A 60,948-nucleotide genomic window follows, 5' to 3' on the forward strand; every position below is an offset into this window, starting at 1 on the left:
GTTTGTCTGTTTGGACCTATCTGGGGATTCTCTGACACAGGACACCGGCCTTTATCTCACCTAACTCAACTCTCTCAGGGCAGAAAAGCAGCTAAGAGCCTGTTCCTTGAAAACAATGAACAAGCGGCAGCCTCTTGGGGCAAAAACAAAATTACAGCCGGGGCAAACAATAGACACACCAAAGGCCTTGGAGGAAAAACTGGGGAAGGTCACCTTTGGAAATATTGGCTTTGAAAAGCTCCTGCTTGTGATGGGGAATCCAGAAAGTCATATGCATGCCCAGGGCTGGATACACTCTCACAAAAGACCTGACGATAGATACCGTAACACTATCATTTCACCTCCGGGGGTTATTTAGGCTCCGAAAAGCATAAGGAATGAAGGCTAAGGCAGAGTTGCGGCTAAGCATTGAAGGAGTGCCCCAACACAGAGCCAATCGACAGAGCCCAGGAGAGTAGCTTATGCTTCATTTTCTTTCTTTATTTCTTTTTTTTTTGTCTCTGAGTGTTTAAGGAAATCTCTCTCAAACCAACTAACTGACCAAAAGCTGAAAGAACAGAAAATTCAGAGAGCACACATGATAAAACGTAATTTTTGGAAAACAGTTTCGAAAACTCACCAAACCAATCAGCAACCACAACTCAGAGAAAGCAACAAAACAAACCCTGAAGAGCGGGAAGAATCCAATTTCCACATTAACCACATTATAATACTCAAGATGGCCAGCTTTCAATGAAAAATTAAGAGGCATGCACAGAAACAAGTGAATACAGCCCATTCACAGGATGAAAAGAAGTTAGCAGAAAATGTTCATGAGGAAGCAGAGGTATTGGACTTCCTAGAGAAAGACTAAATTAACTTTCTTAAATCTGTTCAAAAAGCTACAGCAAAGCAGGAGAAAAATGTCTCAACAGACAGACAGCCCACCTGCCTGGTGTGTGACTGCAGAGCAGGTGGGCAGGGAAGACAGACGCGCGGGCTTCAGGACCGGATTCCTGGCTGGAGTCGGGAATGGAAGGGGTGGACCGCAGGGCCCTGCGAGCCCTGAGCCTGGAGGGCTCACCAGGGGGCCCGCGGGCAGCTGCGGAGGGAGACGCGGCCCAAGCCCTGAGCCCTGGGGCCCTGGGATGCTCAGAGGTGGTAGAGGAGGGGGGCCGGGCCCCTCCCCACGTGCCCAGGGCCCTGGAGGGGAGGGAGGCGCTGAGGCCCGAGGGAGGGGGGCGCTCTCGCCGGGGAGGGGGTGCGGAGCGGGGAGCGGGGGGTGGGGGGGGCGTGGCCGGGAGGAGCCGCGGCCTCGAGGGCCCAGCTCGGGGCCTGCTCCCCCAGGTTCTCACCGCTCTGGACCTGGACGCCTCTTGCCGGAAGCAGAAGCTGCGCCAGAAGCTGGAACAGATCATCGGCCTCTTGTCCAGCAACAGCTAAGGGTGGCGGACCCGGTGAGGAGGGGGCTTCTCAGTCCCGAGCCGTCCCCCCGGTCCCAGGGCGGTGGGGGGTGGTCTCCCGCCTGGGTCGCGGGGCTGAGCCCTGGATCGGGTGGCACGGGAGAGGTCACCCGGCCGAGATGCCCCCGGCACACCTGGGCCCCCGTCATGAGTGCCTTGCTTTGGGCCCTGCGTGGGGAGGGGGTGCCCAGACCAAGCCCCCACACCACCCCCACCCCCACCCCCGGCATCAGCAATACCCCCGCCCTCCCGGCCTCGCGCCCGGGGCTCGTGATCGCCCCGACCTCCTTCCTGTTTATACCCCAAGCACCTATTTATTTAATTTATCTCCCCTCACCGCCTCCATCTGTACATACGCGGCCCCCCCGCCCCCCGGAGGTTGCCGGCCTCCCTCGGCTCTCCTCGAGCCCTCCTCCCGGCTCCCCTGGAACGTGGTCAGCCGTGGCCTAGCCCCTGGCCCCTCGCCCTGGCCCTGGCTGGCCCCAGCCATCCCGAGGAGGGGGCCTCGCACCTGCGGCACTGGGGGCGGGTGAGGCACGGAAGCCGCCCTCAGACTGTGGCTCTGCCAAGGGGTCCCCCTGCGGCCGCCACAGCAGTCCCCCGCCCCGGGCTTCCCGGGCGGGGACTGCACCCCCTCCCAGGGCCCTGTTGCCTCCGAGCGCCCGGAGAGCTGGAAGCAGGCTCCCGCCAGGGCCTGAGCTGGGCCTGGGGGCCCCCAGCTCTCCTTCTCCGGGCCCTACCGCCAAACCTCCTCCGCGTGGTCTGCGCGCCCGGGCCCCGCCTCCTCCGCTGCCCTGTCCTGCACCCGCCCCGAGGGGCAGAGGCGGCAGTGCCTTCCTCCTTTGTTCTTCCCACTCCCTGGAGGAACCTGGCCCCGGCCCGCGCTCCTGGAAACCCACTTCACCCGCCCCCCCGGCCCCCCTGTGGCTTTTCTTTTTTCTTTCTGCATGCGGTTTTCTTTGCCCATGTAATCTTTTTCCTAATTAAATGTTGGGAAGTGGAGTCGGTGTGTGGCTTTGTCCTCGGGGCAGGTGGCCGTTCCCTGAACGTGGAGGCAGGTGGGGGGGCTGCCGGACCCTGCGTGGGCTGGACGCCCTTGACGGGAGGAAGGGTGACTCGCTGCAGGGCTGCTGAGGATTTGAGGAGGTCCGGGGCCATGTCCAATCCATCAGCGAGTCCCGGTGGCTCCACGTTCGAGACACCTGCAGAATCTGCGCCCTTCTCCCCACCTCCACGGCCCCCAAGGGGTCCAAGCCGCCCTTGTCTCTTGCCTGGATGCCCGTCTCCCCGTTGCTGCCCTGGCCGCCCTCGGCCTCTTCTCAACGTGGGAGGCACTGGGACCCTGTTAAGATGCACGGTGGACCTTGTCCCCACTCTGTTCAAAACCGGCCAGGGCTTCGTGGCCCCCACACGCCTTCGTACCTGCCGACTCTTTACTGCCCCGCGTGCGCTGCCATCATTGCGCTCCCACCTCCCTCTTAGCCCACACACACCTGTTAAAGGAGTCCGGGTGGGGAGAAAGCGGGACGCAATTTTAAACAGAGTGGCCGGGAATGCTTTTCGGGTGAGCCAGGTGGATCCCCAGAGGAAGAGGGCTCCAGTCTGGAGAGCACCAGCGCAAAGGCCCTGATGCAGGAGTCAGCCTGGCGTTTTCTGGTTTGGTTTGGTTTGGTTTTTAAATATTCATTCATTTAGCTGCGCCAGGTCTTAGTTGCGGCACGTGGGACCTTTTTAGTTGCGTCATCTTTTAGTTGCACACGCGGGATCTAGCTCCCTGACCAGGGATCAAACCCGGGTCCCCTGCTAGGAGCACAGAGTCTTAGCCACTGGGCCACCAGCAAAGTCCCCGGCCTGGCATTTTTGAAAGGGTCAGGAAGCCAGTGCGGCTGAGTCAAGTTGAGCAAGTGAAAGGGTGAGAGTGGAGACGGTCAGAGAGGAATCGGGCTGGATCCCGTCTGGCTTTGTAGGCCACTGTAAGTTCTTTGGCTTTGTCCCTAAGAGTCCCTTTTGCAGATTTTTTTTTTAACAGAAGAGTGATGCAATCTGACGTCCATCTTAAAACAACCCGGCAGCTTCACCAGTCATCTGTCAGGCCACGGCGGTAGGCTGATTCTGGGCTTCGCTGGGTGAGGGAGGGAGGATGAGTCTGACGTCGGGCCCTAGAGCCCGGGATGCTGTAGCTCAAGAGCTGCAAGCAGAGAGGATCCTGGGGATCTGCTGAGGGTCCCCCTGGAGTATCAGGGGGTGCTGATCAGCACCAGTGTGTGAGGAAACCACCCGGGCCTGGGACAGGGCTTCCAGCAAGGATTCAGGGTAACGATGCTCAGGGCTCAAGCAGGACCCGGAGGAACACCTGTCCCACTGGCCGGAATGGAAACCTCGGAATTGAAGAGGCCTGAGGGAGGCCACTCAGAAGGGGCCAGCCTCAGTAGTGGCAAAATAATTCTACACTAAAAACTGCTCTAGTACCATGCAGCAAATCTTAGAAGCAAGAGTCTAAAGAATCAGACTGTTTCCAAGTAACCACAGCACTTGGAAACAAAGTTCAAGAGTAGGTTTAAGGGGAGTCCCTGGTGGCCTAGTGGTTAGGATTCTGGGCTTTCACTGCTGGGGCCCGGGTGCAACCACTGGTCAGAGAACTGAGATACCACAAGCCATGCAGCACGGCCAAAAAAGAAAACAACAGTTTGGGGATACAAAAATACTCAGCACCCAAGGGAAAGCATACAAGGTCTGTTATCCAATCAAAAACACTTGGCATGAACACAGGAAGTGAAATCCAGCCCATTATAAGGAGATAGAGCCGTCAATAAAAGGCATCCGGATTGAAAAGGAAGAAGTAAAACTTCCAAGATCACAGGATACTTTAGAGGGAGCGAAGTCCGCCTGCCCAGATGCTGAACCAAGTGTCCGAGCACTTTTCTTCACGGGTCCGAAACAAAGCCAGTAAACTACGAAACTCCTATCGCCGTGCTTCTGGGTTGTTTGCTCTTCACGTGCAAACTCAGTGTTTTATTTTTGCAGGAAACTAACCCAATGGTGACATAGATGTGGGGAGACATCTATGTCAGAATTCTGGTGGGAGGGCACATTTCCTGGAGAGCAGTTGTGTACTGTGAGAGCAATTGTGTAAAAACTGAGTTTTTAAAAAATAACTAGGAAAGTAAACTTTTGTCTCAGTATTTGCACCTTTTGGAATCTATCTTCAGCAAATAAGCATTGATGCGGAAACTTACGTACAAGAATTCCACTGAATCATTATCGATAATAAGGGAAAACAAGAGAAAAATTTGTCACTGATTACATTATAATGCATCTTTTATGCCTCCATTTAAAAGCATGTTTTTGAAGGATTTTTGCAAAGAATAAAAGCTCACGTGTTAAATGAAAAGAATTTAAAACCAAAAAAAATGTTCCAAAACGTTGACAGAACATAATGCTGAATGGTAGGACTTAACTGATTTTCATTTTCTCCCATTTCCTAAACTGTCTTCAATCACCTTGTACTGCTTGAGTATCTGAATCTCAGAACTTCCCTGCAACCCAAGGAGAAAAGCAATACACTGGTGCTGTAGCCAAAAAGAAACTCAGATGCAGAACAGTAGTTCAGTTTTATTTCATGCAATAAGAACCATTTAATCATCTCCCTCCTCCAGCAACCAGGAAACGAAACAAGTGGGCCCCGAGCACCCAAAAAACAACAGTAGGCTCCAAGAATGAAGTGGCATCTACTACAGGAAGCCATGCCTCAGTAAAGGAAGCATCGCCTGGCATGGGGCAGAAGGCTGGGCCTCAGCCCCCTTTTCCTGGTAGAGACATAGGGGGAAACAGGGGCCCAAAGTGCTGCATGACCTGCTGCACCAGGGCAAGGTCGTCAAGAAAGGACCTGACGGAAACTTGAAGGCAGCGACTATCTTCAGCAGTCCATCTCCTGAAAGTGAGGACAAAGGAAAATCAAGCTGACTGTGAGAACGCGTGCCGGGGCCCAGCCCACCACACCGTCTCTTTGGACTCAACACTTAGCCACGGAAGTATCCCTCCGTCTGAGCTTGGCCCTTAGCACGTTCTGCCCCCCCACCCCCAGCCCGGGGCCCTTCTAGAACTGACACAATCAGGAAGCTGCCGTCCACCGACAGCTCCTTCTGAACGCCCTGCAGGTGAGGCTCCTCATAAGCAGCCAGGGCCCGCCGCGCCGCCTCCGCCTCTATGGGACACAGGAACGGCACTCTTAGGACGCTGCAGGAGGACTGGTCAAGGCGCCATTTGTCACCAGCGTCACCTGTGCTTCGAGTCTCCTCGTCGCCCAGGCCCGCTTCCCCCAGAGGGTGGCCCTCCGACCGTCCACAGACCCCACCCCACCCGTCCCCCCGGCCCGGCTCCTCTCCTCGGTGCCGCCGCGCCCCGCACCCACTCTGCCCGCCTTCTCCTCCGGCCCCGCAGGCCGTCCCCCCCCACACCCATCCTGTCCCCTCGGCCGCCCTGGCCTTCCTACTGCCCTGGAGCTTTTGCCTTCCAGCAGCCGCTGGTCCGTCCTCGCTCCCCTTCCTGCACTGCCCCCCGCCGCCCTCAGCCACCCCGGCCTCCCCGGGGACTCCGGCCTCCCGGCCACCGCGGCTTCTGCCCAAAGGATACAACTCATTCGGATGGGCTGGGGGCCATCCGGCCGCAGGCGCCGCTTCTCCGCCTGGCCCTCGCCTCGGAATCGCACCACCACCACCACCACCACCGCCTGCGCCCGCACCGGCCTGACCCTCAGGGCCACCAGGACCACCCTGGCCACCCTGGTCCCCTGCACCGCCCGCCGCGCCACCCGCGTCGTCGTCGTCGGACGCCTCCATGGTTGCCGCCTCCGGCTCCGAGGCCAACGACAACTCAGGAGAGGCCGAGCCCCTCACGAAGCCCCGCCCCTTCTGCCCAGGGAGGCCCACCGCGCCTGCGCAGACACCCTTCAGGGCCCCTCCCGGCACCCCATTGGCTGCCGCCAGCCCGCCCTGCCACCCACGGGCTGCCCCCGGAGACCCCGTAGGGCGGGACAGCCTCGCCTCCCGCGCGAAGCCCAGCTCCTCTCGGGCGCCCCCCGTGCGCCTGCGCAGATGGGCCCCTCCCGCCCTGGCCCAGACAGAGCCACCGCCGAGACGGGCACGACAGCGTCCCACTCGCAAGGCCTTGACGGCGTCTCCCAAACCATGTGCTCCAGGCAGTGAGGCGCCCGCCCCACGCCCCTGCAACCCTCCCCCGGGTAAAACCCCAGGTAAAACACAAGCAGCAGGGGACGCGCGGGACCTCCGAGAAGAGGGGTCTCCCGCAAGGGGGGCGGTGGGGACTGCTGGGGTCTTCCCTGAGGCCCCGCCCCCACCCTCAGGACCCCGTCCAGACCCTATCGCCTCCCAAGGGCCGTCTCCACACTGCATCCCGCGGGGGCGGGCGCTTCCACGGGTGAGCTGGGGGGGGAGGGACTCAGAAGCTCCGTCCAGAGGCGAGCGCTGCTCAGCTCGCCCCATCCGTGGTCACGTGAGCATTCTCAGCGGCGGGGGGGTGGGGTGGGGGGGTGGCCAGCGACCGACCTGGGCAGACGGAACACCAGCATCTTTCCCGGGCACCGAGAAGCCACCTTAGCCGTCCCGAGAGATCCGACAGCCGAGGCCTCCCACTCCCCCAGCTGAGGGGCGGCATGGAGACAGGAGTCCACGATGCTGAGACACGGCAGTGCGAAAGCAGGTCACAGCCCGGCGCCCTAAGGAAGCTCCGGGAATCCACGGAGCTGGGGGGGGACAGCAGCTGCGGTCACGGACGCTGATTCCACCCTCTCCCCTGCTCCCGGCCGTCCCCTCCCCTCCTCGGGCTCCCTCCGGGCCACAGGCTTCGCCTGCGGCCCTTGCCGGGGGTGTGGGCCCTCCCGCTCCCGCTCCCGCTCCCGGGCGGCCCCGCCCCGCCCCTCACACCTGCGGGCCGGGAGGGGCCCCGGGCAGGCCTGGGCTCCGCGCTCCTCTCGGCTGCCTGCAGGCCGCTGCGCCCCGTGCTGGGCTGGCTACCGTCCTTCCCCAGCCCTGCCCCGGCCCCAGAGGCGGCCCCGAGGTGGAGGCGTCCCTCAGGAGCGTCCCTCGGACCGGGGGGCTCTCCGCACGCAGCCGGGGCCCTGCGCCTGCGGATCTGCAGGCTGTACCCACTCCCGCCACAGCCGCCTGCGGGCCGCCACCACCATGTCACCGCGCGCCCGGCTGCAGAGACATGCTCGCGGGCGGTCGGCTGTCGCCCAAAGAGGTGCTCCAGTGCAGTCAGCTGTCACCCGGCTGCAGAGAGATGTTCCGGGCCGTCGGCTGTCACCAGGCTGCAGGGAGATGCCCTCGGGTGGTCTGCTGTTGCCCAAGGAGATGCTCCCGGGTGGTTGGCCGTCACCCAAAGATATGCTCCCATGCGGTCCGTTGTTGTCTGGCTGCAGAGAGATGCTCCCAGGCCGTCAGCTGTCGCCCAGCTGCACAGAGATGCTCATGAATGGTCAGTAGTTGCCCAAAGAGATGCTCCCAGGTGGTCTGTTGTCAACTGGGCACAGGGAGATACTCCCAGGTGTTCGGCTGTCACCCAAAGAGATTCACCTGGGTGGTGGGCTGATGTCCAAAGAGATGCTCCCGGGCGGTCAGCTGTCACCCAAAGTGATGCGACCACGTGATCAGCTGTCGCCGAACTTCACAGCAATGCTCCCTTGGGGTCGATTGTCACCAAAAGATATGCTCTCGAGTGGTCGGTTGTTGCCCAGAGAGATGCTCCTGCACGGTTGTCTGTCACCGCACTTCACAGCGATGCTCCTGGGCGGTTGGCTGTTGCCGAAAGAGATGCTCACTGGTGGTCAGTTGTCACCTCCTGCAGAGAGATGCTCCCAGGTGGTTGGCTGTTGCCCAGTTGCACAGAGATGCTCCTGGGTGGTCGGCTCTCGCCTGGCTGCAGGGAGATTCTCCCGGGCGGTTGGCTGTTTCCCAAAAAGAGGCTCCCAGGCGGTTGGCTGTCCCCCAAGGAGATGCTCCCAGGAAGTCGGCCGTCACCCAGCTTCACAGAGATGCTCCCGTGCACTCAGATGTCGCCCAAAGTGATGCTCCCTGGTGGTCGGTTGTCGCCCGGTTGCAGAGAGATGCTCTTGGGCAGTTGGTTGTTTCCCAAAGCTATGCTCCTGGGCAGTCGACTGTGGCCTAGCTGCACAGAGATGTTCCCGGGCCGTCGAATGTCGCCCAAAGAGTTACTCCCCGGCAGTTGGCTGTTGCCCGGCTGCAGGGAGATGCTCCCTGGCGGTTGACTGTTGCCCAAAGAGATGTTCCTGGGCAGTTGGCTGTCACCTGGCTGCAGGGAGATGCTCCCTGGTTGTGGGCTGTCGCCCAAAGAGATGCTCCCTGGCGGTCAGCTGTCACCCAAAGAGATGCTCCCGGGTGGTCGGTTGTCTCCCAGCTGCACAGAGATGCTCCCGGCGGTCTGTTGTCAGCAGCAGGTCTAAGGTGGCCCAACACACCCCCCAGGGCACCCTGCCTCCCACTGCACACACACACTCTGCTAGGACTCCCACAGAAACCGCGGTTCTTGGACTCACAGGAAGGGCACCCAGAAGCGGACTTCCGTCTCACTGTGCCCCCCACATCACACGGGAGGGCAGCGAGCTGTCCGCATCTGGACCACACCCGGAACGCTGGTTCCAAAAGGGCTCAGGGAAATGCAGCTTTGATTTCTCACATACAAAGAGTGTGCGGTAGAAGAGGGCTTACCAGACAAAGGCCGGAGGAGATGGCGAGGGGCCAAGCCACAGAGTCCTCCGTCTGGCTACTCCACGTCTATGGCTCGCTTTTTTAAAAAATAAATTTGTATTTACTTATGTATTTATTGGCTGTGTTGGGTCTTCGTTGCTTCACGAGGGCTTTCTCTAGTTGCGATGAGTAGGGGCTACTCTTGGTCATGGTGGCAGGCTTCTCATTGTGGTGGCTTCTCTTGTTGTGGAGCACGGGCTGCAGTAGTTGTGGCATGTGGGCTCACTCGTTGTGGCTCTCGAGCTTTAGAGCGCAGGCTCACTAGTTGCTGCGCATGGGCTTAGTTGCTCTGTGGCATGTGGGATCTTCCCGGACCAGGGCTTGAACCCGAGTCCCCTGCATTCACAGGCGGAATCTTAACCACTGTGCCACCAGGGAAGTCCCTATGCCTGTGCTTTTAATCCGTAGTAATAACTGTCACAGCCTACACTCCATATGCTGTTTCAAGTTTCTCCGTGTTCCCACACTGCTTTGTGGGAATGCCAAAGCGAATACTTAAATCATAGAAGAGACAGGACTAGATGTTCTCTAAGTCTCTACTCATGCGGGGCTTCCATGATTTTACACTTACCTTGCATCTGATGGACTTTAGGCTGGATGCTAAAATGACCTTTCAGGCTCAAATCACTAGAAGACACTAGTGATTTTGAAGAAAAGAAAAGGATAGAACAATTTCTGTCAAGTTGGAGTATATAATTGTGTCCACTGGGAGAAGGATCGATGAGCTCTCAAGCTTCCGCACCAATGTGTGAAGGTTGGCATTTTAATCTGTGAGAGGCGAACCTTTCAGAAACAGCCTCAGGACAAAACAACAGATTTTATTTTTAATACCCAAGTGGGAAAGTGTTCATTTTCAATTCTATGAGGAAGGGAATAAATTGCTTATGAGTATTACACATTTTATAAACCTATAGTGATCCTTTGAATAAAAGACAGAGAGTGTACATTTTAGAAATTGTTGTTTTCAAACATTTGAATCAACTTAAGCCAGGTGTTTCTCCTAATATGGAACCGTTGGATTTGAGGTGGGGAGTGGTAGTGAATGGCACACATTATCTCATATAGTGGATTTTCACTAAACTTACTGGGTCAGGTTAGAGGAGTATTTTGGAAATTCAGATTCTTAGACTTGTTTTGAAGGTGACTTCAGGATGGGGTGTTCTCCACCACCAACCATCAATTCTCTGATTCTCCAGATACCGAGTATTCAACGATTTAATTCAAATCTGACACTAAGTGCCTGGAGTAGCAGAGACCTCACAAGTTAAAGGCTCGGTCCAACCAGACTGTCCCCCACTTTACATGTCACTTTCAAGTCCCAGGGGCCCCCTATGCTTCAGACAAATTGGCTATAAATCGGAGGTTCCCATGACCCCCTCCTCAGGCTCAACATTTTGCTAGAATGGCTCACAGAACTCAGGAACACACTTATGTGTATTTGTATATTATAAAGGATTGCAATGAAAAGCCAGGTGAAGAGTTACATAGAGCAAGGTCTGGAAGAGTCCTGAGCACAAGAGCGTCTATCCCTGGAGTTGGGGCGTTCCATCCTCCCAGCACATAGATGTGCTCACCAACCCGGAAGCACGTGGAAAATCACCGTTTAGAGGGTTTTGTGGCGGTTTCATCAAGTGGGCAAGAGTAATAAATCAGTCTCCAGTCTCTCTCCTCTCTCAAGATGTTGAGAGGAAGGGATGGGAATGACAGTTCCAAGCTCCTGATAAAGAGCTGGTTTTCTGGTGAGCAGCCCCGTCCTGGAGCTATCTAGCGGTTGACAAGAGTTGCCATATTAGAACAAAAGATGCTTCTGTCATGCAGGAAGTTCTGAGAGTTTTATGTCAGGAACCAGGGACAAAGACCAAATATATGTTTGTATTATATATGTTTGTATCATACTACAAAGGATATTAGTGTTTGTTATATAAATGTCAGCTCTTTTCCCACTTGATTTGTCTTTTCATTTTTTAAAGAACTTTTATTGAGATCCAGTTAACATACAATAAACTGCATACATTTAGGAATACAATTTGATATTTTTTTCTTATTACTAATGTATATATGGCAATCCCAACCTCCCAATTCATTCCCCCCCAACCCCTGCCCCCCGCTTTCCCCACTTGGTGTCCACGTGTTTGTTCTCTATATCTGTGTCTCTGTTTCTGCCTTGCAAACCAGTTGATTTGTAACATTTTTCTATATTCCACATATATGTGTTAATATACAATATTTGTTTTTCTCTTTCTGACTCAATTCACTCTGTATGACAGTCTCTAGGTCCATCTATGTCTCTACACATATCCCAGTTTCATTGCTTTTTACAGCTGAGTAAAAATATTCCATTGTATATATGTACCACAATTTTGTATCCATTCATCTGTTGATGGACATTTAGGTTGCTTCCATGTCCTGGCTATTGTAAATAGTGCTGCAATGAACATTGGAGTGCATGTGTCTTTTTGAATGATGGCGTTCTCTGGGTATATGCCCAGCAGTGAGATTGCTGGGTCATATGGTAACTCTGTTTTCAGTTTTTCAAGGAACCTCCATACTGTTCTCCATAGTGGCTGTTATCAATTTACATTGCCACCAACAGTGCAAGAGGGTTCCCTTTTCTCCACACCTTCTCCAGCATTTACTGTTTGTAGATTTTCTGATGACCCTGACCTCATTGTAGTTTTGATTGGCATTTCTCTAATTATTCGTGATGTTGAGCACATTTTCACGTGCCTCTTGGCCATCTGCATGTCTTCTTTGGAGAAATGCCTATTTAGGTCTTCTGCCCATTTTTTGATTGGGTTGTTTGTTTTTTTGATATTGAGCTGGATGAATTGTTTATATATTTTGGAGATTAGTCCTTTGTCTGTTGATTCGTTTGCAAATATTTTCTCCCATTCTGAGGGTTGTCTTTTCATCTTGCTTATAGTTCCCTTTGCTGTGCAGAAGATTTTAAATTTCATTAGGTCCCACTTATTTATTTTTGTTTTTATTTCCATTATTCTAGGGAGTGGATTGTCTTTTCATTTTTATGTTGCCAAATCTATCAGTTTTCCTTTGTGATCTCTTCCATCACCCTCATGCTCTATTGTGAGGATGGATGCATATTCACATGATCTGTATGTTGATTCGTCTGCCAATAGCACTCTCTTTAAAGTATCTTACCCTTTAACGTCTGGTACAAAAAGTCCTCAGTGATCACATTTTTTTTTCTCTGACATTTATTCTTCTAAACGAGCAGTAAAAGTCTTTCATCAAAAAAAAAAAAAAAAAAAAAGATTATATTCGGGTTCTACATGCCTGAAACCAAAAGGTGTTATGTCCCTTCCTTTGACCAGGTTCTCTCAAGAGAACCTCTTCAGTCTCTTTACATAAGCTCCTCTTATTCTTGCTAAGGTAATATTTTATCCTGGTTACTATTGTGTTAGGATATTTTTCCAATGCCACTTTAAAAACATATTTATTTATTTATTTATTTATTTGGCTGCAGTATCTTTAGTTGCAGCATGTGGGATCTAGTTCCCTGACAAGGGCTGGAACCTGGGCACCCTGAATTGGGAGCATGAAGTCTTAACCACTGGACCACCAGGTAGGTCCCCTCCAATGCCACTTTTAAGTAGTTTTTTCCCCATGGACTGGAGTCGTAGTATGGATTTTTGCATTACTTATTTCTCACTTGTTACATTTGATTGATCCTCTAGCTCTAGCAGTTTTTCAGCTGATTATCTTGAGTTTTCTAGAAAGATAATCATATTTACATATGATCATAACTTTTACCCCTTCCTTTCCGATGTTAATAGTTAATACATCTATTTCCACTTTATTGCTAGGCTAGAATTTTGACAAAAATGTTCAATGACAGTTGTCCCGATCGTAATGGGAATGCCCAGCGTTTCGGCATTAGTACTAAGTTGGCCAAATTGTTTTAAGATACATGTTCTTCATCACTTTTAAACCCTTTTCACTTTGTGTGCTGGCTTCAGCTCAAGTTTAGGTATTTCAGGAGTAATGCCAGCCTTATGGAATAACTTGAGAAGTTTTCTTCTTTATGCTCTGCAACAGGTTAAATAACATTGTATCATCTGTGCTAAAAAGTTTACTAGACTAAGACCTAGTGCCTTCTGGAAAAGCAAATCTTTTATTCTATTTCTTCTAAGCTGTTTGATCAGCTTTGTTTTCCTACCTCCTCTTGAGCTGCATATATTTTCCATACTTTCCTAGAAAGTTGCCCATCCCATCTAGAGTTTAAAACTGATTGTCATAAAACAATATGGAGTATTTTTGTGAATTTTTAAAATGTCCTCCATATGTCTATATCTGTTGTTAGATTGTCTTCTCATTTCTAATGGTGTCTGTCTGGATTTTTCTTCTTTGTCTATGTTGTTGCTCTTTTCAAGGGACCAGATCTTGGTTTCCTTGCCCTATACTACATGAGTTTTTCAAGCTACTTGCTTTTATCTTTATTACTTTTCACCTTCCGTGTTTTGTTTTGGTGTTTCTGTTGTCATTTTAATACCTTCTGGATTTGAATGCTTAATCAATTTATATTGAATCCTCTTAAGGTTGTTATTTGCCCTATGAATATTACTTTGACCATCGCAAAGGTTTCTTCTCTACTTAACTGAAGGTGATTCAGTATCAGGGTCATAGTAGCTTCTTAAAAATTTGCTGGTTTTCCATCTTTGGAGTACATTATGGTATGTGTATATTCCATGAACATTAAAAAGTAAAACTTTCCCATAAAACACTGCAAGTCTGAAGTCTTTTTGTGGGAAATTATATTTCTATCTTTTTGGATTTTGGTATCTGAGAGTTGAGAAAGGGAATTTCATTGTGAGTTCAATTTGCATTTCTGAAATTATGAATGCAATTGTCTCTCCTTATGTTTAAAAACCACTTGCATTTTGGGACTTCCCTGGTGGCGCAGTGGTTAAGGATCCGCCTGCCAGTGCAGGAGACACAGGTTCGAGCCGTGCTCCGGGAAGATCCCACATGCCTTGAAGCAACAAAGCCCGTGAGCCACAACTACTGAGGTTGTGCTCTAGAGCCCGTGAGTCACAACTATTGAGCCCACGTGCCACAACTACTGAAGCCTGCACGCCTATAGCCCATGCTCCACAACAAGAGAAGCCACTGCAATGAGAAGCCCACCACCACAACAAAGAGTCACCCCTGCTCACTGGAAATAGAGAAAGCCTGCGTGCAGCAACAAACACTTAATGCAGCCAATAAACAAATAAAAATTAATAAAAAATTTTTAAAAAACCACTTGTATTTCTCTTTCCATGAATTTCTGTTCACTTCCTTGTCCATTCTATTGCATTGTTGTTGATAATTTACAAGGAGCATCAATTACATTAACAATAAGAAACCAGTTAAGATAGACACCCTTGCATACACACCCTTGGATACTTATCAATCAACCTATCAATGCAGTGAATTATATGTAATTACATTCTCTCAGTCCTTCACTCAACCCGTATTTACTGAGCACCTATTAATGTCACATAAATAGGACAGACAAAATCTCTGGCCTCATGGAGGTAGAGAAAAAAGAGCTAAAAGAATTGCTAAGGGCTAAGAAAAAAAGGCAGAGTGAGTAGTAAGTTGTGCTATGATACTCTTTTAACAGGTGGTTTCTGTCCTTGATTTTTTTTTCTTTCTGTATGTGTAGGTGTGTGCATGCCCATGAGTTTCCATTTCCAGGCTAAAGTTAATCTTATTGATTTTAAAGAATAATTTGGTATAGGTGAATATTCTCTTTCGTGAATTTCTTTTATGTGGGGGCTGAAGTAGAAAAGAATACTTTATTGCTTTACCAGGCAAAGGGGACCACAGCAGGCTAATACCTTCAAACTGTGTCCCTTTCTTGAAGTTGGATGAAATAATGCGGACCTGATTTCTCTTTCTCTTTGGGCTAAATCTTTGGCCACCTTTCAAAATCTCCCTTTAGTTTTAGTGTAAAAAAATTGTTCATCTCTTCTTAAGTCAATTTTGGAAATTAATAGTCACAAGCCAGCCCAGATTCAAGTGTCGGGGACACGGAGCCCACCTCCCAAGAGGAGGCTGAAAAGCCCATCTTGTAGCAGAGAACATGGGACGGACCATCATCGTATCCATCCCTGGAAAAGGCTCCCAGCCACACAGCTGTGACTGTTGTCACGTGCACGTGCCGAGAAAGGGGCGGGTGGTGGGGGTGGTGCATGCATTCTCTTCACGTGCTCGAGGAATGTCCTTTGTGAAGGCAGCAGGTAAGTCTGTGGTCTGGGAAGTGTGTCACACGGCAGGGTGGGTCCGCGCAGCCCTTTGAGGGGCCCCCGGCTCCTTCCTCAACCCGTGCGTCCACTGCCACCTGGTGACGGGAGCCGCCCATGGCAGCTTTTGTTCTCTTGAGAAGGGACTCCCCCACAAGCAGGTGAGGATGCCATCACTTCTCTGATGACGTTCCTCAGCTAGAAAATGGGGATATGATGGCGTCTCCATCACAGGATGTTTTGGACGTTGAGTCATTACACATACGCACTCAAAAGAGTGCCTGCTCAGCACACAACGGAACGCTCCATTACTTGTGACGTGGTAAGAATTCACGGGGCCGTCAGGGTTTGAGGCGCATCTCGAAAGACATATAGAATGAATGGAAAATTAAGTGCTCGCGCAGGCAGGCTGTCCCCCCGCGGCCTGACACACGAGAGTCGCTCAGGGAGGAGTGGCGGAATGAGCAGATGAACGCGAGGACAGCAGAGATTCGGGGCCGAGCTGGACCCCTGACTTGGGCAGAACACATCCGTGTCCTGGACGGTCCGCTCCCACCTGAAGGCAAGGAGAAGAAAAGGCATCTTTGTCTTGCTGTCACCAGGACCAGACCCTTCTCCAGCCCAGGAGGCGCCTCAGGGCCCCCTCCACGTCCTCGTTGCTCAGACTGTAAATGAAAGCGCGGAGCATGGGAGCCACCGCCGCATACAGCGCCGTGGCCACTGAGTCCTCGGCTGCGCAGGAGGACGAGGGTCACAGGTTCGCCCCAAATAGGGTCCCGTGGAACAATGACGCCACGGCCAGGTGGGGACTGCAAGTGGAGAAGGCTTTCAGCTTGCCCTGCGAAGACCGAAGTCTCAGGATGGCTGAGAAAATGCGCACGTAGGAGACAGAAATAAAGAGGAAGGGAGTGACAGACAGACAGCGCCCCCCGCGCTGTAAACCACCAACTCGCCGATGCGGATATCTGAGCAGGAGCGCTTCAGCAAGGCGCACCGCTCGCAGAAGATGTGGTGGATTCTGACACTTGCGCGGAATGACAGGCTACTCGCGAGGAGGGTGAGGGTCAGGGATAGATGTTTGTGACCGCCAGAGCCACAGACAGAGATGTGATGCAGAATTTGGGGCTCCTGGGTGTGGTGGAGTGGAGAGGGTGACCGACGGCTACAACTCTGTCATAGGCCATCACTGCCGAGAGGACACTGTCCAGCTCTGCAAACACAATTAGGAAGTACATCTGCGTGAGGCATGCTGCGTAGGGGATGGCTTGGCTCTGGGTTTGGATGTTTAGCAGCATCTTTGGTACCATGGCGGAGGTGAAGCAGATGTCCACGCGGGACAGGGTGGCTATGAAGCAGTACACGGGGGTGTGGAGGCTGGAGATGGAGCTGATGGCCAGAACGATGAGCAGGTTCCCCACCACAGCGACCAGGTACGTGCACAGGAACAGACAGAAGAGGAGGGGCTGATGTTCAGGCACCTCGGACAGTCCCAGGAGGAGGAATTCCGAGATGACGGTTGGGTCGCCTCTCACCATGGCTTCTGGTTTCTGTCGATATGCGCTGGAAACACATCCGTCCACAAGGCCAGAGGCAGTCTGGGGTAACATGCACCACAACCTTCCTCGGTGGCTAAAACCGTACTTGTGACATTTGGGGAAGGAACTCCAAACTGAGGCAGTAACGACAAGACTCACTCGTCGTGGGGCTGTCTGGTCGCCACAGAATGCAGGAGGGGCGAGCTGAGGCTTTCCTTGTGACTCAGCTTGGGCGGGCGCTCCGCCTGCTTCCCTGGGAGGAAAGAAGAACCGGCCAGAGAAGAAGACAGAGAGACCTGAACGCGAGGCCTGGTTTGGGGAGAGTGGCTGGAGACAGCAAGGGCAGTTGAGTTGTCAAGGTGAGACCGCTGGTTGGACCCCTGAGGGCCTTTGTGTTTTATCCAGGTAAGAGTCTGGGTGATGGCCACTAGGAACAATTCTGTCTCTGTGTGCACACGTGAGAGAGAGAGAGAGAGAGAGAGAGAGAGAGTGTCCTTAGACAGATCTACTTCACAGGCGTATACACAGACATATCTATTCATGTGTATATATTCGCACAAAGATTCACGAAATGGTGTTCACCAGAACGCTCACCAACAGTGGTGATCTCTGGGAGGGGGGGTGAAATCTTTACTTCCACCTTTCTTTCAATGATAAACATGTATCGGTTTCCCAGACTGTTCTCTTGGATGTTATCGAGGCTTTCAGGCGGTGTCTGTGATGGACTCGCTTTGGGGCACAAGCACAGTTAGGGGTTCAAGGCTCACGAGGCCTTGTCACACATAAGGGCATGTCTAAGAAGTTATGTCCCTGTGACTTTGTCTCTCCTTCTCAAGTCCATGTCATGGAACCCACAAAGGCTAAATGCTCGTGTGGCGTGACGCCACTAGATAGACAGATCTACACTCACCAACCTGAAATCCAGATGAACTGGGAAACTAAGGGGGCTTCCTAGGTGGCGCAGTGGTTAAGAATCCACCTGCCAATGCAGGGGACACGGGTTCAATCCCTGCTCCAGGAAGATCCCACATGTCGCGGAGCAAGTAAGCCCGTGTGCCACAACTATTGAGCCCGTTTGCCGCAACTATTGAGCCCATGAGCCACAACGATGAGCCCGTGTGCCACAACTATTGAGACCGTGTGCCACAACTATTGAGCCCATGAGCCACAACGATGAGCCCGTGTGCCACAACTACTGAAGCCCATGCGGCCAGAGCCCGTGCTCCGCAACAGGAGCAGCCACGGCAATGAGGAGCCCGTGCACCACAACGAAGAGTAGCCCCCGCTCGCCACAACTAGAGAAAGTCTGCGTGCATCAATGAAGACCCAACACAGCCAATAAATACTAAATAAAAACTTTTTAATTAAAAAAATAAAATAAAAACTGACTAAAGTATTTTAAAAAACTAAGAATCTGATTTTAAAATATTGACTCAAGAACAGGCAGGTGATGAGCAAGCAAACACTCCCGGAAGACACTGGAAACGATCTCACAGACCTGCACCTAAAAATAAGCACGTGCTTTTAATCCCGTTGATTTTAAGAGAAAATTCTTTTAGTTCATCAGGTTTTCAACTCACGAGTCCCCTACCTAATTGCCAAGACTTTACAAGGGAAGGAATGACATCTGTCTGATTCACCACTGAATCAAGCTGGCCTCAAGCCAGCATGACACTGAAACCAAAATCCGGTGACAACAGCATACACACAGAAGAATAATGAGGCAAAAATCTTCAATAGATTCAAAACCGGTGCAGCAGTATTGAAGGGATAAGGCACCAAGTAGGAACATAAGGACGACTGATATCATGACATCTATTCAGGTAAATAATCACACAAATTGGTGGGAAAGGAAAACTATATTATAAATCTCTATTGGAGGCTACAATGGCACTTGTAAAATCTGACATTCCTGCTGGATTTTTAAAATCCATAGTGAGACTGGAATCAAAGCCTCATCTCAAAGCACCACAGCATGGACGTCCTTTCCCTCAACCCAAATGCCTCGTCCAAACCCCTCCCCTCAGACCCCAACCTTCACTGGGTGCTCTGGAACTCATCGTTTGTAATCAGTCTCTTCTCAAAGCATCCCTCTACCTCCCACCATAAAGAAGGCCCAGCTCTGCACCCTGCAGACGCTACCTTCTGCAGCCCTCTCCAAGGTACACATCTTTTCTTATCACACCCCTGTACCTATACCTCAGGGTCAGGAGGCACGATCAGTGGCCTCTCCTCACTCCCAGTGCTACTTTTCAGCACGGGGTTTCCTCTCCTCTTTAAAAAGAAAGCCCAAGAGTGACATCCGCAAAAACAGCAGAAGCTGGACTTCCAAGGGCCTGTCCCTCCACAGAAACAATGAGATGTTTAGCAAAAATGGTCACCATCAATGTTGTCAGAGCTCACGAATATAATCAAATGTTCCCAGTGACCAAAGAAGAAAAAGATGACTTCAACACAGGAGAACTTTCTGGTGTTTGAATTTTAGCCTTGCCCGCACACCCCTCCCCAGTACAGCAGCAGGCTGCGTTCCCCGTGTGATACTTGGCTCCAGAGAAGAGAAGAGCAGACTTCTTTCCCAAGGAACTGGGTTTGTCTGTTTGGACCTATCTGGGGATTCTCTGACACAGGACACCGGCCTTTATCTCACCTAACTCAACTCTCTCAGGGCAGAAAAGCAGCTAAGAGCCTGTTCCTTGAAAACAATGAACAAGCGGCAGCCTCTTGGGGCAAAAACAAAATTACAGCCGGGGCAAACAATAGACACACCAAAGGCCTTGGAGGAAAAACTGGGGAAGGTCACCTTTGGAAATATTGGCTTTGAAAAGCTCCTGCTTGTGATGGGGAATCCAGAAAGTCATATGCATGCCCAGGGCTGGATACACTCTCACAAAAGACCTGACGATAGATACCGTAACACTATCATTTCACCTCCGGGGGTTATTTAGGCTCCGAAAAGCATAAGGAATGAAGGCTAAGGCAGAGTTGCGGCTAAGCATTGAAGGAGTGCCCCAACACAGAGCCAATCGACAGAGCCCAGGAGAGTAGCTTATGCTTCATTTTCTTTCTTTATTTCTTTTTTTTTTGTCTCTGAGTGTTTAAGGAAATCTCTCTCAAACCAACTAACTGACCAAAAGCTGAAAGAACAGAAAATTCAGAGAGCACACATGATAAAACGTAATTTTTGGAAAACAGTTTCGAAAACTCACCAAACCAATCAGCAACCACAACTCAGAGAAAGCAACAAAACAAACCCTGAAGAGCGGGAAGAATCCAATTTCCACATTAACCACATTATAATACTCAAGATGGCCAGCTTTCAATGAAAAATTAAGAGGCATGCACAGAAACAAGTGAATACAGCCCATTCACAGGATGAAAAGAAGTTAGCAGAAAATGTTCATGAGGAAGCAGAGGTATTGGACTTCCTAGAGAAAGACTAAATTAACTTTCTTAAATCTGTTCAAAAAGCTACAGCAAAGCAGGAGAAACATGTCTCAACAGACAGACAGCCCACCTGCCTGGTGTGTGACTGCAGAGCAGGTGGGCAGGGAAGACAGACGCGCGGGCTTCAGGACCGGATTCCTGGCTGGAGTCGGGAATGGAAGGGGTGGACCGCAGGGCCCTGCGAGCCCTGAGCCTGGAGGGCTCACCAGGGGGCCCGCGGGCAGCTGCGGAGGGAGACGCGGCCCAAGCCCTGAGCCCTGGGGCCCTGGGATGCTCAGAGGCGGCAGAGGAGGGGGGCCGGGCCCCTCCCCACGTGCCCAGGGCCCTGGAGGGGAGGGAGGCGCTGAGGCCCGAGGGAGGGGGGCGCTCTCGCCGGGGAGGGGGTGCGGAGCAGGGAGCGGGGAGCGGGGGGTGGGGGGGGGGCGTTGGCCGGGAGGAGCCGCCGCCTCGAGGGCCCAGCTCGGGGCCTGCTCCCCCAGGTTCTCACCGCTCTGGACCTGGACGCCTCTTGCCGGAAGCAGAAGCTGCGCCAGAAGCTGGAACAGATCATCGGCCTCGTGTCCAGCAACAGCTAAGGGTGGCGGACCCGGTGAGGAGGGGGCTTCTCAGTCCCGAGCCGTCCCCCCGGTCCCAGGGCGGTGGGGGGTGGTCTCCCGCCTGGGTCGCGGGGCTGAGCCCTGGATCGGGTGGCACGGGAGAGGTCACCCGGCCGAGATGCCCCCGGCACACCTGGGCCCCCGTCATGAGTGCCTTGCTTTGGGCCCTGCGTGGGGAGGGGGTGCCCAGACCAAGCCCCCACACCACCCCCACCCCCACCCCCGGCATCAGCAATACCCCCGCCCTCCCGGCCTCGCGCCCGGGGCTCGTGATCGCCCCGACCTCCTTCCTGTTTATACCCCAAGCACCTATTTATTTAATTTATCTCCCCTCACCGCCTCCATCTGTACATATGCGGCCCCCCCGCCCCCCGGAGGTTGCCGGCCTCCCTCGGCTCTCCTCGAGCCCTCCTCCCGGCTCCCCTGGAACGTGGTCAGCCGTGGCCTAGCCCCTGGCCCCTCGCCCTGGCCCTGGCTGGCCCCAGCCATCCCGAGGAGGGGGCCTCGCACCTGCGGCACTGGGGGCGGGTGAGGCACGGAAGCCGCCCTCAGACTGTGGCTCTGCCAAGGGGTCCCCCTGCGGCCGCCACAGCAGCCCCCCGCCCCGGGCTTCCCGGGCGGGGACTGCACCCCCTCCCAGGGCCCTGTTGCCTCCGAGCGCCCGGAGAGCTGGAAGCAGGCTCCCGCCAGGGCCTGAGCTGGGCCTGGGGGCCCCCAGCTCTCCTTCTCCGGGCCCTACCGCCAAACCTCCTCCGCGTGGTCTGCGCGCCCGGGCCCCGCCTCCTCCGCTGCCCTGTCCTGCACCCGCCCCGAGGGGCAGAGGCGGCAGTGCCTTCCTCCTTTGTTCTTCCCACTCCCTGGAGGAACCTGGCCCCGGCCCGCGCTCCTGGAAACCCACTTCACCCGCCCCCCCGGCCCCCCTGTGGCTTTTCTTTTTTCTTTCTGCATGCGGTTTTCTTTGCCCATGTAATCTTTTTCCTAATTAAATGTTGGGAAGTGGAGTCGGTGTGTGGCTTTGTCCTCGGGGCAGGTGGCCGTTCCCTGAACGTGGAGGCAGGTGGGGGGGCTGCCGGACCCTGCGTGGGCTGGACGCCCTTGACGGGAGGAAGGGTGACTCGCTGCAGGGCTGCTGAGGATTTGAGGAGGTCCGGGGCCATGTCCAATCCATCAGCGAGTCCCGGTGGCTCCACGTTCGAGACACCTGCAGAATCTGCGCCCTTCTCCCCACCTCCACGGCCCCCAAGGGGTCCAAGCCGCCCTTGTCTCTTGCCTGGATGCCCGTCTCCCCGTTGCTGCCCTGGCCGCCCTCGGCCTCTCCTCAACGTGGGAGGCCCTGGGACCCTGTTAAGATACACAGTGGACCTTGTCCCCACTCTGTTCAAAACCGGCCAGGGCTTCGTGGCCCCCACACGCCTTCGTACCTGCCGACTCTTTACTGCCCCGCGTGCGCTGCCATCATTGCGCTCCTACCTCCCTCTTAGCCCACACACACCTGTTAAAGGAGTCCGGGTGGGGAGAAAGCGGGACGCAATTTTAAACAGAGTGGCCGGGAATGCTTTTCCGGTGAGCCAGGTGGATCCCCAGAGGAAGAGGGCTCCAGTCTGGAGAGCACCAGCGCAAAGGCCCTGATGCAGGAGTCGGCCTGGCGTGTTTTGGTTTGGTTTGGTTTGGTTTTTAAATATTCATTCATTTAGCTGCGCCAGGTCTTAGTTGCGGCACGTGGGACCTTTTTAGTTGCGTCATCTTTTAGTTGCACACGCGGGATCTAGCTCCCTGACCAGGGATCAAACCCGGGTCCCCTGCTAGGAGCACAGAGTCTTAGCCACTGGGCCACCAGCAAAGTCCCCGGCCTGGCATTTTTGAAAGGGTCAGGAAGCCAGTGCGGCTGAGTCAAGTTGAGCAAGTGAAAGGGTGAGAGTGGAGACGGTCAGAGAGGAATCGGGCTGGATCCCGTCTGGCTTTGTAGGCCACTGTAAGTTCTTTGGCTTTGTCCCTAAGAGTCCCTTTTGCAGATTTTTTTTTTTAACAGAAGAGTGATGCAATCTGACGTCCATCTTAAAACAACCCGGCAGCTTCACCAGTCATCTGTCAGGCCACGGCGGTAGGCTGATTCTGGGCTTCGCTGGGTGAGGGAGGGAGGATGAGTCTGACGTCGGGCCCTAGAGCCCGGGATGCTGTAGCTCAAGAGCTGCAAGCAGAGAGGATCCTGGGGATCTGCTGAGGGTCCCCCTGGAGTATCAGGGGGTGCTGATCAGCACCAGTGTGTGAGGAAACCACCCGGGCCTGGGAAAGGGCTTCCAGCAAGGATTCAGGGTAACGATGCTCAGGGCTCAAGCAGGACCCGGAGGAACACCTGTCCCACTGGCCGGAATGGAAACCTCGGAATTGAAGAGGCCTGAGGGAGGCCACTCAGAAGGGGCCAGCCTCAGTAGTGGCAAAATAATTCTACACTAAAAACTGCTCTAGTACCATGCAGCAAATCTTAGAAGCAAGAGTCTAAAGAATCAGACTGTTTCCAAGTAACCACAGCACTTGGAAACAAAGTTCAAGAGTAGGTTTAAGGGGAGTCCCTGGTGGCCTAGTGGTTAGGATTCTGGGCTTTCACTGCTGGGGCCCGGGTGCAACCACTGGTCAGAGAACTGAGATACCACAAGCCATGCAGCACGGCCAAAAAAGAAAACAACAGTTTGGGGATACAAAAATACTCAGCACCCAAGGGAAAGCATACAAGGTCTGTTATCCAATCAAAAACACTTGGCATGAACACAGGAAGTGAAATCCAGCCCATTATAAGGAGATAGAGCCGTCAATAAAAGGCATCCGGATTGAAAAGGAAGAAGTAAAACTTCCAAGATCACAGGATACTTTAGAGGGAGCGAAGTCCGCCTGCCCAGATGCTGAACCAAGTGTCCGAGCACTTTTCTTCACGGGTCCGAAACAAAGCCAGTAAACTACGAAACTCCTATCGCCGTGCTTCTGGGTTGTTTGCTCTTCACGTGCAAACTCAGTGTTTTATTTTTGCAGGAAACTAACCCAATGGTGACATAGATGTGGGGAGACATCTATGTCAGAATTCTGGTGGCAGGGCACATTTCCTGGAGAGCAGTTGTGTACTGTGAGAGCAATTGTGTAAAAACTGAGTTTTTAAAAAATAACTAGGAAAGTAAACTTTTGTCTCAGTATTTGCACCTTTTGGAATCTATCTTCAGCAAATAAGCATTGATGCAGAAACTCACGTACAAGAATTCCACTGAATCATTATCGATAATAAGGGAAAAAAAGAGAAAAATTTGTCACTGATTACATTATAATGCATCTTTTATGCCTCCATTTAAAAGCATGTTTTTGAAGGATTTTTGCAAAGAATAAAAGCTCACGTGTTAAATGAAAAGAATTTAAAACCAAAAAAATGTTCCAAAACGTTGACAGAACATAATGCTGAATGGTAGGACTTAACTGATTTTCATTTTCTCCCATTTCCTAAACTGTCTTCAATCACCTTGTACTGCTTGAGTATCTGAATCTCAGAACTTCCCTGCAACCCAAGGAGAAAAGCAATACACTGGTGCTGTAGCCAAAAAGAAACTCAGATGCAGAACAGTAGTTCAGTTTTATTTCATGCAATAAGAACCATTTAATCATCTCCCTCCTCCAGCAACCAGGAAACGAAACAAGTGGGCCCCGAGCACCCAAAAAACAACAGTAGGCTCCAAGAATGAAGTGGCATCTACTACAGGAAGCCATGCCTCAGTAAAGGAAGCATCGCCTGGCATGGGGCAGAAGGCTGGGCCTCAGCCCCCTTTTCCTGGTAGAGACATAGGGGGAAACAGGGGCCCAAAGTGCTGCATGACCTGCTGCACCAGGGCAAGGTCGTCAACAAAGGGCCTGAAGGAAATTTGAAGGCAGCGACTATCTTCAGCAGTCCATCTCCTGAAAGTGAGGACAAAGGAAAATCAAGCTGACTGTGAGAACGCGTGCCGGGGCCCAGCCCACCACACCGCCTCTTTGGACTCAACACTTAGCCACGGAAGTATCCCTCCGTCTGAGCTTGGCCCTTAGCACGTTCTGCCCCCCCACCCCCAGCCCGGGGCCCTTCTAGAACTGACACAATCAGGAAGCTGCCGTCCACCGACAGCTCCTTCTGAACGCCCTGCAGGTGAGGCTCCTCATAAGCAGCCAGGGCCCGCCGCGCCGCCTCCGCCTCTATGGGACACAGGAACGGCACTCTTAGGACGCCGCAGGAGGACTGGTCAAGGCGCCATTTGTCACCAGCGTCACCTGTGCTTTGAGTCTCCTCGTCACCCAGGCCCGCTTCCCCCAGAGGGTGGCCCTCCGACCGTCCACAGACCCCACCCCACCCGTCCCCCCGGCCCGGCTCCTCTCCTCGGTGCCGCCGCGCCCCGCACCCACTCTGCCCGCCTTCTCCTCCGGCCCCGCAGGCCGTCCCCCCCCACACCCATCCTGTCCCCTCGGCCGCCCTGGCCTTCCTACTGCCCTGGAGCTTTTGCCTTCCAGCAGCCGCTGGTCCATCCTCGCTCCCCTTCCTGCACTGCCCCCCGCCGCCCTCAGCCACCCCGGCCTCCCCGGGGACTCCGGCCTCCCGGCCACCGCGGCTTCTGCCCAAAGGATACAACTCATTCGGATGGGCTGGGGGCCATCCGGCCGCAGGCGCCGCTTCTCCGCCTGGCCCTCGCCTCGGAATCGCACCACCACCACCACCACCACCGCCTGCGCCCGCACCGGCCTGACCCTCAGGGCCACCAGGACCACCCTGGCCACCCTGGTCCCCTGCACCGCCCGCCGCGCCACCCGCGTCGTCGTCGTCGGACGCCTCCATGGTTGCCGCCTCCGGCTCCGAGGCCAAGGACAACTCAGGAGAGGCCGAGCCCCTCACGAAGCCCCGCCCCTTCTGCCCAGGGAGGCCCACCGCGCCTGCGCAGACACCCTTCAGGGCCCCTCCCGGCACCCCATTGGCTGCCGCCAGCCCGCCCTGCCACCCACGGGCTGCCCCCGGAGACCCCGTAGGGCGGGACAGCCTCGCCTCCCGCGCGAAGCCCAGCTCCTCTCGGGCGCCCCCCGTGCGCCTGCGCAGATGGGCCCCTCCCGCCCTGGCCCAGACAGAGCCACCGCCGAGACGGGCACGACAGCGTCCCACTCGCAAGGCCTTGACGGCGTCTCCCAAACCATGTGCTCCAGGCAGTGAGGCGCCCGCCCCACGCCCCTGCAACCCTCCCCCGGGTAAAACCCCAGGTAAAACACAAGCAGCAGGGGACGCGCGGGACCTCCGAGAAGAGGGGTCTCCCGCAAGGGGGGCGGTGGGGACTGCTGGGGTCTTCCCTGAGGCCCCGCCCCCACCCTCAGGACCCCGTCCAGACCCTATCGCCTCCCAAGGGCCGTCTCCACACTGCATCCCGCGGGGGCGGGCGCTTCCACGGGTGAGCTGGGGGGGGAGGGACTCAGAAGCTCCGTCCAGAGGCGAGCGCTGCTCAGCTCGCCCCATCCGTGGTCACGTGAGCATTCTCAGCGGCGGGGGGGTGGGGTGGGGGGGTGGCCAGCGACCGACCTGGGCAGACGGAACACCAGCATCTTTCCCGGGCACCGAGAAGCCACCTTAGCCGTCCCGAGAGATCCGACAGCCGAGGCCTCCCACTCCCCCAGCTGAGGGGCGGCATGGAGACAGGAGTCCACGATGCTGAGACACGGCAGTGCGAAAGCAGGTCACAGCCCGGCGCCCTAAGGAAGCTCCGGGAATCCACGGAGCTGGGGGGGGACAGCAGCTGCGGTCACGGACGCTGATTCCACCCTCTCCCCTGCTCCCGGCCGTCCCCTCCCCTCCTCGGGCTCCCTCCGGGCCACAGGCTTCGCCTGCGGCCCTTGCCGGGGGTGTGGGCCCTCCCGCTCCCGCTCCCGGGCGGCCCCGCCCCGCCCCTCACACCTGCGGGCCGGGAGGGGCCCCGGGCAGGCCTGGGCTCCACGCTCCTCTCGGCTGCCTGCAGGCCGCTGCGCCCCGTGCTGGGCTGGCTACCGTCCTTCCCCAGCCCTGCCCCGGCCCCAGAGGCGGCCCCGAGGTGGAGGCGTCCCTCAGGAGCGTCCCTCGGACCGGGGGGCTCTCCGCACGCAGCCGGGGCCCTGCGCCTGCGGATCTGCAGGCTGTACCCACTCCCGCCACAGCCGCCTGCGGGCCGCCACCACCATGTCACCGCGCGCCCGGCTGCAGAGACATGCTCGCGGGCGGTCGGCTGTCGCCCAAAGAGGTGCTCCAGTGCAGTCAGCTGTCACCCGGCTGCAGAGAGATGTTCCGGGCCGTCGGCTGTCACCAGGCTGCAGGGAGATGCCCTCGGGTGGTCTGCTGTTGCCCAAGGAGATGCTCCCGGGTGGTCGGCCGTCACCCAAAGATATGCTCCCATGCGGTCCGTTGTTGTCTGGCTGCAGAGAGATGCTCCCCGGCCGTCAGCTGTCGCCCAGCTGCACAGAGATGCTCATGAATGGTCAGTAGTTGCCCAAAGAGATGCTCCCAGGTGGTCTGTTGTCAACTGGGCACAGGGAGATACTCCCAGGTGTTCGGCTGTCACCCAAAGAGATGCACCTGGGTGGTGGGCTGATGCCCAAAGAGATGCTCCCGGGCGGTCAGCTGTCACCCAGCTGCAGAGAGATGCTCCTGGGCAATTGGCTGTCTCCCAAAGAGATGCTCCCAGGTGGTCGGCTGTCTCTCAGCTGCACAGAGATGCTCCTGGGCGGTCTGCTGTCCCCCAGCTGCACAGAGATGCTCCCGGGTGGATGGCTGTTGCCCAAAGAGTTGCTCCTGGGTGGTTGGCTGTCACCCAAAGAGATGCTCCCCGGCGGTGGGCTGTCGCCCAGGTGCATAGAGAAGCTCCTGGGCAGTCGGTTGTCGCCCAAAGAGATGCTCGAAGGTGGTCAGCTGCCGCCTGGCTGCAGGGAGCTGCTCCCAGGTGGTTGGCTGCCAGCCAAAGAGATGCTCCTGGGCGGTCAGCTGTCCCCCGAAGAGATGCTCCTGGGTGGTTGGCTGTCAGCCAGAAGCACAGGGATGCTCCCGCATGGTCGATTGTCACCCAAAGAGATGCTCCCAGGCGGTTGGTTGTCGTCTGGATGCAGAGCGATGCTCCCGGGCCGTCAGCTGTCATCCAGCTGCACAGAGAAGCTCCTGCATGGTCCGTTGTCACCCAAAGAGATTCTCCCAGGAGGTCAGTTGTCGCCCAGCCACGGGGAAGAACTCCCAGACGTCGGCTATCACGCAAAGAGAAACTCCCGGCGGTAGGCTGTCGCCGAAAGTGATGCTCCCAGGTGGTCGGCTGTCACCCGACTGCATAGAGATGCTTTCGGGCGGTTGGCTGTTGCCCGGCTGCAGGGAGATGCTCCTGGGTGATCGGCTGTCTCCCAAAGAGATGCTCCTGGGCAGTCGGCTGTCACACAAAGAGATGCTCCCGTGCGGTCGGTAGTCGCCCGGCTGCACAGAGATGCTGCCGGGTGGTCGGCTGTTGCCCAAAGACATGCTTCCGGGCAGTCAGCTGTCACCCAGCTGCACAGAAATGATCCGAGGTGGTCGGCTGTCGACCAAAGAGATGTTTCTGGGTGGTCGGCCCTCACCCAAGAGATGTTCCTGGGCGGTCGGCTGTCACCCAAGAGATGTTCCTGGGTGGTCGGTTGGTGCCAAAAGAGATGCTCCAGGGCGGTCAGCAGTCACCGGCTGCAGAGAGATGCCCCCGGGCAGTCAGCTGTCGCCCAAAGTGATGCTCCCGGGTGGTCGGCTGTTGCCGAAAGAGATGCTCCTCGGCAGTCGGCTCTCGCCCAGCTGCACAGAGATATTCCCAGGCCGTTGGCTGTTGCCCAAAGAGATGGTCCTGGGCGGTCGGCTGTCACCCAAAGTGATGCGACCACGTGATCAGCTGTCGCCGAACTTCACAGCAATGCTCCCTTGGGGTCGATTGTCACCAAAAGATATGCTCTCGAGTGGTCGGTTGTTGCCCAGAGAGATGCTCCTGCACGGTTGTCTGTCACCGCACTTCACAGCGATGCTCCTGGGCGGTTGGCTGTTGCCGAAAGAGATGCTCACTGGTGGTCAGTTGTCACCTCCTGCAGAGAGATGCTCCCAGGTGGTTGGCTGTTGCCCAGTTGCACAGAGATGCTCCTGGGTGGTCGGCTCTCGCCTGGCTGCAGGGAGATTCTCCCGGGCGGTTGGCTGTTTCCCAAAAAGAGGCTCCCAGGCGGTTGGCTGTCCCCCAAGGAGATGCTCCCAGGAAGTCGGCCGTCACCCAGCTTCACAGAGATGCTCCCGTGCACTCAGATGTCGCCCAAAGTGATGCTCCCTGGTGGTCGGTTGTCGCCCGGTTGCAGAGAGATGCTCTTGGGCAGTTGGTTGTTTCCCAAAGCTATGCTCCTGGGCAGTCGACTGTGGCCTAGCTGCACAGAGATGTTCCCGGGCCGTCGAATGTCGCCCAAAGAGTTACTCCCCGGCAGTTGGCTGTTGCCCGGCTGCAGGGAGATGCTCCCTGGCGGTTGACTGTTGCCCAAAGAGATGTTCCTGGGCAGTTGGCTGTCACCTGGCTGCAGGGAGATGCTCCCTGGTTGTGGGCTGTCGCCCAAAGAGATGCTCCCTGGCGGTCAGCTGTCACCCAAAGAGATGCTCCCGGGTGGTCGGTTGTCTCCCAGCTGCACAGAGATGCTCCCGGCGGTCTGTTGTCAGCAGCAGGTCTAAGGTGGCCCAACACACCCCCCAGGGCACCCTGCCTCCCACTGCACACACACACTCTGCTAGGACTCCCACAGAAACCGCGGTTCTTGGACTCACAGGAAGGGCACCCAGAAGCGGACTTCCGTCTCACTGTGCCCCCCACATCACACGGGAGGGCAGCGAGCTGTCCGCATCTGGACCACACCCGGAACGCTGGTTCCAAAAGGGCTCAGGGCAATGCAGCTTTGATTTCTCACATACAAAGAGTGTGCGGTAGAAGAGGGCTTACCAGACAAAGGCTGGAGGAGATGGCGAGGGGCCAAGCCACAGAGTCCTCCGTCTGGCTACTCCACGTCTATGGCTCGCTTTTTTAAAAAATAAATTTGTATTTATTTATGTATTTATTGGCTGTGTTGGGTCTTCGTTGCTTCACGAGGGCTTTCTCTAGTTGCGATGAGTAGGGGCTACTCTTGGTCACGGTGGCAGGCTTCTCATTGTGGTGGCTTCTCTTGTTGTGGAGCACGGGCTGCAGTAGTTGTGGCACGTGGGCTCACTCGTTGTGGCTCTCGAGCTTTAGAGCGCAGGCTCACTAGTTGCTGCGCACGGGCTTAGTTGCTCTGTGGCATGTGGGATCTTCCCGGACCAGGGCTTGAACCCGAGTCCCCTGCATTCACAGGCGGAATCTTAACCACTGTGCCACCAGGGAAGTCCCTATGCCTGTGCTTTTAATCCGTAGTAATAACTGTCACAGCCTACACTCCATATGCTGTTTCAAGTTTCTCCGTGTTCCCACACTGCTTTGTGGGAATGCCAAAGCGAATACTTAAATCATAGAAGAGACAGGACTAGATGTTCTCTAAGTCTCTTCTCATGCGGGGCTTCCATGATTTTACACTTACCTTGCATCTGATGGACTTTAGGCTGGATGCTAAAATGACCTTTCAGGCTCAAATCACTAGAAGACACTAGTGATTTTGAAGAAAAGAAAAGGATAGAACAATTTCTGTCAAGTTGGAGTATATAATTGTGTCCACTGGGAGAAGGATCGATGAGCTCTCAAGCTTCCGCACCAATGTGTGAAGGTTGGCATTTTAATCTGTGAGAGGCGAACCTTTCAGAAACAGCCTCAGGACAAAACAACAGATTTTATTTTTAATACCCAAGTGGGAAAGTGTTCATTTTCAATTCTATGAGGAAGGGAATAAATTGCTTATGAGTATTACACATTTTATAAACCTATAGTGATCCTTTGAATAAAAGACAGAGAGTGTACATTTTAGAAATTGTTGTTTTCAAACATTTGAATCAACTTAAGCCAGGTGTTTCTCCTAATATGGAACCGTTGGATTTGAGGTGGGGAGTGGTAGTGAATGGCACACATTATCTCATATAGTGGATTTTCACTAAACTTACTGGGTCAGGTTAGAGGAGTATTTTGGAAATTCAGATTCTTAGACTTGTTTTGAAGGTGACTTCAGGATGGGGTGTTCTCCACCACCAACCATCAATTCTCTGATTCTCCAGATACCGAGTATTCAACGATTTAATTCAAATCTGACACTAAGTGCCTGGAGTAGCAGAGACCTCACAAGTTAAAGGCTCGGTCCAACCAGACTGTCCCCCACTTTACATGTCACTTTCAAGTCCCAGGGGCCCCCTATGCTTCAGACAAATTGGCTATAAATCGGAGGTTCCCATGACCCCCTCCTCAGGCTCAACATTTTGCTAGAATGGCTCACAGAACTCAGGAACACACTTATGTGTATTTGTATATTATAAAGGATTGCAATGAAAAGCCAGGTGAAGAGTTACATAGAGCAAGGTCTGGAAGAGTCCTGAGCACAAGAGCGTCTATCCCTGCAGTTGGGGCGTTCCATCCTCCCAGCACATAGATGTGCTCACCAACCCGGAAGCACGTGGAAAACCACCGTTTAGAGGGTTTTGTGGCGGTTTCATCAAGTGGGCAAGAGTAATAAATCAGCCTCCAGTCTCTCTCCTCTCTCAAGATGTTGAGAGGAAGGGATGGGAATGACAGTTCCAAGCTCCTGATAAAGAGCTGGTTTTCTGGTGAGCAGCCCCGTCCTGGAGCTATCTAGCGGTTGACAAGAGTTGCCATATTAGAACAAAAGATGCTTCTGTCATGCAGGAAGTTCTGAGAGTTTTATGTCAGGAACCAGGGACAAAGACCAAATATATGTTTGTATTATATATGTTTGTATCATACTACAAAGGATATTAGTGTTTGTTATATAAATGTCAGCTCTTTTCCCACTTGATTTGTCTTTTCATTTTTTAAAGAACTTTTATTGAGATCCAGTTAACATACAATAAACTGCATACATTTAGGAATACAATTTGATATTTTTTTCTTATTACTAATGTATATATGGCAATCCCAACCTCCCAATTCATTCCCCCCCAACCCCTGCCCCCCGCTTTCCCCACTTGGTGTCCACGTGTTTGTTCTCTATATCTGTGTCTCTGTTTCTGCCTTGCAAACCAGTTGATTTGTAACATTTTTCTATATTCCACATATATGTGTTAATATACAATATTTGTTTTTCTCTTTCTGACTCAATTCACTCTGTATGACAGTCTCTAGGTCCATCTATGTCTCTACACATATCCCAGTTTCATTGCTTTTTACAGCTGAGTAATATTCCATTGTATATATGTACCACAATTTTGTATCCATTCATCTGTTGATGGACATTTAGGTTGCTTCCATGTCCTGGCTATTGTAAATAGTGCTGCAATGAACATTGGAGTGCATGTGTCTTTTTGAATGATGGCGTTCTCTGGGTATATGCCCAGCAGTGAGATTGCTGGGTCATATGGTAACTCTGTTTTCAGTTTTTCAAGGAACCTCCATACTGTTCTCCATAGTGGCTGTTATCAATTTACATTCCCACCAACAGTGCAAGAGGGTTCCCTTTTCTCCACACCTTCTCCAGCATTTACTGTTTGTAGATTTTCTGATGACCCTGACCTCAGTGTAGTTTTGATTGGCATTTCTCTAATTATTCGTGATGTTGAGCACATCTTCACGTGCCTCTTGGCCATCTGCATGTCTTCTTTGGAGAAATGCCTATTTAGGTCTTCTGCCCATTTTTTGATTGGGTTGTTTGTTTTTTTGATATTGAGCTGGATGAATTGTTTATATATTTTGGAGATTAGTCCTTTGTCTGTTGATTCGTTTGCAAATATTTTCTCCCATTCTGAGGGTTGTCTTTTCATCTTGCTTATAGTTCCCTTTGCTGTGCAGAAGATTTTAAATTTCATTAGGTCCCACTTATTTATTTTTGTTTTTATTTCCATTATTCTAGGGAGTGGATTGTCTTTTCATTTTTATGTTGCCAAATCTATCAGTTTTCCTTCGTGATCTCTTCCATCACCCTCATGCTCTATTGTGAGGATGGATGCATATTCACATGATCTGTATGTTGATTCGTCTGCCAATAGCACTCTCTTTAAAGTATCTTACCCTTTAACGTCTGGTACAAAAAGTCCTCAGTGATCACATTTTTTTTTCTCTGACATTTATTCTTCTAAATGAGCAGTAAAAGTCTTTCATCAAAATAAAAAAAAAAAAAAGATTATATTCGGGTTCTACATGCCTGAAACCAAAAGGTGTTATGTCCCTTCCTTTGACCAGGTTCTCTCAAGAGAACCTCTTCAGTCTCTTTACATAAGCTCCTCTTATTCTTGCTAAGGTAATATTTTATCCTGGTTACTATTGTGTTAGGATATTTTTCCAATGCCACTTTAAAAACATATTTTTATTTATTTATTTATTTGGCTGCAGTATCTTTAGTTGCAGCATGTGGGATCTAGTTCCCTGACAAGGGCTGGAACCTGGGCGCCCTGAATTGGGAGCATGAAGTCTTACCCACTGGACCACCAGGTAGGTCCCCTCCAATGCCACTTTTAAGTAGTTTTTTCCCCATGGACTGGAGTCGTAGTATGGATTTTTGCATTACTTATTTCTCACTTGTTACATTTGATTGATCCTCTAGCTCTAGCAGTTTTTCAGCTGATTATCTTGAGTTTTCTAGAAAGATAATCATATTTACATATGATCATAACTTTTACCCCTTCCTTTCCGATGTTAATAGTTAATACATCTATTTCCACTTTATTGCTAGGCTAGAATTTTGACAAAAATGTTCAATGACAGTTGTCCCGATCGTAATGGGAATGCCCAGCGTTTCGGCATTAGTACTAAGTTGGCCAAATTGTTTTAAGATACATGTTCTTCATCACTTTTAAACCCTTTTCACTTTGTGTGCTGGCTTCAGCTCAAGTTTAGGTATTTCAGGAGTAATGCCAGCCTTATGGAATAACTTGAGAAGTTTTCTTCTTTATGCTCTGCAACAGGTTAAATAACATTGTATCATCTGTGCTAAAAAGTTTACTAGACTAAGACCTAGTGCCTTCTGGAAAAGCAAATCTTTTATTCTATTTCTTCTAAGCTGTTTGATCAGCTTTGTTTTCCTACCTCCTCTTGAGCTGCATATATTTTCCATACTTTCCTAGAAAGTTGCCCATCCCATCTAGAGTTTAAAACTGATTGTCATAAAACAATATGGAGTATTTTTGTGAATTTTTAAAATGTCCTCCATATGTCTATATCTGTTGTTAGATTGTCTTCTCATTTCTAATGGTGTCTGTCTGGATTTTTCTTCTTTGTCTATATTGTTGCTCTTTTCAAGGGACCAGATCTTGGTTTCCTTGCCCTATACTACATGAGTTTTTCAAGCTACTGCTTTTATCTTTATTACTTTTCACCTTCCATGTTTTGTTTTTGTGTCTCTGTTGTCATTTTAATACCTTCTGGATTTGAATGCTTAATCAGTTTATATTGAATCCTCTTAAGGTTGTTATTTGCCCTATGAATATTACTTTGACCATCGCAAAGGTTTCTTCTCTACTTAACTGAAGGTGATTCAGTATCAGGGTCATAGTAGCTTCTTAAAAATTTGCTGGTTTTCCATCTTTGGAGTACATTATGGTATGTGTATATTCCATGAACATTAAAAAGTAAAACTTTCCCATAAAACACTGCAAGTCTGAAGTCTTTTTGTGGGAAATTATATTTCTATCTTTTTGGATTTTGGTATCTGAGAGTTGAGAAAGGGAATTTCATTGTGAGTTCAATTTGCATTTCTGAAATTATGAATGCAATTGTCTCTCCTTATGTTTAAAAACCACTTGCATTTTGGGACTTCCCTGGTGGCGCAGTGGTTAAGGATCCGCCTGCCAGTGCAGGAGACACAGGTTCGAGCCGTGCTCCGGGAAGATCCCACATGCCTTGAAGCAACAAAGCCCGTGAGCCACAACTACTGAGGTTGTGCTCTAGAGCCCGTGAGTCACAACTATTGAGCCCACGTGCCACAACTACTGAAGCCTGCACGCCTATAGCCCATGCTCCACAACAAGAGAAGCCACTGCAATGAGAAGCCCACCACCACAACAAAGAGTCACCCCTGCTCACTGGAAATAGAGAAAGCCTGCGTGCAGCAACAAACACTTAATGCAGCCAATAAACAAATAAAAATTAATAAAAAATTTTTAAAAAACCACTCGTATTTCTCTTTCCATGAATTTCTGTTCACTTCCTTGTCCATTCTATTGCATTGTTGTTGATAATTTACAAGGAGCATCAATTACATTAACAATAAGAAACCAGTTAAGATAGACACCCTTGCATACACACCCTTGGATACTTATCAATCAACCTATCAATGCAGTGAATTATATGTAATTACATTCTCTCAGTCCTTCATTCAACCCGTATTTACTGAGCACCTATTAATGTCACATAAATAGGACAGACAAAATCTCTGGCCTCATGGAGGTAGAGAAAAAAGAGCTAAAAGAATTGCTAAGGGCTAAGAAAAAAAGGCAGAGTGAGTAGTAAGTTGTGCTATGATACTCTTTTAACAGGTGGTTTCTGTCCTTGATTTTTTTTTCTTTCTGTATGTGTAGGTGTGTGCATGCCCATGAGTTTCCATTTCCAGGCTAAAGTTAATCTTATTGATTTTAAAGAATAATTTGGTATAGGTGAATATTCTCTTTCGTGAATTTCTTTTATGTGGGGGCTGAAGTAGAAAAGAATACTTTATTGCTTTACCAGGCAAAGGGGACCACAGCAGGCTAATACCTTCAAACTGTGTCCCTTTCTTGAAGTTGGATGAAATAATGCGGACCTGATTTCTCTTTCTCTTTGGGCTAAATCTTTGGCCACCTTTCAAAATCTCCCTTTAGTTTTAGTGTAAAAAAATTGTTCATCTCTTCTTAAGTCAATTTTGGAAATTAATAGTCACAAGCCAGCCCAGATTCAAGTGTCGGGGACACGGAGCCCACCTCCCAAGAGGAGGCTGAAAAGCCCATCTTGTAGCAGAGCACATGGGACGGACCATCATCGTATCCATCCCTGGAAAAGGCTCCCAGCCACACAGCTGTGACTGTTGTCACGTGCACGTGCCGAGAAAGGGGCAGGTGGTGGGGGTGGTGCATGCATTCTCTTCACGTGCACGAGGAATGTCCTTTGTGAAGGCAGCAGGTAAGTCTGTGGTCTGGGAAGTGTGTCACACGGCAGGGTGGGTCCGCGCAGCCCTTTGAGGGGCCCCCGGCTCCTTCCTCAACCCGTGCGTCTACTGCCACCTGGTGACGGGAGCCGCCCATGGCAGCTTTTGTTCTCTTGAGAAGGGACTCCCCCACAAGCAGGTGAGGATGCCATCACTTCTCTGATGACGTTCCTCAGCTAGAAAATGGGGATATGATGGCGTCTCCATCACAGGATGTTTTGGACGTTGAGTCATTACACATACGCACTCAAAAGAGTGCCTGCTCAGCACACAACGGAACGCTCCATTACTTGTGACGTGGTAAGAATTCACGGGGCCGTCAGGGTTTGAGGCGCATCTCGAAAGACATATAGAATGAATGGAAAATTAAGTGCTCGCGCAGGCAGGCTGTCCCCCCGCGGCCTGACACACGAGAGTCGCTCAGGGAGGAGTGGCGGAATGAGCAGATGAACGCGAGGACAGCAGAGATTCGGGGCCGAGCTGGACCCCTGACTTGGGCAGAACACATCTGTGTCCTGGACGGTCCGCTCCCACCTGAAGGCAAGGAGAAGAAAAGGCATCTTTGTCTTGCTGTCACCAGGACCAGACCCTTCTCCAGCCCAGGAGGCGCCTCAGGGCCCCCTCCACGTCCTCGTTGCTCAGACTGTAAATGAAAGCGCGGAGCATGGGAGCCACCGCCGCATACAGCGCCGTGGCCACTGAGTCCTCGGCTGCGCAGGAGGACGAGGGTCACAGGTTCGCCCCAAATAGGGTCCCGTGGAACAATGACGCCACGGCCAGGTGGGGACTGCAAGTGGAGAAGGCTTTCAGCTTGCCCTGCGAAGACCGAAGTCTCAGGATGGCTGAGAAAATGCGCATGTAGGAGACAGAAATAAAGAGGAAGGGAGTGACAGACAGACAGCGCCCCCCGCGCTGTAAACCACCAACTCGCCGATGCGGATATCTGAGCAGGAGCGCTTCAGCAAGGCGCACCGCTCGCAGAAGATGTGGTGGATTCTGACACTTGCGCGGAATGACAGGCTACTCGCGAGGAGGGTGAGGGTCAGGGATAGATGTTTGTGACCGCCAGAGCCACAGACAGAGATGTGATGCAGAATTTGGGGCTCCTGGGTGTGGTGGAGTGGAGAGGGTGACCGACGGCTACAACTCTGTCATAGGCCATCACTGCCGAGAGGACACTGTCCAGCTCTGCAAACACAATTAGGAAGTACATCTGCGTGAGGCATGCTGCGTAGGGGATGGCTTGGCTCTGGGTTTGGATGTTTAGCAGCATCTTTGGTACCATGGCGGAGGTGAAGCAGATGTCCACGCGGGACAGGGTGGCTATGAAGCAGTACACGGGGGTGTGGAGGCTGGAGATGGAGCTGATGGCCAGAACGATGAGCAGGTTCCCCACCACAGCGACCAGGTACGTGCACAGGAACAGACAGAAGAGGAGGGGCTGATGTTCAGGCACCTCGGACAGTCCCAGGAGGAGGAATTCCGAGATGACGGTTGGGTCGCCTCTCACCATGGCTTCTGGTTTCTGTCGATATGCGCTGGAAACACATCCGTCCACAAGGCCAGAGGCAGTCTGGGGTAACATGCACCACAACCTTCCTCGGTGGCTAAAACCGTACTTGTGACATTTGGGGAAGGAACTCCAAACTGAGGCAGTAACGACAAGACTCACTCGTCGTGGGGCTGTCTGGTCGCCACAGAATGCAGGAGGGGCGAGCTGAGGCTTTCCTTGTGACTCAGCTTGGGCGGGCGCTCCGCCTGCTTCCCTGGGAGGAAAGAAGAACCGGCCAGAGAAGAAGACAGAGAGACCTGAACGCGAGGCCTGGTTTGGGGAGAGTGGCTGGAGACAGCAAGGGCAGTTGAGTTGTCAAGGTGAGACCGCTGGTTGGACCCCTGAGGGCCTTTGTGTTTTATCCAGGTAAGAGTCTGGGTGATGGCCACTAGGAACAATTCTGTCTCTGTGTGCACACGTGAGAGAGAGAGAGAGAGAGAGAGAGAGAGAGTGTCCTTAGACAGATCTACTTCACAGGCGTATACACAGACATATCTATTCATGTGTATATATTCGCACAAAGATTCACGAAATGGTGTTCACCAGAACGCTCACCAACAGTGGTGATCTCTGGGAGGGGGGGTGAAATCTTTACTTCCACCTTTCTTTCAATGATAAACATGTATCGGTTTCCCAGACTGTTCTCTTGGATGTTATCGAGGCTTTCAGGCGGTGTCTGTGATGGACTCGCTTTGGGGCACAAGCACAGTTAGGGGTTCAAGGCTCACGAGGCCTTGTCACACATAAGGGCATGTCTAAGAAGTTATGTCCCTGTGACTTTGTCTCTCCTTCTCAAGTCCATGTCATGGAACCCACAAAGGCTAAATGCTCGTGTGGCGTGACGCCACTAGATAGACAGATCTACACTCACCAACCTGAAATCCAGATGAACTGGGAAACTAAGGGGGCTTCCTAGGTGGCGCAGTGGTTAAGAATCCACCTGCCAATGCAGGGGACACGGGTTCAATCCCTGCTCCAGGAAGATCCCACATGTCGCGGAGCAAGTAAGCCCGTGTGCCACAACTATTGAGCCCGTTTGCCGCAACTATTGAGCCCATGAGCCACAACGATGAGCCCGTGTGCCACAACTATTGAGACCGTGTGCCACAACTATTGAGCCCATGAGCCACAACGATGAGCCCGTGTGCCACAACTACTGAAGCCCATGCGGCCAGAGCCCGTGCTCCGCAACAGGAGCAGCCACGGCAATGAGGAGCCCGTGCACCACAACGAAGAGTAGCCCCCGCTCGCCACAACTAGAGAAAGTCTGCGTGCATCAATGAAGACCCAACACAGCCAATAAATACTAAATAAAAACTTTTTAATTAAAAAAATAAAATAAAAACTGACTAAAGTATTTTAAAAAACTAAGAATCTGATTTTAAAATATTGACTCAAGAACAGGCAGGTGATGAGCAAGCAAACACTCCCGGAAGACACTGGAAACGATCTCACAGACCTGCACCTAAAAATAAGCACGTGCTTTTAATCCCGTTGATTTTAAGAGAAAATTCTTTTAGTTCATCAGGTTTTCAACTCACGAGTCCCCTACCTAATTGCCAAGACTTTACAAGGGAAGGAATGACATCTGTCTGATTCACCACTGAATCAAGCTGGCCTCAAGCCAGCATGACACTGAAACCAAAATCCGGTGACAACAGCATACACACAGAAGAATAATGAGGCAAAAATCTTCAATAGATTCAAAACCGGTGCAGCAGTATTGAAGGGATAAGGCACCAAGTAGGAACATAAGGACGACTGATATCATGACATCTATTCAGGTAAATAATCACACAAATTGGTGGGAAAGGAAAACTATATTATAAATCTCTATTGGAGGCTACAATGGCACTTGTAAAATCTGACATTCCTGCTGGATTTTTAAAATCCATAGTGAGACTGGAATCAAAGCCTCATCTCAAAGCACCACAGCATGGACGTCCTTTCCCTCAACCCAAATGCCTCGTCCAAACCCCTCCCCTCAGACCCCAACCTTCACTGGGTGCTCTGGAACTCATCGTTTGTAATCAGTCTCTTCTCAAAGCATCCCTCTACCTCCCACCATAAAGAAGGCCCAGCTCTGCACCCTGCAGACGCTCCCTTCTGCAGCCCTCTCCAAGGTACACATCTTTTCTTATCACACCCCTGTACCTATACCTCAGGGTCAGGAGGCACGATCAGTGGCCTCTCCTCACTCCCAGTGCTACTTTTCAGCACGGGGTTTCCTCTCCTCTTTAAAAAGAAAGCCCAAGAGTGACATCCGCAAAAACAGCAGAAGCTGGACTTCCAAGGGCCTGTCCCTCCACAGAAACAATGAGATGTTTAGCAAAAATGGTCACCATCAATGTTGTCAGAGCTCACGAATATAATCAAATGTTCCCAGTGACCAAAGAAGAAAAAGATGACTTCAACACAGGAGAACTTTCTGGTGTTTGAATTTTAGCCTTGCCCGCACACCCCTCCCCAGTACAGCAGCAGGCTGCGTTCCCCGTGTGATACTTGGCTCCAGAGAAGAGAAGAGCAGACTTCTTTCCCAAGGAACTGGGTTTGTCTGTTTGGACCTATCTGGGGATTCTCTGACACAGGACACCGGCCTTTATCTCACCTAACTCAACTCTCTCAGGGCAGAAAAGCAGCTAAGAGCCTGTTCCTTGAAAACAATGAACAAGCGGCAGCCTCTTGGGGCAAAAACAAAATTACAGCCGGGGCAAACAATAGACACACCAAAGGCCTTGGAGGAAAAACTGGGGAAGGTCACCTTTGGAAATATTGGCTTTGAAAAGCTCCTGCTTGTGATGGGGAATCCAGAAAGTCATATGCATGCCCAGGGCTGGATACACTCTCACAAAAGACCTGACGATAGATACCGTAACACTATCATTTCACCTCCGGGGGTTATTTAGGCTCCGAAAAGCATAAGGAATGAAGGCTAAGGCAGAGTTGCGGCTAAGCATTGAAGGAGTGCCCCAACACAGAGCCAATCGACAGAGCCCAGGAGAGTAGCTTATGCTTCATTTTCTTTCTTTATTTCTTTTTTTTTTGTCTCTGAGTGTTTAAGGAAATCTCTCTCAAACCAACTAACTGACCAAAAGCTGAAAGAACAGAAAATTCAGAGAGCACACATGATAAAACGTAATTTTTGGAAAACAGTTTCGAAAACTCACCAAACCAATCAGCAACCACAACTCAGAGAAAGCAACAAAACAAACCCTGAAGAGCGGGAAGAATCCAATTTCCACATTAACCACATTATAATACTCAAGATGGCCAGCTTTCAATGAAAAATTAAGAGGCATGCACAGAAACAAGTGAATACAGCCCATTCACAGGATGAAAAGAAGTTAGCAGAAAATGTTCATGACGAAGCACAGGTATTGGACTTCCTAGAGAAAGACTAAATTAACTTTCTTAAATCTGTTCAAAAAGCTACAGCAAAGCAGGAGAAACATGTCTCAACAGACAGACAGCCCACCTGCCTGGTGTGTGACTGCAGAGCAGGTGGGCAGGGAAGACAGACGCGCGGGCTTCAGGACCGGATTCCTGGCTGGAGTCGGGAATGGAAGGGGTGGACCGCAGGGCCCTGCGAGCCCTGAGCCTGGAGGGCTCACCAGGGGGCCCGCGGGCAGCTGCGGAGGGAGACGCGGCCCAAGCCCTGAGCCCTGGGGCCCTGGGATGCTCAGAGGCGGCAGAGGAGGGGGGCCGGGCCCCTCCCCACGTGCCCAGGGCCCTGGAGGGGAGGGAGGCGCTGAGGCCCGAGGGAGGGGGGCGCTCTCGCCGGGGAGGGGGTGCGGAGCAGGGAGCGGGGAGCGGGGGGGTGGGGGGGGGGGGCGTTGGCCGGGAGGAGCCGCCGCCTCGAGGGCCCAGCTCCGGGCCTGCTCCCCCAGGTTCTCACCGCTCTGGACCTGGACGCCTCTTGCCGGAAGCAGAAGCTGCGCCAGAAGCTGGAACAGATCATCGGCCTCGTGTCCAGCAACAGCTAAGGGTGGCGGACCCGGTGAGGAGGGAGCTTCTCAGTCCCGAGCCGTCCCCCCGTCCCGGGGCGGGGGGGGGGGGTCTCCCGCCTGGGTCGCGGGGCTGAGCCCTGGATCGGGTGGCACGGGAGAGGTCACCCGGCCGAGATGCCCCCGGCACACCTGGGCCCCCGTCATGAGTGCCTTGCTTTGGGCCCTGCGTGGGGAGGGGGTGCCCAGACCAAGCCCCCACACCACCCCCACCCCCACCCCCGGCATCAGCAATACCCCCGCCCTCCCGGCCTCGCGCCCGGGGCTCGTGATCGCCCCGACCTCCTTCCTGTTTATACCCCAAGCACCTATTTATTTAATTTATCTCCCCTCACCGCCTCCATCTGTACATACGCGGCCCCCCCGCCCCCCGGAGGTTGCCGGCCTCCCTCGGCTCTCCTCGAGCCCTCCTCCCGGCTCCCCTGGAACGTGGTCAGCCGTGGCCTAGCCCCTGGCCCCTCGCCCTGGCCCTGGCTGGCCCCAGCCATCCCGAGGAGGGGGCCTCGCACCTGCGGCACTGGGGGCGGGTGAGGCACGGAAGCCGCCCTCAGACTGTGGCTCTGCCAAGGGGTCCCCCTGCGGCCGCCACAGCAGTCCCCCGCCCCGGGCTTCCCGGGCGGGGACTGCACCCCCTCCCAGGGCCCTGTTGCCTCCGAGCGCCCGGAGAGCTGGAAGCAGGCTCCCGCCAGGGCCTGAGCTGGGCCTGGGGGCCCCCAGCTCTCCTTCTCCGGGCCCTACCGCCAAACCTCCTCCGCGTGGTCTGCGCGCCCGGGCCCCGCCTCCTCCGCTGCCCTGTCCTGCACCCGCCCCGAGGGGCAGAGGCGGCAGTGCCTTCCTCCTTTGTTCTTCCCACTCCCTGGAGGAACCTGGCCCCGGCCCGCGCTCCTGGAAACCCACTTCACCCGCCCCCCCGGCCCCCCTGTGGCTTTTCTTTTTTCTTTCTGCATGCGGTTTTCTTTGCCCATGTAATCTTTTTCCTAATTAAATGTTGGGAAGTGGAGTCGGTGTGTGGCTTTGTCCTCGGGGCAGGTGGCCGTTCCCTGAACGTGGAGGCAGGTGGGGGGGCTGCCGGACCCTGCGTGGGCTGGACGCCCTTGACGGGAGGAAGGGTGACTCGCTGCAGGGCTGCTGAGGATTTGAGGAGGTCCGGGGCCATGTCCAATCCATCAGCGAGTCCCGGTGGCTCCACGTTCGAGACACCTGCAGAATCTGCGCCCTTCTCCCCACCTCCACGGCCCCCAAGGGGTCCAAGCCGCCCTTGTCTCTTGCCTGGATGCCCGTCTCCCCGTTGCTGCCCTGGCCGCCCTCGGCCTCTCCTCAACGTGGGAGGCACTGGGACCCTGTTAAGATGCACGGTGGACCTTGTCCCCACTCTGTTCAAAACCGGCCAGGGCTTCGTGGCCCCCACACGCCTTCGTACCTGCCGACTCTTTACTGCCCCGCGTGCGCTGCCATCATTGCGCTCCTACCTCCCTCTTAGCCCACACACACCTGTTAAAGGAGTCCGGGTGGGGAGAAAGCGGGACGCAATTTTAAACAGAGTGGCCGGGAATGCTTTTCGGGTGAGCCAGGTGGATCCCCAGAGGAAGAGGGCTCCAGTCTGGAGAGCACCAGCGCAAAGGCCCTGATGCAGGAGTCGGCCTGGCGTGTTTTGGTTTGGTTTGGTTTGGTTTTTAAATATTCATTCATTTAGCTGCGCCAGGTCTTAGTTGCGGCACGTGGGACCTTTTTAGTTGCGTCATCTTTTAGTTGCACACGCGGGATCTAGCTCCCTGACCAGGGATCAAACCCGGGTCCCCTGCTAGGAGCACAGAGTCTTAGCCACTGGGCCACCAGCAAAGTCCCCGGCCTGGCATTTTTGAAAGGGTCAGGAAGCCAGTGCGGCTGAGTCAAGTTGAGCAAGTGAAAGGGTGAGAGTGGAGACGGTCAGAGAGGAATCGGGCTGGATCCCGTCTGGCTTTGTAGGCCACTGTAAGTTCTTTGGCTTTGTCCCTAAGAGTCCCTTTTGCAGATTTTTTTTTTTTAACAGAAGAGTGATGCAATCTGACGTCCATCTTAAAACAACCCGGCAGCTTCACCAGTCATCTGTCAGGCCACGGCGGTAGGCTGATTCTGGGCTTCGCTGGGTGAGGGAGGGAGGATGAGTCTGACGTCGGGCCCTAGAGCCCGGGATGCTGTAGCTCAAGAGCTGCAAGCCGAGAGGATCCTGGGGATCTGCTGAGGGTCCCCCTGGAGTATCAGGGGGTGCTGATCAGCACCAGTGTGTGAGGAAACCACCCGGGCCTGGGAAAGGGCTTCCAGCAAGGATTCAGGGTAACGATGCTCAGGGCTCAAGCAGGACCCGGAGGAACACCTGTCCCACTGGCCGGAATGGAAACCTCGGAATTGAAGAGGCCTGAGGGAGGCCACTCAGAAGGGGCCAGCCTCAGTAGTGGCAAAATAATTCTACACTAAAAACTGCTCTAGTACCATGCAGCAAATCTTAGAAGCAAGAGTCTAAAGAATCAGACTGTTTCCAAGTAACCACAGCACTTGGAAACAAAGTTCAAGAGTAGGTTTAAGGGGAGTCCCTGGTGGCCTAGTGGTTAGGATTCTGGGCTTTCACTGCTGGGGCCCGGGTGCAACCACTGGTCAGAGAACTGAGATACCACAAGCCATGCAGCACGGCCAAAAAAGAAAACAACAGTTTGCGGATACAAAAATACTCAGCACCCAAGGGAAAGCATACAAGGTCTGTTATCCAATCAAAAACACTTGGCATGAACACAGGAAGTGAAATCCAGCCCATTATAAGGAGATAGAGCCGTCAATAAAAGGCATCCGGATTGAAAAGGAAGAAGTAAAACTTCCAAGATCACAGGATACTTTAGAGGGAGCGAAGTCCGCCTGCCCAGATGCTGAACCAAGTGTCCGAGCACTTTTCTTCACGGGTCCGAAACAAAGCCAGTAAACTACGAAACTCCTATCGCCGTGCTTCTGGGTTGTTTGCTCTTCACGTGCAAACTCAGTGTTTTATTTTTGCAGGAAACTAACCCAATGGTGACATAGATGTGGGGAGACATCTATGTCAGAATTCTGGTGGCAGGGCACATTTCCTGGAGAGCAGTTGTGTACTGTGAGAGCAATTGTGTAAAAACTGAGTTTTTAAAAAATAACTAGGAAAGTAAACTTTTGTCTCAGTATTTGCACCTTTTGGAATCTATCTTCAGCAAATAAGCATTGATGCGGAAACTTACGTACAAGAATTCCACTGAATCATTATCGATAATAAGGGAAAACAAGAGAAAAATTTGTCACTGATTACATTATAATGCATCTTTTATGCCTCCATTTAAAAGCATGTTTTTGAAGGATTTTTGCAAAGAATAAAAGCTCACGTGTTAAATGAAAAGAATTTAAAACCAAAAAAAATGTTCCAAAACGTTGACAGAACATAATGCTGAATGGTAGGACTTAACTGATTTTCATTTTCTCCCATTTCCTAAACTGTCTTCAATCACCTTGTACTGCTTGAGTATCTGAATCTCAGAACTTCCCTGCAACCCAAGGAGAAAAGCAATACACTGGTGCTGTAGCCAAAAAGAAACTCAGATGCAGAACAGTAGTTCAGTTTTATTTCATGCAATAAGAACCATTTAATCATCTCCCTCCTCCAGCAACCAGGAAACGAAACAAGTGGGCCCCGAGCACCCAAAAAACAACAGTAGGCTCCAAGAATGAAGTGGCATCTACTACAGGAAGCCATGCCTCAGTAAAGGAAGCATCGCCTGGCATGGGGCAGAAGGCTGGGCCTCAGCCCCCTTTTCCTGGTAGAGACATAGGGGGAAACAGGGGCCCAAAGTGCTGCATGACCTGCTGCACCAGGGCAAGGTCGTCAAGAAAGGACCTGACGGAAACTTGAAGGCAGCGACTATCTTCAGCAGTCCATCTCCTGAAAGTGAGGACAAAGGAAAATCAAGCTGACTGTGAGAACGCGTGCCGGGGCCCAGCCCACCACACCGCCTCTTTGGACTCAACACTTAGCCACGGAAGTATCCCTCCGTCTGAGCTTGGCCCTTAGCACGTTCTGCCCCCCCACCCCCAGCCCGGGGCCCTTCTAGAACTGACACAATCAGGAAGCTGCCGTCCACCGACAGCTCCTTCTGAACGCCCTGCAGGTGAGGCTCCTCATAAGCAGCCAGGGCCCGCCGCGCCGCCTCCGCCTCTATGGGACACAGGAACGGCACTCTTAGGACGCCGCAGGAGGACTGGTCAAGGCGCCATTTGTCACCAGCGTCACCTGTGCTTTGAGTCTCCTCGTCACCCAGGCCCGCTTCCCCCAGAGGGTGGCCCTCCGACCGTCCACAGACCCCACCCCACCCGTCCCCCCGGCCCGGCTCCTCTCCTCGGTGCCGCCGCGCCCCGCACCCACTCTGCCCGCCTTCTCCTCCGGCCCCGCAGGCCGTCCCCCCCCACACCCATCCTGTCCCCTCGGCCGCCCTGGCCTTCCTACTGCCCTGGAGCTTTTGCCTTCCAGCAGCCGCTGGTCCATCCTCGCTCCCCTTCCTGCACTGCCCCCCGCCGCCCTCAGCCACCCCGGCCTCCCCGGGGACTCCGGCCTCCCGGCCACCGCGGCTTCTGCCCAAAGGATACAACTCATTCGGATGGGCTGGGGGCCATCCGGCCGCAGGCGCCGCTTCTCCGCCTGGCCCTCGCCTCGGAATCGCACCACCACCACCACCACCACCGCCTGCGCCCGCACCGGCCTGACCCTCAGGGCCACCAGGACCACCCTGGCCACCCTGGTCCCCTGCACCGCCCGCCGCGCCACCCGCGTCGTCGTCGTCGGACGCCTCCATGGTTGCCGCCTCCGGCTCCGAGGCCAACGACAACTCAGGAGAGGCCGAGCCCCTCACGAAGCCCCGCCCCTTCTGCCCAGGGAGGCCCACCGCGCCTGCGCAGACACCCTTCAGGGCCCCTCCCGGCACCCCATTGGCTGCCGCCAGCCCGCCCTGCCACCCACGGGCTGCCCCCGGAGACCCCGTAGGGCGGGACAGCCTCGCCTCCCGCGCGAAGCCCAGCTCCTCTCAGGCGCCCCCCGTGCGCCTGCGCAGATGGGCCCCTCCCGTCCTGGCCCAGACAGAGCCACCGCCGAGACGGGCACTGTACAGCGTCCCACTCGCAAGGCCTTGACGGCGTCTCCCAAACCATGTGCTCCAGGTAGTGAGGCGCCCGCCCCACGCCCCTGCAACCCTCCCCCGGGTAAAACCCCAGGTAAAACACAAGCAGCAGGGGACGCGCGGGACCTCCGAGAAGAGGGGTCTCCCGCAAGGTGGGCGGTGGGGACTGCTGGGGTCTTCCCTGAGGCTCCGCCCCCACCCTCAGGACCCCGTCCAGACCCTATCGCCTCCCAAGGGCCGTCTCCACACTGCATCCCGCGGGGGCGGGCGCTTCCACGGGTGAGCTGGCGGGGGGAGGGACTCAGAAGCTCCGTCCAGAGGCGAGCGCTGCTCAGCTCGCCCCATCCGTGGTCACGTGAGCATTCTCAGCGGCGGGGGGGTGGGGTGGGGGGGTGGCCAGCGACCGACCTGGGCAGACGGAACACCAGCATCTTTCCCGGGCACCGAGAAGCCACCTTAGCCGTCCCGAGAGATCCGACAGCCGAGGCCTCCCACTCCCCCAGCTGAGGGGCGGCATGGAGACAGGAGTCCACGATGCTGAGACACGGCAGTGCGAAAGCAGGTCACAGCCCGGCGCCCTAAGGAAGGTCCGGGAATCCACGGAGCTGGGGGGGGACAGCAGCTGCGGTCACGGACGCTGATTCCACCCTCTCCCCTGCTCCCGGCCGTCCCCTCCCCTCCTCGGGCTCCCTCCGGGCCACAGGCTTCGCCTGCGGCCCTTGCCGGGGGTGTGGGCCCTCCCGCTCCCGCTCCCGCTCCCGGGCGGCCCCGCCCCGCCCCTCACACCTGCGGGCCGGGAGGGGCCCCGGGCGGGCCTGGGCTCCGCGCTCCTCTCGGCTGCCTGCAGGCCGCTGCGCCCCGTGCTGGGCTGGCTACCGTCCTTCCCCAGCCCTGCCCCGGCCCCAGAGGCGGCCCCGAGGTGGAGGCGTCCCTCAGGAGCGTCCCTCGGACCGGGGGGGCTCTCTGCACGCAGCCGGGGCCCTGCGCCTGCGGATCTGCAGGCTGTACCCACTCCCGCCACAGCCGCCTGCGGGCCGCCACCACCATGTCACCGCGCGCCCGGCTGCAGAGACATGCTCGCGGGCGGTCGGCTGTCGCCCAAAGAGGTGCTCCAGTGCAGTCAGCTGTCACCCGGCTGCAGAGAGATGTTCCGGGCCGTCGGCTGTCACCAGGCTGCAGGGAGATGCCCTCGGGTGGTCTGCTGTTGCCCAAGGAGATGCTCCCGGGTGGTCGGCCGTCACCCAAAGATATGCTCCCATGCGGTCCGTTGTTGTCTGGCTGCAGAGAGATGCTCCCCGGCCGTCAGCTGTCGCCCAGCTGCACAGAGATGCTCATGAATGGTCAGTAGTTGCCCAAAGAGATGCTCCCAGGTGGTCTGTTGTCAACTGGGCACAGGGAGATACTCCCAGGTGTTCGGCTGTCACCCAAAGAGATGCACCTGGGTGGTGGGCTGATGCCCAAAGAGATGCTCCCGGGCGGTCAGCTGTCACCCAGCTGCAGAGAGATGCTCCTGGGCAATTGGCTGTCTCCCAAAGAGATGCTCCCAGGTGGTCGGCTGTCTCTCAGCTGCACAGAGATGCTCCTGGGCGGTCTGCTGTCCCCCAGCTGCACAGAGATGCTCCCGGGTGGATGGCTGTTGCCCAAAGAGTTGCTCCTGGGTGGTTGGCTGTCACCCAAAGAGATGCTCCCCGGCGGTGGGCTGTCGCCCAGGTGCATAGAGAAGCTCCTGGGCAGTCGGTTGTCGCCCAAAGAGATGCTCGAAGGTGGTCAGCTGCCGCCTGGCTGCAGGGAGCTGCTCCCAGGTGGTTGGCTGCCAGCCAAAGAGATGCTCCTGGGCGGTCAGCTGTCCCCCGAAGAGATGCTCCTGGGTGGTTGGCTGTCAGCCAGAAGCACAGGGATGCTCCCGCATGGTCGATTGTCACCCAAAGAGATGCTCCCAGGCGGTTGGTTGTCGTCTGGATGCAGAGCGATGCTCCCGGGCCGTCAGCTGTCATCCAGCTGCACAGAGAAGCTCCTGCATGGTCCGTTGTCACCCAAAGAGATTCTCCCAGGAGGTCAGTTGTCGCCCAGCCACGGGGAAGAACTCCCAGACGTCGGCTATCACGCAAAGAGAAACTCCCGGCGGTAGGCTGTCGCCGAAAGTGATGCTCCCAGGTGGTCGGCTGTCACCCGACTGCATAGAGATGCTTTCGGGCGGTTGGCTGTTGCCCGGCTGCAGGGAGATGCTCCTGGGTGATCGGCTGTCTCCCAAAGAGATGCTCCTGGGCAGTCGGCTGTCACACAAAGAGATGCTCCCGTGCGGTCGGTAGTCGCCCGGCTGCACAGAGATGCTGCCGGGTGGTCGGCTGTTGCCCAAAGACATGCTTCCGGGCAGTCAGCTGTCACCCAGCTGCACAGAAATGATCCGAGGTGGTCGGCTGTCGACCAAAGAGATGTTTCTGGGTGGTCGGCCCTCACCCAAGAGATGTTCCTGGGCGGTCGGCTGTCACCCAAGAGATGTTCCTGGGTGGTCGGTTGGTGCCAAAAGAGATGCTCCAGGGCGGTCAGCAGTCACCGGCTGCAGAGAGATGCCCCCGGGCAGTCAGCTGTCGCCCAAAGTGATGCTCCCGGGTGGTCGGCTGTTGCCGAAAGAGATGCTCCTCGGCAGTCGGCTCTCGCCCAGCTGCACAGAGATATTCCCAGGCCGTTGGCTGTTGCCCAAAGAGATGGTCCTGGGCGGTCGGCTGTCACCCAAAGTGATGCGACCACGTGATCAGCTGTCGCCGAACTTCACAGCAATGCTCCCTTGGGGTCGATTGTCACCAAAAGATATGCTCTCGAGTGGTCGGTTGTTGCCCAGAGAGATGCTCCTGCACGGTTGTCTGTCACCGCACTTCACAGCGATGCTCCTGGGCGGTTGGCTGTTGCCGAAAGAGATGCTCACTGGTGGTCAGTTGTCACCTCCTGCAGAGAGATGCTCCCAGGTGGTTGGCTGTTGCCCAGTTGCACAGAGATGCTCCTGGGTGGTCGGCTCTCGCCTGGCTGCAGGGAGATTCTCCCGGGCGGTTGGCTGTTTCCCAAAAAGAGGCTCCCAGGCGGTTGGCTGTCCCCCAAGGAGATGCTCCCAGGAAGTCGGCCGTCACCCAGCTTCACAGAGATGCTCCCGTGCACTCAGATGTCGCCCAAAGTGATGCTCCCTGGTGGTCGGTTGTCGCCCGGTTGCAGAGAGATGCTCTTGGGCAGTTGGTTGTTTCCCAAAGCTATGCTCCTGGGCAGTCGACTGTGGCCTAGCTGCACAGAGATGTTCCCGGGCCGTCGAATGTCGCCCAAAGAGTTACTCCCCGGCAGTTGGCTGTTGCCCGGCTGCAGGGAGATGCTCCCTGGCGGTTGACTGTTGCCCAAAGAGATGTTCCTGGGCAGTTGGCTGTCACCTGGCTGCAGGGAGATGCTCCCTGGTTGTGGGCTGTCGCCCAAAGAGATGCTCCCTGGCGGTCAGCTGTCACCCAAAGAGATGCTCCCGGGTGGTCGGTTGTCTCCCAGCTGCACAGAGATGCTCCCGGCGGTCTGTTGTCAGCAGCAGGTCTAAGGTGGCCCAACACACCCCCCAGGGCACCCTGCCTCCCACTGCACACACACACTCTGCTAGGACTCCCACAGAAACCGCGGTTCTTGGACTCACAGGAAGGGCACCCAGAAGCGGACTTCCGTCTCACTGTGCCCCCCACATCACACGGGAGGGCAGCGAGCTGTCCGCATCTGGACCACACCCGGAACGCTGGTTCCAAAAGGGCTCAGGGCAATGCAGCTTTGATTTCTCACATACAAAGAGTGTGCGGTAGAAGAGGGCTTACCAGACAAAGGCTGGAGGAGATGGCGAGGGGCCAAGCCACAGAGTCCTCCGTCTGGCTACTCCACGTCTATGGCTCGCTTTTTTAAAAAATAAATTTGTATTTATTTATGTATTTATTGGCTGTGTTGGGTCTTCGTTGCTTCACGAGGGCTTTCTCTAGTTGCGATGAGTAGGGGCTACTCTTGGTCACGGTGGCAGGCTTCTCATTGTGGTGGCTTCTCTTGTTGTGGAGCACGGGCTGCAGTAGTTGTGGCACGTGGGCTCACTCGTTGTGGCTCTCGAGCTTTAGAGCGCAGGCTCACTAGTTGCTGCGCACGGGCTTAGTTGCTCTGTGGCATGTGGGATCTTCCCGGACCAGGGCTTGAACCCGAGTCCCCTGCATTCACAGGCGGAATCTTAACCACTGTGCCACCAGGGAAGTCCCTATGCCTGTGCTTTTAATCCGTAGTAATAACTGTCACAGCCTACACTCCATATGCTGTTTCAAGTTTCTCCGTGTTCCCACACTGCTTTGTGGGAATGCCAAAGCGAATACTTAAATCATAGAAGAGACAGGACTAGATGTTCTCTAAGTCTCTTCTCATGCGGGGCTTCCATGATTTTACACTTACCTTGCATCTGATGGACTTTAGGCTGGATGCTAAAATGACCTTTCAGGCTCAAATCACTAGAAGACACTAGTGATTTTGAAGAAAAGAAAAGGATAGAACAATTTCTGTCAAGTTGGAGTATATAATTGTGTCCACTGGGAGAAGGATCGATGAGCTCTCAAGCTTCCGCACCAATGTGTGAAGGTTGGCATTTTAATCTGTGAGAGGCGAACCTTTCAGAAACAGCCTCAGGACAAAACAACAGATTTTATTTTTAATACCCAAGTGGGAAAGTGTTCATTTTCAATTCTATGAGGAAGGGAATAAATTGCTTATGAGTATTACACATTTTATAAACCTATAGTGATCCTTTGAATAAAAGACAGAGAGTGTACATTTTAGAAATTGTTGTTTTCAAACATTTGAATCAACTTAAGCCAGGTGTTTCTCCTAATATGGAACCGTTGGATTTGAGGTGGGGAGTGGTAGTGAATGGCACACATTATCTCATATAGTGGATTTTCACTAAACTTACTGGGTCAGGTTAGAGGAGTATTTTGGAAATTCAGATTCTTAGACTTGTTTTGAAGGTGACTTCAGGATGGGGTGTTCTCCACCACCAACCATCAATTCTCTGATTCTCCAGATACCGAGTATTCAACGATTTAATTCAAATCTGACACTAAGTGCCTGGAGTAGCAGAGACCTCACAAGTTAAAGGCTCGGTCCAACCAGACTGTCCCCCACTTTACATGTCACTTTCAAGTCCCAGGGGCCCCCTATGCTTCAGACAAATTGGCTATAAATCGGAGGTTCCCATGACCCCCTCCTCAGGCTCAACATTTTGCTAGAATGGCTCACAGAACTCAGGAACACACTTATGTGTATTTGTATATTATAAAGGATTGCAATGAAAAGCCAGGTGAAGAGTTACATAGAGCAAGGTCTGGAAGAGTCCTGAGCACAAGAGCGTCTATCCCTGCAGTTGGGGCGTTCCATCCTCCCAGCACATAGATGTGCTCACCAACCCGGAAGCACGTGGAAAACCACCGTTTAGAGGGTTTTGTGGCGGTTTCATCAAGTGGGCAAGAGTAATAAATCAGCCTCCAGTCTCTCTCCTCTCTCAAGATGTTGAGAGGAAGGGATGGGAATGACAGTTCCAAGCTCCTGATAAAGAGCTGGTTTTCTGGTGAGCAGCCCCGTCCTGGAGCTATCTAGCGGTTGACAAGAGTTGCCATATTAGAACAAAAGATGCTTCTGTCATGCAGGAAGTTCTGAGAGTTTTATGTCAGGAACCAGGGACAAAGACCAAATATATGTTTGTATTATATATGTTTGTATCATACTACAAAGGATATTAGTGTTTGTTATATAAATGTCAGCTCTTTTCCCACTTGATTTGTCTTTTCATTTTTTAAAGAACTTTTATTGAGATCCAGTTAACATACAATAAACTGCATACATTTAGGAATACAATTTGATATTTTTTTCTTATTACTAATGTATATATGGCAATCCCAACCTCCCAATTCATTCCCCCCCAACCCCTGCCCCCCGCTTTCCCCACTTGGTGTCCACGTGTTTGTTCTCTATATCTGTGTCTCTGTTTCTGCCTTGCAAACCAGTTGATTTGTAACATTTTTCTATATTCCACATATATGTGTTAATATACAATATTTGTTTTTCTCTTTCTGACTCAATTCACTCTGTATGACAGTCTCTAGGTCCATCTATGTCTCTACACATATCCCAGTTTCATTGCTTTTTACAGCTGAGTAATATTCCATTGTATATATGTACCACAATTTTGTATCCATTCATCTGTTGATGGACATTTAGGTTGCTTCCATGTCCTGGCTATTGTAAATAGTGCTGCAATGAACATTGGAGTGCATGTGTCTTTTTGAATGATGGCGTTCTCTGGGTATATGCCCAGCAGTGAGATTGCTGGGTCATATGGTAACTCTGTTTTCAGTTTTTCAAGGAACCTCCATACTGTTCTCCATAGTGGCTGTTATCAATTTACATTCCCACCAACAGTGCAAGAGGGTTCCCTTTTCTCCACACCTTCTCCAGCATTTACTGTTTGTAGATTTTCTGATGACCCTGACCTCAGTGTAGTTTTGATTGGCATTTCTCTAATTATTCGTGATGTTGAGCACATCTTCACGTGCCTCTTGGCCATCTGCATGTCTTCTTTGGAGAAATGCCTATTTAGGTCTTCTGCCCATTTTTTGATTGGGTTGTTTGTTTTTTTGATATTGAGCTGGATGAATTGTTTATATATTTTGGAGATTAGTCCTTTGTCTGTTGATTCGTTTGCAAATATTTTCTCCCATTCTGAGGGTTGTCTTTTCATCTTGCTTATAGTTCCCTTTGCTGTGCAGAAGATTTTAAATTTCATTAGGTCCCACTTATTTATTTTTGTTTTTATTTCCATTATTCTAGGGAGTGGATTGTCTTTTCATTTTTATGTTGCCAAATCTATCAGTTTTCCTTCGTGATCTCTTCCATCACCCTCATGCTCTATTGTGAGGATGGATGCATATTCACATGATCTGTATGTTGATTCGTCTGCCAATAGCACTCTCTTTAAAGTATCTTACCCTTTAACGTCTGGTACAAAAAGTCCTCAGTGATCACATTTTTTTTTCTCTGACATTTATTCTTCTAAATGAGCAGTAAAAGTCTTTCATCAAAATAAAAAAAAAAAAAAGATTATATTCGGGTTCTACATGCCTGAAACCAAAAGGTGTTATGTCCCTTCCTTTGACCAGGTTCTCTCAAGAGAACCTCTTCAGTCTCTTTACATAAGCTCCTCTTATTCTTGCTAAGGTAATATTTTATCCTGGTTACTATTGTGTTAGGATATTTTTCCAATGCCACTTTAAAAACATATTTTTATTTATTTATTTATTTGGCTGCAGTATCTTTAGTTGCAGCATGTGGGATCTAGTTCCCTGACAAGGGCTGGAACCTGGGCGCCCTGAATTGGGAGCATGAAGTCTTACCCACTGGACCACCAGGTAGGTCCCCTCCAATGCCACTTTTAAGTAGTTTTTTCCCCATGGACTGGAGTCGTAGTATGGATTTTTGCATTACTTATTTCTCACTTGTTACATTTGATTGATCCTCTAGCTCTAGCAGTTTTTCAGCTGATTATCTTGAGTTTTCTAGAAAGATAATCATATTTACATATGATCATAACTTTTACCCCTTCCTTTCCGATGTTAATAGTTAATACATCTATTTCCACTTTATTGCTAGGCTAGAATTTTGACAAAAATGTTCAATGACAGTTGTCCCGATCGTAATGGGAATGCCCAGCGTTTCGGCATTAGTACTAAGTTGGCCAAATTGTTTTAAGATACATGTTCTTCATCACTTTTAAACCCTTTTCACTTTGTGTGCTGGCTTCAGCTCAAGTTTAGGTATTTCAGGAGTAATGCCAGCCTTATGGAATAACTTGAGAAGTTTTCTTCTTTATGCTCTGCAACAGGTTAAATAACATTGTATCATCTGTGCTAAAAAGTTTACTAGACTAAGACCTAGTGCCTTCTGGAAAAGCAAATCTTTTATTCTATTTCTTCTAAGCTGTTTGATCAGCTTTGTTTTCCTACCTCCTCTTGAGCTGCATATATTTTCCATACTTTCCTAGAAAGTTGCCCATCCCATCTAGAGTTTAAAACTGATTGTCATAAAACAATATGGAGTATTTTTGTGAATTTTTAAAATGTCCTCCATATGTCTATATCTGTTGTTAGATTGTCTTCTCATTTCTAATGGTGTCTGTCTGGATTTTTCTTCTTTGTCTATATTGTTGCTCTTTTCAAGGGACCAGATCTTGGTTTCCTTGCCCTATACTACATGAGTTTTTCAAGCTACTGCTTTTATCTTTATTACTTTTCACCTTCCATGTTTTGTTTTTGTGTCTCTGTTGTCATTTTAATACCTTCTGGATTTGAATGCTTAATCAGTTTATATTGAATCCTCTTAAGGTTGTTATTTGCCCTATGAATATTACTTTGACCATCGCAAAGGTTTCTTCTCTACTTAACTGAAGGTGATTCAGTATCAGGGTCATAGTAGCTTCTTAAAAATTTGCTGGTTTTCCATCTTTGGAGTACATTATGGTATGTGTATATTCCATGAACATTAAAAAGTAAAACTTTCCCATAAAACACTGCAAGTCTGAAGTCTTTTTGTGGGAAATTATATTTCTATCTTTTTGGATTTTGGTATCTGAGAGTTGAGAAAGGGAATTTCATTGTGAGTTCAATTTGCATTTCTGAAATTATGAATGCAATTGTCTCTCCTTATGTTTAAAAACCACTTGCATTTTGGGACTTCCCTGGTGGCGCAGTGGTTAAGGATCCGCCTGCCAGTGCAGGAGACACAGGTTCGAGCCGTGCTCCGGGAAGATCCCACATGCCTTGAAGCAACAAAGCCCGTGAGCCACAACTACTGAGGTTGTGCTCTAGAGCCCGTGAGTCACAACTATTGAGCCCACGTGCCACAACTACTGAAGCCTGCACGCCTATAGCCCATGCTCCACAACAAGAGAAGCCACTGCAATGAGAAGCCCACCACCACAACAAAGAGTCACCCCTGCTCACTGGAAATAGAGAAAGCCTGCGTGCAGCAACAAACACTTAATGCAGCCAATAAACAAATAAAAATTAATAAAAAATTTTTAAAAAACCACTCGTATTTCTCTTTCCATGAATTTCTGTTCACTTCCTTGTCCATTCTATTGCATTGTTGTTGATAATTTACAAGGAGCATCAATTACATTAACAATAAGAAACCAGTTAAGATAGACACCCTTGCATACACACCCTTGGATACTTATCAATCAACCTATCAATGCAGTGAATTATATGTAATTACATTCTCTCAGTCCTTCATTCAACCCGTATTTACTGAGCACCTATTAATGTCACATAAATAGGACAGACAAAATCTCTGGCCTCATGGAGGTAGAGAAAAAAGAGCTAAAAGAATTGCTAAGGGCTAAGAAAAAAAGGCAGAGTGAGTAGTAAGTTGTGCTATGATACTCTTTTAACAGGTGGTTTCTGTCCTTGATTTTTTTTTCTTTCTGTATGTGTAGGTGTGTGCATGCCCATGAGTTTCCATTTCCAGGCTAAAGTTAATCTTATTGATTTTAAAGAATAATTTGGTATAGGTGAATATTCTCTTTCGTGAATTTCTTTTATGTGGGGGCTGAAGTAGAAAAGAATACTTTATTGCTTTACCAGGCAAAGGGGACCACAGCAGGCTAATACCTTCAAACTGTGTCCCTTTCTTGAAGTTGGATGAAATAATGCGGACCTGATTTCTCTTTCTCTTTGGGCTAAATCTTTGGCCACCTTTCAAAATCTCCCTTTAGTTTTAGTGTAAAAAAATTGTTCATCTCTTCTTAAGTCAATTTTGGAAATTAATAGTCACAAGCCAGCCCAGATTCAAGTGTCGGGGACACGGAGCCCACCTCCCAAGAGGAGGCTGAAAAGCCCATCTTGTAGCAGAGCACATGGGACGGACCATCATCGTATCCATCCCTGGAAAAGGCTCCCAGCCACACAGCTGTGACTGTTGTCACGTGCACGTGCCGAGAAAGGGGCAGGTGGTGGGGGTGGTGCATGCATTCTCTTCACGTGCACGAGGAATGTCCTTTGTGAAGGCAGCAGGTAAGTCTGTGGTCTGGGAAGTGTGTCACACGGCAGGGTGGGTCCGCGCAGCCCTTTGAGGGGCCCCCGGCTCCTTCCTCAACCCGTGCGTCTACTGCCACCTGGTGACGGGAGCCGCCCATGGCAGCTTTTGTTCTCTTGAGAAGGGACTCCCCCACAAGCAGGTGAGGATGCCATCACTTCTCTGATGATGTTCCTCAGCTAGAAAATGGGGATATGATGGCGTCTCCATCACAGGATGTTTTGGACGTTGAGTCATTACACATACGCACTCAAAAGAGTGCCTGCTCAGCACACAACGGAACGCTCCATTACTTGTGACGTGGTAAGAATTCACGGGGCCGTCAGGGTTTGAGGCGCATCTCGAAAGACATATAGAATGAATGGAAAATTAAGTGCTCGCGCAGGCAGGCTGTCCCCCCGCGGCCTGACACACGAGAGTCGCTCAGGGAGGAGTGGCGGAATGAGCAGATGAACGCGAGGACAGCAGAGATTCGGGGCCGAGCTGGACCCCTGACTTGGGCAGAACACATCTGTGTCCTGGACGGTCCGCTCCCACCTGAAGGCAAGGAGAAGAAAAGGCATCTTTGTCTTGCTGTCACCAGGACCAGACCCTTCTCCAGCCCAGGAGGCGCCTCAGGGCCCCCTCCACGTCCTCGTTGCTCAGACTGTAAATGAAAGCGCGGAGCATGGGAGCCACCGCCGCATACAGCGCCGTGGCCACTGAGTCCTCGGCTGCGCAGGAGGACGAGGGTCACAGGTTCGCCCCAAATAGGGTCCCGTGGAACAATGACGCCACGGCCAGGTGGGGACTGCAAGTGGAGAAGGCTTTCAGCTTGCCCTGCGAAGACCGAAGTCTCAGGATGGCTGAGAAAATGCGCATGTAGGAGACAGAAATAAAGAGGAAGGGAGTGACAGACAGACAGCGCCCCCCGCGCTGTAAACCACCAACTCGCCGATGCGGATATCTGAGCAGGAGCGCTTCAGCAAGGCGCACCGCTCGCAGAAGATGTGGTGGATTCTGACACTTGCGCGGAATGACAGGCTACTCGCGAGGAGGGTGAGGGTCAGGGATAGATGTTTGTGACCGCCAGAGCCACAGACAGAGATGTGATGCAGAATTTGGGGCTCCTGGGTGTGGTGGAGTGGAGAGGGTGACCGACGGCTACAACTCTGTCATAGGCCATCACTGCCGAGAGGACACTGTCCAGCTCTGCAAACACAATTAGGAAGTACATCTGCGTGAGGCATGCTGCGTAGGGGATGGCTTGGCTCTGGGTTTGGATGTTTAGCAGCATCTTTGGTACCATGGCGGAGGTGAAGCAGATGTCCACGCGGGACAGGGTGGCTATGAAGCAGTACACGGGGGTGTGGAGGCTGGAGATGGAGCTGATGGCCAGAACGATGAGCAGGTTCCCCACCACAGCGACCAGGTACGTGCACAGGAACAGACAGAAGAGGAGGGGCTGATGTTCAGGCACCTCGGACAGTCCCAGGAGGAGGAATTCCGAGATGACGGTTGGGTCGCCTCTCACCATGGCTTCTGGTTTCTGTCGATATGCGCTGGAAACACATCCGTCCACAAGGCCAGAGGCAGTCTGGGGTAACATGCACCACAACCTTCCTCGGTGGCTAAAACCGTACTTGTGACATTTGGGGAAGGAACTCCAAACTGAGGCAGTAACGACAAGACTCACTCGTCGTGGGGCTGTCTGGTCGCCACAGAATGCAGGAGGGGCGAGCTGAGGCTTTCCTTGTGACTCAGCTTGGGCGGGCGCTCCGCCTGCTTCCCTGGGAGGAAAGAAGAACCGGCCAGAGAAGAAGACAGAGAGACCTGAACGCGAGGCCTGGTTTGGGGAGAGTGGCTGGAGACAGCAAGGGCAGTTGAGTTGTCAAGGTGAGACCGCTGGTTGGACCCCTGAGGGCCTTTGTGTTTTATCCAGGTAAGAGTCTGGGTGATGGCCACTAGGAACAATTCTGTCTCTGTGTGCACACGTGAGAGAGAGAGAGAGAGAGAGAGAGAGAGAGTGTCCTTAGACAGATCTACTTCACAGGCGTATACACAGACATATCTATTCATGTGTATATATTCGCACAAAGATTCACGAAATGGTGTTCACCAGAACGCTCACCAACAGTGGTGATCTCTGGGAGGGGGGGTGAAATCTTTACTTCCACCTTTCTTTCAATGATAAACATGTATCGGTTTCCCAGACTGTTCTCTTGGATGTTATCGAGGCTTTCAGGCGGTGTCTGTGATGGACTCGCTTTGGGGCACAAGCACAGTTAGGGGTTCAAGGCTCACGAGGCCTTGTCACACATAAGGGCATGTCTAAGAAGTTATGTCCCTGTGACTTTGTCTCTCCTTCTCAAGTCCATGTCATGGAACCCACAAAGGCTAAATGCTCGTGTGGCGTGACGCCACTAGATAGACAGATCTACACTCACCAACCTGAAATCCAGATGAACTGGGAAACTAAGGGGGCTTCCTAGGTGGCGCAGTGGTTAAGAATCCACCTGCCAATGCAGGGGACACGGGTTCAATCCCTGCTCCAGGAAGATCCCACATGTCGCGGAGCAAGTAAGCCCGTGTGCCACAACTATTGAGCCCGTTTGCCGCAACTATTGAGCCCATGAGCCACAACGATGAGCCCGTGTGCCACAACTATTGAGACCGTGTGCCACAACTATTGAGCCCATGAGCCACAACGATGAGCCCGTGTGCCACAACTACTGAAGCCCATGCGGCCAGAGCCCGTGCTCCGCAACAGGAGCAGCCACGGCAATGAGGAGCCCGTGCACCACAACGAAGAGTAGCCCCCGCTCGCCACAACTAGAGAAAGTCTGCGTGCATCAATGAAGACCCAACACAGCCAATAAATACTAAATAAAAACTTTTTAATTAAAAAAATAAAATAAAAACTGACTAAAGTATTTTAAAAAACTAAGAATCTGATTTTAAAATATTGACTCAAGAACAGGCAGGTGATGAGCAAGCAAACACTCCCGGAAGACACTGGAAACGATCTCACAGACCTGCACCTAAAAATAAGCACGTGCTTTTAATCCCGTTGATTTTAAGAGAAAATTCTTTTAGTTCATCAGGTTTTCAACTCACGAGTCCCCTACCTAATTGCCAAGACTTTACAAGGGAAGGAATGACATCTGTCTGATTCACCACTGAATCAAGCTGGCCTCAAGCCAGCATGACACTGAAACCAAAATCCGGTGACAACAGCATACACACAGAAGAATAATGAGGCAAAAATCTTCAATAGATTCAAAACCGGTGCAGCAGTATTGAAGGGATAAGGCACCAAGTAGGAACATAAGGACGACTGATATCATGACATCTATTCAGGTAAATAATCACACAAATTGGTGGGAAAGGAAAACTATATTATAAATCTCTATTGGAGGCTACAATGGCACTTGTAAAATCTGACATTCCTGCTGGATTTTTAAAATCCATAGTGAGACTGGAATCAAAGCCTCATCTCAAAGCACCACAGCATGGACGTCCTTTCCCTCAACCCAAATGCCTCGTCCAAACCCCTCCCCTCAGACCCCAACCTTCACTGGGTGCTCTGGAACTCATCGTTTGTAATCAGTCTCTTCTCAAAGCATCCCTCTACCTCCCACCATAAAGAAGGCCCAGCTCTGCACCCTGCAGACGCTACCTTCTGCAGCCCTCTCCAAGGTACACATCTTTTCTTATCACACCCCTGTACCTATACCTCAGGGTCAGGAGGCACGATCAGTGGCCTCTCCTCACTCCCAGTGCTACTTTTCAGCACGG

At 52.5% G+C, this 60,948-nt stretch overlaps 3 protein-coding genes and 2 pseudogenes across 3 annotated transcripts; all 5 read right to left on the bottom strand.

Moving 5' to 3' along the window:
* Positions 1 to 4,957: 4,957 nt before the first annotated feature.
* Positions 4,958 to 6,280, bottom strand: LOC130842238 (cancer/testis antigen 1-like). The gene is made up of 2 exons (XM_057718881.1): positions 5,550 to 6,280; positions 4,958 to 5,373 (listed from the first exon to the last, which is right to left on the bottom strand). Exons 1-2 carry the CDS (start codon positions 6,278 to 6,280, stop codon positions 5,235 to 5,237), a joined length of 870 nt encoding a protein of 289 aa, XP_057574864.1. The 3' UTR covers positions 4,958 to 5,234.
* A 9,305-nt stretch (positions 6,281 to 15,585) lies between these two features.
* On the bottom strand, positions 15,586 to 17,074 carry LOC130842336 (olfactory receptor 1D2-like; annotated as a pseudogene).
* Positions 17,075 to 17,164: 90 nt separating this feature from the next.
* Positions 17,165 to 22,206, bottom strand: LOC130842240 (uncharacterized). The gene is made up of 5 exons (XM_057718883.1): positions 22,125 to 22,206; positions 21,560 to 21,946; positions 20,941 to 21,024; positions 17,604 to 17,738; positions 17,165 to 17,454 (listed from the first exon to the last, which is right to left on the bottom strand). The coding sequence occupies exons 1-5, from the start codon at positions 22,204 to 22,206 to the stop codon at positions 17,165 to 17,167; spliced, it is 978 nt and encodes a 325-aa protein (XP_057574866.1).
* Positions 22,207 to 36,901: 14,695 nt separating this feature from the next.
* LOC130842241 (olfactory receptor 1D2-like) lies at positions 36,902 to 37,906 on the bottom strand (annotated as a pseudogene).
* A 20,276-nt stretch (positions 37,907 to 58,182) lies between these two features.
* LOC130841294 (olfactory receptor 1N2-like) lies at positions 58,183 to 58,752 on the bottom strand. The gene has a single exon (XM_057717382.1). It carries the CDS (start codon positions 58,685 to 58,687, stop codon positions 58,217 to 58,219), a length of 471 nt encoding a protein of 156 aa, XP_057573365.1. The 5' UTR covers positions 58,688 to 58,752; the 3' UTR covers positions 58,183 to 58,216.
* Between the last annotated feature and the right edge of the window lie 2,196 nt (positions 58,753 to 60,948).

The sequence above is a fragment of the Hippopotamus amphibius genome, chromosome X (genome assembly GCF_030028045.1).
Source record: "Hippopotamus amphibius kiboko isolate mHipAmp2 chromosome X, mHipAmp2.hap2, whole genome shotgun sequence".
Classification (NCBI taxonomy): Eukaryota; Metazoa; Chordata; class Mammalia; order Artiodactyla; family Hippopotamidae; genus Hippopotamus; species Hippopotamus amphibius.

Bases quoted from the DNA above. Each gene is read 5' to 3' on its own strand.
- LOC130842238 (XM_057718881.1), bottom strand. From the start codon at position 6,280: ATGGAGGCGTCCGACGACGACGACGCGGGTGGCGCGGCGGGCGGTGCA. The intron at 5,374-5,549 runs GTCAGTTCTAGA...CCTCACTTTCAG, and splicing joins GACGGCAGCTTCCTGATTGT to GAGATGGACTGCTGAAGATA.
- LOC130841294 (XM_057717382.1), bottom strand. From the start codon at position 58,687: ATGGTGAGAGGCGACCCAACCGTCATCTCGGAATTCCTCCTCCTGGGA.
- LOC130842240 (XM_057718883.1), bottom strand. From the start codon at position 22,206: ATGGCCCCGGACCTCCTCAAATCCTCAGCAGCCCTGCAGCGAGTCACC. The intron at 21,947-22,124 runs GTCCGGCAGCCC...GGGCGGGTGAAG, and splicing joins GGGCGTCCAGCCCACGCAGG to TGGGTTTCCAGGAGCGCGGG. The intron at 21,025-21,559 runs GTGCGAGGCCCC...CGCCACCCTTAG, and splicing joins ACCCGCCCCCAGTGCCGCAG to CTGTTGCTGGACACGAGGCC.